The sequence below is a fragment of the Echiichthys vipera genome, assembly GCF_963691815.1.
Source record: "Echiichthys vipera genome assembly, chromosome: Y".
NCBI classification, from domain to species: Eukaryota; Metazoa; Chordata; class Actinopteri; order Perciformes; family Trachinidae; genus Echiichthys; species Echiichthys vipera.
In genome coordinates, this window is record NC_139849.1 from 11,192,130 (window position 1) to 11,264,218 (window position 72,089).

Here is a 72,089-nt window from a genome sequence, read left to right on the forward strand (position 1 = left end):
TCCTTAACCCTCACTAAGTACGCGATGCGGAGATCTAATTTGGAAAAGACGGTAGCACCATGCAACGGTTCGAACGCGGAATTAATCAACGGCAGGGGATACTTATTCTTGACGGTAATGTTGTTAAGGCCGCAGTAATCAATACAGGGGCGTAACGACTTGTCTTTCTTGGCCACGAAGAAAAAGTTCCTTGAGTTCCTGAAGGTTAGTGGTCTCAGATCTCCCCACTAAGCAGTCCTTTACCTCCTCGTTCAGCCCTTTGAAAAATATGCTCTGTGGGGGCTATCATCCCACCCTAACACAGCGGCTAGGGTACAGAAATCAACAGAATAATCCGCCGCACAGGCGGAGCCCTGACGCAGGTCAAGTAACAGGTTGCTAGTATCACAATGAGACACGGAAAGTATCTCGTTAGAGAATTGCTGAAAAGTTGCATGTTGTGTGAGAGGGTTGTTCCAGAAAGCTGCTCCCCAGACTCGTGCCCTACCGGTTAGCAAACCTAGCACATATGCTGTCTTGGAGCTATCACTGGCGTAGGTGAGGGGCTGCTGACCGAACACTAGCGAGCATTGAAAAAAGAAGACATTACATTCCCCCAACTTCCCAGTATAGTGCTCAGGTGAAGGGACATAAGGTTCACGGGGCGGAAGGTTACTCACTGTGGTAGCGGGTGACTTAGCATTCGCAGAGGTAGCAAGGAGAGGACCAACCTGTCTCTCAATGCGTGAGACACAGGTGGACAGCTGGTTCAGACTCCCAAGGATCCCCTGCAGCGCATGCGAATGCTGACCAACTAGAATACCCTGAGAGGAAACCGTCTGACGAACGCAGAAACCCGGAGGGTCGATTTCCTCCGTTCTGTCATGAACGGTGCGGGGAAATAACACAAAGGAACTGGACCCAAATGCAGACAGGGACACAGGATAAGGGAATAAACAAACATTTAATAATGATAACAAACAGGAACCAATTACAGGGGACAAGAACAATACGGACGAGAAGGTCGAGGGTGACAGGAACGAAACAGTCAGGGATCTGGACAGGAAAACGGGATCTCAGGAAACTATGGAGGGAAACAAAGAAACAATAATTAACAAACAAATAACACGGAGCAAGAATGCAATTACGAACAAGAAACGAGAGCCAACCCACGAGAAGTTACCACGTAAATGAGAACAACGGTGCGGCGCTGAATGTGTGTCTGTCAGGTTCAAGCAACCTAAAACATCCAAAACATAACAAAACAGAGAAAGACAAGAGTTATGTTTATGTTTTACTTGCAAGGAGAACGGACAGCGATGCGTTCAGTAACAATCTCCTGGCTCTCTGAAACACACTCTGCCGAGCAGTTTCTTTTTATTTCCTTAAGGTGGTCCCTAGTTACAATATGAGTTATAGTTCTAAAGGTGAGGGGGCACACAACTGCAACTTCTCACATTTACACAATTCATTATCTTCATGAGTTACAGCTGTAAGGTAGAGGGGGCACATGTTGCTCGTCCTTGAAACAGCATGTTCTGTCTTTAAAAGGATGAGCAATTTCTGTTTTTGCACAGATACCTCTTTGGTGACTCATCAGCAGTCATGCTTATCTGACTTCTTCTACCTGCAACACAACTCTGCACAAATTAGCTGCACACACACACACACCAAGGTTAGTTTATATGTAAAGGTAATTGGAGTAAATATGAGATTACTTTATGTACAATTATTCTAACAGTGTCACCTCCGGCTTCTTATACCCAGGGAGGTGATCAGCATAACTCGATGCAGCTGGGGTGGAACCACGCCTACCTGCTCCGGACCAACAAAACACGCAGGGGAGAAACATGCAGGGAAAAACAGACAGAGGGAGACAAACTCACACAAAAGGAGGACAGGAGAGGCCGACAGAACCTGGAACACTATGATGGTAAAGGCTCTGAAAACAGAATGCAGGAAATCAGAGAGTAAATGGAGAAAAACTAAACTTCAAATTCACCATGACCTCTACAAACAAAGTCTTTGCAATTTTAACCATGGATTATTCAGGGCTAGACAGCAACACTTTTCTGAAAGGATTAATAAGAATATCAACAACACTCGCATTCTTTTTTCTATGGTTGATAAGCTTACAACCCCCCCAAAAGAGATAGTTTCAGAAGTCTCCTCCACAGAAAACTGGAATGAATTCGCTTGCTTTTTCAATGAAAAAAATCAAATCAAAAAGGCTAAATATCCACACAAATATCCTTACAATGATGCAGACCCTAAAATCAACAAGGAATAAATCAGCTGTAATGTCAGAATTTAATACACTTGACCAAAAAACAGTAGAAGCCGACCCTATCTCGGTAGCTGCCTTGGCCAGGGTTGCTGCTGCAATAAGTCCTCCAGGAGAATGCTGCTGTGTGACGCTCTGCACATTGCCCCCCCTAAACTGGAATTACAGGGTCTCCTCCCTTACCTAACAGTATTTAACCCCTTTTTAAGATTATTTTTTTGGCAGTTTTTCAAGCCTTTATTAGATAGGACAGACAGGAAATGGGGTGCGAGAGAGAGAGAGAGGACGACATGGAGCAAAGGGCAGCAAGTCGGAGTCGAACCCTCTTTACACGGGGCGGCTGCTCTAACAACTCAGCCACCGGCCACCCAACAAATATTGTTTTAAAGGGAACGGTCGACCGCAGCACTGACAGTTGGCAAAATATATAGACATATTTGGGCCGTGAGGCTAATTTTCCACTTACTGTGTGATTAATGGTTATTTTTTTATATTACTCATATTTTGTCCTGTGCAACTTTGTTAAGATTTCAAATCTTTTGATTTGCTCAGACAGGAAGACTGTTCCCCCTCATCCTATCTCACACAAACAAAAAAAACAAAGGCATCAATAACAAATACATACAAAGGAAATTAAAAACAAACAAAAAAATGTGCCTGAGACATTAAGAAAACCCATAGGGGCTTGTTAAGGAAATCTCACCTCAAGTATCGTTAAAAAGCAAGAAAATAAAAATAAAAATCATATAATCTACAAACGATAAAAGAGCAAGCAGCAAGTGGCATCACTGACTATACAGTGCATCCGGAAAGTATTCACAGCGTTTCACTTTTTCCACGGTTTATTACGTTACAGCCTTCAGATCTCTCCAGAGATGTTCAATCAGATTCAAGTCTGGGCTCTGGCTGGGCCACTCCAGGACATTCACAGAGTGGTCCTGGAGCCACTCCTTTGAGATCTTGGCTGTGTGCTTGGGGTCGCCCTAGTCTGAGGTCAAGAGCACTCTGGAGCAGGTTTTCATCCAGGACGTCTCTGTACATTGCTGCATTCATCTTTCCCTCTATCCTTACCAGTCTGCCAGTTCCTGCTGCTGAAAGACATCCCCATAGCATGATGGTGCCACCACCATGCTTGACTGTAGGGATGGTATTGGCCTAGTGATGAGCAGTGCCTGGTTTCCTCCAAACATGACGCCTGGCATTCACACCAAAGAGTTCAATCTTTGTCTCATCAGACCAGATCATTTTGTTTCTCATGGTCTGAGAGTCCTTCAGGTGCCTTTTAGCAAATTCCAGACGGGCTGCCTTGTGCCTTTTACTAAGGAGTGGCTTTCGCCTGGCCAGTCTGCCATACAGGCCTGATTGGTGGATTGCTGCAGAGATGGTTGTCCTTCTGCAAGGTTCTCCTCTCTCCACGGAGGAACGCTGGAGCTCTGACAGAGTGACCATCAGGTTCTTGGTCACTTCCCTGACCAACGCCCTTCTCCCCCGATTGCCCAATTTAGACGGCCAGCCAGCTCTAGGAAGAGTCCTGGTGGTTCATTTACGAATGATGGAGGCCACTGTGCTCATTGGGACATTCAAAGCAGCAGATATTTTTCTGTATCCTTTCCCAGATTTGTACCTCGAGACAATTTTGTCTCTGAGGTCTACAGACAATTCCTTTGACTTCATGCTTGGTGTTTGCGCTCTGACATGCAGTCAACTGTGGGACCTTATATAGACAGGTGTGTGCCTTTCCAAATCCTGTCCAATCAGCTGGATTTACCACAGGTGGACTCCATTTAAGCTGTAGAAACATCTCAAGGATGATCAGTGGAAACAGGATGCACCTGAGCTCAATTTTGAGCTTCATTGTAAAGGCTGTGAATACTTACGTAAATGTGATTTCTTTGTTTTTTAATTTTAATACATCTTCAAAACTCTCAAGAAAACTTTTTTCACGTGGTCATAATGGGGCATTATGTGTAGAATTTCGAGGATAGAGATTAATTTAATAGAATTTGGAATAAGGCTGTAACGTAATAAAATGTGGAAAAAGTGAAACGCTGTGAATACTTTCTGGATGCACTGTACATGCATACTGTATATACCAATAATAGACGGATATGTAGGATTGGCCTATATTCAGTCCTTTAAGTTTCCACTGCCTGGTTAGTTAGACAGGTCCTAAGCCTGCATTTGAATTTCTTCAGAGAAGTGGTCTAAGCTGCAATTTCGATAAAGCTGTTCCATACCTGAACCCCCTTGTATCGTATTGAAAAATTACATATCGCAGTGCGTAACTTTGGGAGGTGATTGATTGATTCTGACAGTTGGTTCAATTAACTCTTGATAAATAATACTCCACTGTTGTTCAACATTACCTCACTTTACTGGTAGTGGGTATTATCAATATATGGTATAAAGTCCAGTAAACAACAGCCCCCAGAGCAACCTCTTTATTCAACTATCAACTGACTTTTTTTTCTATGTGGTTCCTGTTTCCTCTCAATCCCAGTATTGACCTGGTGAGGCATGAAAAGACATGAGACTCACACTATTTGTGTGCATGCATGTAAACATAGTCAGTGAATACCTGGAAGATATTTTTTTTTTCTTTCTCTAGTTAGACTATTCATAAAATTATAGAAAACATGCTCTATTGGATGTACATTGTTATAGAGATATGAAATGACCTACTGTTTATAGGGATAGAAGCTTTTGCCCATATCAACCAGCCCTTGTAGCTACATAATGTACGAAACATTGCCCTTATACAGTATGTCGTTATCAAAGGCGGGACACAATTTGTGATGACTCCCCTAGATGCCAGTCTGATCAGAAATACCTGATGCCTTATCAGAAGATCTCATCCCTCTCTCCGTGCCTCATCTCTGTTCCTTGGCCCAGCTACAACTGGCCCCACTCCCTGCTTCTTCACTCTCAGGACCCTCTGACCTTTTAGAGGAAGCTGACACGCACTGAAGAGTGAACAAAATGACGTCAAGGTCATTAAATGAAGAACGACGTAAGACTAATTTATGACAGACAGTCAAAAGTGAAATTTACTGAATCTGTTAACGGAGAAATACTTCAGTTCCTCTGCATTCCTCTCACAGAAACCTGTGACACTTTTTACAAATTTGAGCAAACAGACCACCCGATCTGATAAGATCAGAGACTCACACTTTGATATGCTCTTAAAGAAAACAAGGAAGTGTAAACTGTTATAATGCGTATAATCCGCCAAAGTATTTTTGTGTTGTTTGGAACAACGCTAGTCTTTCTATGATCAAGATTGACAAAGTCACAGCAATATATTGATTTTAAACCTGATGATGTAAGTTTTGACATTAAGGATCCACCAAGGATTATATTTTAAGTTTGTCCCAGTCTGCACGCATGTATCATTCAGTCATACCATATATTATCATTGAGGATTTTATTTAAACACATCAAAATACTGTATATTATAATGCTATACTATCACCAAATTATTATTTTAATGAATGTATTTGATGTATTACAACGAAGTTCAGTGTTTTATTTGATAAATAACATTTTATTAATCAGTCAAACCTCGTTTTAAGTTAGTGCTTGTGTGTTTGAGAACAAGCTTGTTTTATCTTGGCCGGTTAAATTAATCTCAAGTCAACAGCGCAAAGTTACCCTTTAAAGTTTATATAAAAATCACTAGGAGCTTGAAAGTGACCAACTGACTCTCTCATACTTCCATAAAGGTACCATGTGTGTCATGTCATGTTATAATCCATCATGTATATTATGTATATACAGTTTATTCATATTTTTGTAGTAAAACCCCCAAAACCTTAGCTGTTGTCTGTGAGCTTTCATTCTGTTTTGCAAAGTTTTTAGGTCACTGTCACGAGAGCAAACGTTTTCAGATTGAGATTGATGGAAATTGACACAATTGATAAGAGAAACTGATAAAGTATTCTTTCAATTCTTGCAGGTGACTAGGTTTCCATCTGGCTTAGTCCACATTACCTATCTACACGGTGGTGGTGCCCCTTTTTGACGAGGAATAATTAATTAGCGTAATTAATACTTAATAAGGTGGTTAATTCATTATACGTGCAGTTCTCTCGTCTCCTTCAATAATAAAATGCTTAATTATGTGCCATAAGTAGTCATATTTGAATGCATAGTTTGATACAACCGCACTGTGAACTTCATGTAAACAACGAAGAATCCAAATTTCAAAATAAAGGATTCAGCATTATTGACAGGTGTTCTTAATACATGGACTCAAAAGTAAAAAAGTGATGCTGTGAAAGGTTTTCTGACAAATTATACACTCATGAGACAACAATAAAATGCATACGTTTCATCACTGACGCAAGTTCTTCCGTTAAAAAGCCACTAGTCATACATTACTCACTACACTGCCCCTGATTAATGAAGCTCACAGCGTTCAGAAAAGTGTACCTTATGTCTTACAAGTGCAATATAAAAAAAATGAAGTTTCGGTTGTATTTGTCGAGTAGTAAGCAAGGGCGGTAGCATCATCTGTAGGGCATGATGTACTCGTCTCCATAAGTAGGAAACTACTAAGCTGACTCTAGCCAGATGAATTTCGTTCCACCTTGCTTCACTCATATCTGGGATCGCTCCATAGGGAAACGGCAAATCCGGTTGGTAGAAGGGCGAAAACATGCTTCTGCCAACAAAAGCCTTCAGAGCGGTTCTCTGGTGTTCTTTTAAAGAAATATTCGCTAGATTGGACCAGACGGATGAAATAGCAGGATTGATGTTGGCGCCTGCTTTCCTCGATGCAAGCCGCCATTGTTGTCTGAATCACAACAGTCGCTTCTCCACTACGTCACATCTACAAAACATCGGCCCGGCAATCCTGATTGGTTTGAACCTATGAAATCACTTTCCTATTGGGTAATCCCAGATGGTTGAGTGGATCAAGGCGAAATGAAATTCATCTGCTGAGTCAGGTTAGGAAACTACAATTATTTACCTCTTTGTAACAAGCATTTTTTTTTTTAAATGGCTGGCTTATCCCCCCCAAACAAGGACACACAAGTCTACAACTGTTATACAAAATGTGTTCAAGGCAAACAAAGAAACGTTTTCATCAAAAGAAAGGCTCGTGAATGGTTTTACTCTTCCACACAGAAAGCTCACACATGGACAATGACAGAAATCAGCGACGAGTTACTGCTGCATATAACCTGTAACTTCCAAAGCAACTTAGACAGACACACTCGTAGGTAGACATATTGTACAAAGTCAGCTCACACTTTACCCTTCACTTAGCGACTTAGCAGCCCGTTTTTCAGTGACCAAAGTGCCTGCTGCTTTATTTGACGTGTGGGTCCATAGGGGTTCCTCTCGGTTTTGACTAGTTTGCATGAGCTCTGCCTCCTCTGCAGGTCAGTCAGCCGGTTAGTCACAACGCTGTGTGTGACTTACTCTCAGTCTACGACTGTTAGAACATCCTATATAGCTATAATGCCATTTCACAGCAAGTCGACTGTTGTTTCCACAATATTGAATAAATTAAGGAAATTCATTTTTAATATTTTTTTATTTTCAAATTATGTGCAATGTGATTTTCACAGTTGAGCTCAACCACCACTATTTCCCCCAAACTGAAAACAAACCAACCAGCGGGGGGAGGGGGGCATTAAAACAATGGAATAGCACCCAGAAGTGATGCATGTAAATGAGCCATGTACTGAAGCCCAAGGCCACTAGACCGCTCAACATAGAAAGCTGTTTTTTTTTTAGCTTGTTGTATTACATGACTGGTGTTTGAAACTTGACACAACAATACACTAACTGGATCTGTAATGTTTAGTTTTGGTGAGATGTTACAAAGAAACACTACTGTACTACTTTTTCTCAACAGAGCAGGATTACTCTACCAGAACTAAACAGGTATTCGCATAGAAAGAAAAAAAAAATAGCTGGAGACAACGAAAACAAAATCACATCTATTTTTTTCAAGTTATAAAGGAAACTGAAAAGAAGTACAGCAAACCTACAGTACAGTATATTACACAACACACAGAAAAAAAAATACAGTATTGTGTATCAGTAGAAATCCTGAGAGTTTTCCGGTCATGGTTCTCAAATGGCCATCTGTAGACATGTGGATGAAGCTCAAACCTTCTCTCACACTTGAGAGCATTGTTCAAGCCAGGTGGATTATAAATGAGCTCCAAGTCAGTCAACAGTGGAGAAGTTGCATCATTAACCTCATGACCTTACTGTATGTGGCTCTTCTTGAATTAATGTCCTTGTAAAGCTCTTAGATCATTGCTATGTGGTTGCTTAAAACTTTTTTTTCACAATAGAATTGTACTCTTAAGGTATAAAAAAAACAAAAAACGAGAAATGTATAGTGCAAAGATGAGACAGAAACCTGCATGAGGAAATTGACTGCACTGAAATTGTCCCACTTTCATAGGGAAATGCCACTCAGTGGTATTAATTCTTCTATACAAGATTGTCAAACAAAAAAAAACACCAAAAATGTTTCCTCTGTGTGATGGTGGGTAAAGGATTCATGGCTGCTGGATGAATTAGCACACAGCCTGAGTCATCCTCGCTTGTTCAGGAGGGTCCTTCAAAAAGTCTGGAGTTAAGGACCGCTGAAGTGGAGAGTGAATCAGTGCAATGCTGAGTAAGACTTTTCAGATATTCTTCATTCGGAGAACTGTTTTTTGATTCTCAGGCGCCTTTTTTAAGCCACAGGCACATTGGCATCACGAATGATCAGCACTTAATTACGCAGCACTTCAAGTCTGCACCCATGCAACAGCCACACAATCATTGGAAAAGCAGAGAGCAGCACACAAAAAAAATGAATGCACTTTTTCTAAGGTAACAAAACGTAATATAGCCTAATCACAGTTCCATGACTTATTGCTACCACAAAATAATTTTCCATGTCCTGATCAACTATAACAAGACCTCAAATGCTTTTAAAAGGAAGGCCCTTTCAACCTTTTTCAAAAGACTATAATTCGATGTTGAAAAACAACCTCAACAGAGCTCAATGCTTAACTGAGCTTTTCACACAGTTGCTTCATCGGCACTATGGCCTGAAATGTCCCTTTTCTCCTAATCAACATAAGTTTCTGAGGTGAGCCTGTTAGTTGGTCTGACTTTTCCACTTGCCACAAATTAGACTCCGTCCTTATTTCTGTAGAGAGTGAGTATTCTAACATTTCACCTTAGTTGTCTTCGCATGTGACAAAATGGATGCCAACTCAAAGAGTGGGAGGGACCCCATGCAACTGGAATCTTAAACAAAACTTAAAAATAGCTCAGAAGCCACAGAAAGGCTTCGTTCATAATGTAGTTCCAAGTGACGAGAATGATTTAGTTTTTCGCTCATAGGTGACCCATATTGAATCTGACATTTTCCAATCAGAATGAGGCCACTGTTAAATGTGGTACTGAATCGTTTACATGTCAGATTTTTTTGAATGTGACCGCAATCTGCACAGCCAGGTCGCATTTAATGCGGCTTTGATGTCATTCTGACCCGCGCTGCAAGGTTTTGTAAGGATAGTGAAGTCGCCACACACTGTTTTTAGCATTAAGCCATAGTCCTACAATACTGGTTTCCATTGCCATGTTCGCTTTCGTAAACACCGTTGTGGTGTGATGTCCTCAATGATCAACTGCACATGCGGATCCCTTCCGGAGCAAGAGTTATTCACACAGCAATCCGTAGACAGGCCACATTTAAAGACGTAATGTGAACAGTCAAACAAAAACATTTATTTGAGAAATAAATCGGAATTGTGCGTTAAGACCTGCAGTGTGAACGTATAAAAATCCTAACCTATATGTATCTAAAACAAAAATAGAACAAAAATCAGTGTGGGTAGTTGGTGCTGTCTGGAAAAGAAAAATACTGCAGTCTTTAAAAGCACCTCCATTTTGATCACAATATCCCAAAGTTTGAACAACTTCAGACTTAACCAAAAATGGTCCTTGAGGTGCAACCCCAAGGTAACACACCAGGCACAAGGCAGGCAGGACACGCGCTACTCCCTCTGCCTCAGAGATTGGGTTCACAAAACCAGCTACCTCAGATCACTTTCTGCAGACACTGTGGGTAAAGTTTGGCTACCACACATTCAAAATGGCGACCTAAATCCCAGAGGCGGTCAGGCGTCTCATAGATTTTGGTCCATACGTCTGCCTCATCGTCGTACTGGTAAAGGGAGTTCTTGCGGCTGGTGCGAAACACATGCTCCTCCACCATGACCTGTGTGGCTCGTACAAACAGGTGTAGCTTGCCTTGCAGCAGCATGGCCTTTATATATGGGCTTGTGGCTTGGTCAAAGGGCAGATCTCTCTTGCGGCTCCATGTGTTTTTGTCAATGTCGTAGACCTCCACAGTGAAGGTGCGCTGGTGGTTCCTGCAGATGCCGGCAATGTAGTACAAGCAGTTCTTATACAAGGCAGCCAAACCCTGACTCCGAGGGACACTCATGGGGGAAAGATGACTCCAATAGTCCTCACGGGGATCAAAGCAGAAGAAATATTCACCTGCAGAAAACCAAAATGAATGTAATCTAAGTGAAATTCCGGTGTAAAATCATCCCAGGGTCTTTTGAGGCAAGTTCGGTCATCAAATAAATTAGAGACAATTTTTTCTGTTTAACAACTATTAACGTAGATTTTCTGGAGGGACACCAACAGCCTGCCACGGCTAACATGGATGAGCTTGGGGCGGCAACATGAACACATTAAAATAGCTTTTATACCCACTAATACTGCACCAAATAACGCCAAACCTCTGCAGTAGCATGAGAAGAGTCCTTACACACAAAACAAAGCATCAACAACTTAGTATTTGAACATGGAGTGTATTAAAAGAGTGTTTTACCAAGTCAAGTCAGGATTAGCTCCACCTCCAATCCAAGATGGCAGCATGTCTTTTGTCTCTGTCAGGTAACATCATCTCAGGAGGATATATTACACTGGGTAGGCCACTGTTCTAGCTAGGAAAATGTTACTCTCTCACAATGACTGTTGCAGAGTTACTCTTACAACTTCACATGAGCATAGGATAGCCGTGTCTTTGAACAAGTGGCTGCTTAAATCTGATATGTCTCTGCAGTTTTCGCTGTCTCCTTGTTCTAAGTGAGCATTTTTGTAATTCTACAACCTCTTCTATTGCTAACACTTACCCCTCTAGCCAAGTGTCTGACGAAAAAGGTTGTAGCATCAGGCTTAAACGTTTAGTTAAACTACTGCTACTGCTTTCAGGGAAGGTTGAGACTAATCCAGGCTCTGATATACCGGCACATTGTTACACCCCTGCAGCCTTTAAATCTAGAACTGGTCTTGGATTAATTCATAAAAAAATGTAAGGAGTCTACTAAACAAGATGGACTTGTTAAAGGTCTGGATAAACTCAACAAATGCTGATATTGTCTTATCTGAAACGTGGCTCACCAAATCTGTGCTTGATTAGGATATTTCTTTTAATGGCTACAATGTTTATCGTGCTGATCGTCCAAGAAAAGGGGGCGGAGTAGCGATTTATATCAGGAGAGATTTTGATGTTATTGGTGCTTAAAGAGTCAGTATCTAAGGAGCTTGAGTTGCTTGCTCTTGAAATAGAATTAACAAAGAATCACCATATCATGTTGGTAGGATGTTACAGACCACCATCTGCTCCTAAAAATGCATTGTCTTCCCTTGTCAAGTTTTATCACAGCTGAGATACAATGAATTACTTTTGGTGGGAGATTTAAACTGTGACTGGCTCATGCCTGTGTCCGATGACCTGAAAACACAATGTGATTCTCTCAACCTCACGCAATTAATTAATTCCCCTACCAGACCCAACCCCAAATGCTCCCAAAAAGCAACACTCATTGACTTAGTTTTAACCAACATGCCTTCCAAATATGTGACAACAGGTGCGTTTCCAAATGATCTGAGTGATCACTGTGTGATAGCGGTCATAAGAGACACAGCGCTTCCTAAAAGCAAGCCACGCTTTGTAGAGAAGCGCAATATGAAAATGTTTGTTGGGCGCTTTCTTGCATGACCTTTATCATATTGACTGGGAAAGGATTGCTCTTTTTGATGTTGAAATTGGCTTGGAGTTACTTTAATGGAAGTTTCAGTCACATTATTAACAAACATGCCCCCCTGCGCAAATTCAGAATTAAAGGTCATGATAACCCATAGTTTACATCCAAACTAGCAGAAGTTCTGCATGAGCGAGATTCTGCATGGGCCAGGGCACGTAAATCAGGCATGGAAACTGACTGGCTTTATTTTAGACAATTAAGAAATAAATTTACCTCTCTTCTTCGGAATACATAGGCTGAGTTTTACTTGTCCACGACTACTGAAAGTCTGAAAAATCCAAATAAATTTTGGAAAGCAATTAAGTCCCTGTTGTCTACCTCTAAATCAGTTAATCTTCCTTCCAGTATGCTGATTAGTATGTCTGATGGCAGCAGAGTAACTGACAGAACAAACTGTTTTAACAAACATTTTATTTCCTCTGGGTTCTTGTTTAGGTCTAAAAACCTCTGAAAACAACCCACAACTAGTGATAAGGCCTCTGATTCTCCACTGGTTGATAGCACCCCTGGTAATGTTCAGGCTTTTAATTTCACACCTTTTTCTACAGCAGAGGTTGCTAAAGCTCTTAAAGACCTTGATCCTATAAAAACACCTGGACCAGATCATTTGGAGCCTTTGTTTTTAAAATTGGCATCTGAAATTATAGCTGTTCCATTGTGTTATATTTTTAATCTTAGTTTGTTGACCAATGTAATTCCAAAAGTCTGGAAATCTGCGTTTGTTATTCCCCTCTTGAAAGGAGGAGATCGAAATATTTTAAACAATTATAGGCCTATTTCTAAACTGTCTGTTCTGGCTAAGGTACTTGAATTCCTTGTCAGTGAACAAGTAAAAGAATATCTGGCCACTAATTCTATCTTGTCGATTTCCTAGCCAGGATTTCGCAAAAAACACAGTACTACCACTGCAGCCTCGAAGGTTACAAATGACATAACTGAAGCCTTAGATAATAGAAAAGTCTATGAAAAGAGAGAGACGACACTGTCTAAGGCCTTTGATAGCGTGGACCATGACATTTTGACTGAACGTCTTACAGCAGCTGGGTTTTTTTTTACATGCAGTTGGGTGGTTTGCTAACTATCTTAAAGACAGAAGCCAGGCTGTCCAGTTAGGTGTCTCTTCTGAGGTTCAATTTGTCCACAAGGGGGTGCCTCAAGGTTCAGTTCTAGGCCCTTTGCTATTTATTTTGTATATAAATATTGAAATTAATATTCCAAATGCAGCCTTTCATTTTTAAGCTGATGAGTCATATATTGCTTTGCACCCACACCTGCAGAAAGGTTTGCATATATGCAGAATGCATTAAATAGAGTCCAAGAACAACGCTGTCAATTGCAACTTGTTCTAAATGCAAATAAAACAAGACTTATGTTTTTTACTAATTCTAAGTTGGCAAGAGCATTTTCACCAGTAATGGTCAACAAATTGAACTTGTATCTACTTTTAAATATCTTGGGTTCCTAATTGATGACCACTTGTCTTTTAAAGCACATATTCAGCACACTGTAAAGAAGTCGAAGCTTTTACTTGGATTTTATTTTAGAAATAAGTCTTGCTTTTCCTTTAGGGTGAAACAGAAACTGGTCGAGTCATCCTTTCTTCCGATTTTTGATTACGGTGATGTGTTGTATATGAATGCCTCCGTTCAATGCCTTCACATGCTGGATAGTGCGTATCATGGTGCTCTTAGGTTCATTACAAACTGTGGAGCTCTAACTCATCATTGTGTCTTATACAGTAAAGTCAATTGGCCATCGTTATATGTGCGCAGGCTCGGGCATTGGTATGTGCTGATTTACAATTTACAGTGCTATTCTTGAGATGATTCCATCTTATTTATCTTCCCTTATAATCTTAACTAAAAGGGCCTACAGTCTCCGCTCTCAGGAGTTTTATCATTTTGCTGTTCCTAAGGTGAGAACAGAAATGGGGAAGAAAGCTTTTAGATTTTCTGCTCCAAGTACATGGAACATTTTGCAGTCAGAGCTTAAACTCCGAAGTCTGGTATCTCTAAATGTATTCAAGTCCAAGATAAACTCCATTAAATCCAGGCTTCATGAGTGCAAATGTTTTATTTGAGTGCAAATGTTTAAATTAATCTTGTAAATTCTTTTAACTATTTTTTTTTTTTTATTAAATTGTTATTGTATTTTAATTGTTTGTTTCTTTTTTTTTGTCTTTGATTAATGTGTCCTTGTGTTGAAACCTCATGTGCTTTTATTCTTGGCCAGGTCTCCCTTTTAAAAGAGATCTTGGATCTCAATGGGACAAACCTGGTTAAATAAAGGTTAATTAATTATTCTAGTCAATTACCAAATGCAATCCAAAAGGAAGGCACCCATTGATGATTTATTCCAGCAAAACACTTAAACGTTGTGGTTTGCTACAGACACGGTAATCCCTCTGCCCTGCATCTCGATCGGCGTCTCAATGCCCAGATTTAAAACAATAAGCCACTGGTCTATCAGAGCACAGTCATCGTACCACAATGGCAGCCTATAAAAAGTTTCTGGGTTATAAGCTTTCAGTTTTGTTTCGCAGCCGGGAAAGCTACAAACACGAACCATTCTGTCTCTCTTCACTTCCAGTTGCAGGCTAGTTGTCTTTACCTGCGCATCTTCTGGCATCACACGCCCCCCTGCTCCCTGAGATCTGCATAATGTTTCGGTGCTGCAGGGAAAGCTGTGTGGGACTTTTCTAAACCTTTAACCATCTATTATTAACTTATATTTCACCAAATTGCCATAAACCACAACGTTTACGTGTTTTGCTGGAATAAAATCATAAATGAGCTCCTTCCTTTGGGATTGCATTTGGTAATTGACTTGAATGGAGCAGCTGGTCCCGGGGCCAGTAGGTACGTCTTTCAAATACTATGTTGGTGATTCGGTTAATGTGTCTCTTATCCTAATTCTAAAAGCGGTTTTAATGTGTTCAACGTGCCGCCCCGAGCTTAGCCGTGTTAGCCGCGACAGGCTGTTATCGTCTCCGGAATATTAAGTGAAACGTTCATACATGCATACAAAAATGTCTCGATGGCATATTGAAGACTGAATTTGCCTAAAAAGACCCGGGGATTATTTTACACCGGAATTTCACTTCAAGAGCAGTGGTCAACTGCTTTAACATACGTTTGTCAAACAAGTGCCAAATACTGTATATATTTTGAATGAATGGGAAATATGACTTCATCTTCAGTCCACTTGAGAGATCCCATACTTTCACATAAGCAGCATTAACTCACCTTGGAGGACATAGATGCGGTCCCTGTACTCCACAGCGCTGTGAAACTCCATGGCCGCTGGCATAGGACTGACTGCTGTCCAACAGTTGTCCCTGGCATCGTAGCACTCGACTGACTTTAATGCATTTCGCCCATCACCTTCATATACTCGGCCTCCCAGTGCATAAAGCTTCCCACAGCAGTGCACTAGCCTGCAGCCTATCCTCGCTCTCAGCAGAGGTGCACGTGGAAGCCATCGGTTGCCTGCATGTTCGTACTGCCAGAAGTCGCTCTCTGCCCGATGGTCTATGGACACTTCACTGTTGCTTGGTCTGTAGCCTCCAGTAATATAGATGTCATTCTCTGAGGACACTAAGATACCGACCTCCCGGAGATCATTAGGTGGTTTGCAGAGCTTGAACACCTTTCCTGTGACTGTGTTCAGGCAAGGCACCGTCTGCTTCTTCCCTGAGTGTTTGTGAGCAGCGTCAAAGCAGATGACCATCTCAGAAGCAGTCATACCCAGGCGGGCTTTGGCCTCAGCAGGGTCCTTAGACAGGGACAGGGCACAAGCGAAGGGGGCAGGTATCCGACCGAGGAAGGCCTTTTCCAGCAAGGGCAGTCGGATGCATTGGGAAAAAACCTCAGTTAGGTGGGCCTCACGACCAGACAAATCGTGCTCCAGCCAGCGGACAATGCTCTCATAGACATGCTCTTCTTTCTCCACGTTGAGGTCATCATTGTTCAAAATGCTGACCAATTGCTCCTTGGTCATCTGGAGGAACTCTTGCTCCCATGACACACACAAGAACTACCACAAAAACATAAAATGTTTCCGTTTTTAGCAGCCAAACACCCTGTTCACAAAGAAAGCACTGTTACACGTCCAGAATAAAACCTCACTCAAGGGCCTCATTCATTTTTTTTTTTATTTCTTTGTGGGTGTGAATTTCTTTGCCCTGTCATGACATTTATATCTATACAACCAATTATGATTATGGCTGCTGTCTGCATAATAGAGGACGTTGATGCTGAAAAAGTGTCAACAAATATTTTGAGTTGAGTTTTTACTTTTTTCTAAAACATTTCAATAGATTCCCGTCAGCGTTTCTTCTATTCATTCAGCAGCAGCTGTGGTGAGGAGTGCCGTGGTTGAAACTTCACAAGCTCATTAATAGATCCTCTGCTCTTGTAGTTTACAAAGTGGCGAAATACATGAGCAGACGTCCACTGCTGCATGCCCACTATAGAGCGGTTAATCGCATACATTATAATCAACAGCTGCTGTACAGAAGCCGTGGTGCTCCAACAGAGTTGTGAGGAATCCGGAATACCCACCTATACGGATGAGTTGGAGGGAGTCCGTCGGAGAACCACGCCCAATGGATGGGTGGGTAGCCACATTCACATTGTAATATCTGGAGATTGTGCTTGGTGATACCCATTAGGCTGCGGCACATATGACCTCCAAGGGCACACCTCTCAGGGCAGCCTCTGATGTCGAAACACTCCTAGTAGAGTGCCATTTCACCCCATATGGTAAAAAGAGGCTGCTCAACTCATATGCTGAGGCTATGACGTCCACAATCCAGTGGGACAGGCGTTGCTTGGTCACAAGCACAACCTTTTCCTTACAACCTTGGGCTCTGCAGTGGCCAAACCCACAGCTGAAGGCGGGCTGCAAGGGTTGGGATGCCAAATCCAACCCCCCAGCTGCGACAAGAGGTCTGTCCTCTCTTGAAGGCGCCAGGGTGTCCTGCAACAAAGTTTGTGGAGCAGGGGAAATCAGGTCCTGGAAGGGCAGAATGGGACCACAAGGAGAAGCCTGTGACCCTGATGAAGCACCCTGAGAAGCGGTGGGAAGGCATAGAGAAGAATGTCCAGCCATGCATGGGCCAGATCATCCTGACCCAGAGGGCTGGTTGTCTCCATTCAGGAGAACCAGAGTGGCTGACTCCTCCGAGGCAAAGAGGTCCACCTCTGCTTTGCCGAAGAGACCCCAAATGTTTGGCACCACCTCTGGATGAAGCCGCCACTCTCCTGGTGGAGGGTGGAGGAAGACGGAAGTGCGCGACCTGATTCCAATCTCCCGATAAATACGCCGCTCGTAGGCTGGTTAGGCGAGGGGCTGCCCATGTTAGAAGAGCCTGGGACACCTGCAGTGACCGTGTGGACCTGGTGCTCCCTTAATGGTTTATATTAAAAACCGCTGCAGTGGTGTCCGACCGGAAAAGCACATGCTTGCCCCTAAGATATAGCAGAAAGGGCTTGAGTGCACGGCCCGTAGCTCTAGCACATTGACATGCTTTGTGCAGTCCTGAGCAGACCATTGCCCCTGCACTGTCCTACTCTGCCACACCACGCACAATCCGGAGAGGGCATACCCCTGCGAAGACCAGAGAACTGTTGCCTGGTGCGATCGGCCTGGACAGTTCGCTCAGGCGCCTGTAGAGCAGCTGTGCCAAACATCTCCCCAGGTTCCACTGGAACCTTTCAAAGGGACATTTCGGACAAGGTTGACTGCACCAGCCAGACCTGGCAGCGAGTCTGAACGAGAGTGGACATCAAACAACCCACATCCCTCGACATTACGCCATAGCCACGGCCCATTTGGGAGAGGTGGGCTTTTGTAAGCACGTTTGCACATGCACGAGTATGCGAGCGTGTACGAGCATGAGGCCTACGGCGCCTCTGATGTCATTTTATGTGTGCCTGTTCGGACATAGAAAAAAGACAGACGGATCATGCGCTGACATTTAAAACAATGGCGGAGAAAGGTTCACGTTGGTGTGATGCGGAGGTGGAGTGTTTACTGCAGATTTGGTCAGATGAAAATATTGGCCAAAAACATTACCATATTTTCTGCGCTGCTTTCCATTATGTGGCCAAAAGACCGTGCGCTTTTGTAAACAAAGTGACGCATCGCGATGATGTCAATCAATGCGTATGATGCCGTGATGACAGAGGCAGCAAGAAGCATTTGCGCGAGGCCCAGGCAGTGTGAGTACAAACGGGCCTGGCCCGCGGGGGGAGAGGGTGGGGGGGGACAAGTACTCTAAAGCACGGGGCACAGTACGGACGGACAGTGTGAGTGCGCCCTTAGAGTCTCTCCAGCATGCATGCAACTCTCTCAGATATTCCTCAGAGGGAGGAATGCTGAAGGTAGCAGGGGCTGGAGTGTGCCTGAAAAAAGCACTAGCAGGCGCTGGCTCCGCCTGCAGGAATGATGGATCCCATGGAGCCATCTGCCATCCCCTCCGCAGAGCTTTGAGCGGGGGAACGGGAGCCCAGCCCAGAAACCTGGGAGGACATCTCATTAAAGAGAGTGGCAGAAACTGCTACAGAAGCAATATCCTCCTCCGGAAACAACTCAGGCATGGGTGTTTCTGCACCAACACCAGTATGGAGGGACAGGAGGAGAGACTTCATGTGAGCTAGCTCTGTCGCCAGCAGATCCACCTTCGAGGACAGCTTGTCAGACCTAACTGTTTTCCTGGAGGGAGTACCTGCTATAGTGAGAGGGGAGCAGAACACCCATTCACCAATATGGCAGTAATCAATACGAAGCCAGTGCCAAGCACACACTCCTGCAAGCTTCCCCCTTAAAGCAGCCTGAGCGAGGGCACTTCGCCAACCACGGGAACAGAAACACGGACAGTGGTCAAAGCTACCGTGAGCGGGGAGCGCCTCCACTGATGTCAGCCGTCAATGAAAAGCTAGCACCGAGCACGCTAGCGTCCTTTCAGGGAAGTCTGAGGGAGAGCACTCCAGAACAAAAGTTAGCTTGCTTCATTCACAAAACACCATGAAGTGATAAAACAAGGAGAGGGGAGCGAGAGCGCTCACTTCACTGATACCATATAATTTCTTAACTCCTGCTAACATAATATAACAAACCAATCGACCTTACCAGATGACGGTAGTTTGCTTGCTTCATTAGCAATGAATGAGGATCGGAGCATCTGTCCGCCCTGGCTAAAAGCCGAACGGCCTGTACTCACCGATTTTTCTCAAAAAGGACAGCTTGTCGCAGCCTCTGGAGGGCGAACAATACCCAACGCCGAATGTATAGCTAAAGCCAATGATACCGCAGTAACAAGCGTTAACCTGCAAAGCAAGAAGATGAAAAGGAAGATATCTTGTGGATGACACCGGAACTTCTACCTGAGCAGGGGTCATCCGAGATCACATGTGGCTTTATTGATATTAAAACTCGACCTGCGCATGTGCGAGACAGAAGATATTCAGTGTTAAGCACTGCCTCTGGCGGTCAGTAAGGATGAAATAGAACAGCTCATTGTGTGTGCCCCTAAAATTTTCAGTTGGGGGCCACAGTGCTCTTGGAGAGAAAAGTATGTCTGGAGCCCTGAATAATAAGCCCTCTTTTAATTTTAGCCTATCCTTTTTATCATGTTGCCAGTTTGAACCTACGGATGTACAGTTTAATATGTAATCAATTATTGGCATTTTGCTTTTGTTGCATTATACAATGAGTTTTTTTTATTTAGGCAATGTTCATTTTATTTTAACTATCAATCTGATTTTTTTTGAAGAAAAATTAATCATTTAGATTCATCCATTAGATAGTTGATAATCGATAGGAGAAATAGTCAGTGGCAACCCTATACTAGAGCACAAATTAAAATGGTTCACAGGACAAAAAAGTACACCATACTGATGCATTCAACTTAATGCATCCCCAAAGCAATTTCAGTCAAAAGCAACTGGACTTGGTTATTTGTCTAGGAAGACGTTTCACCTCTCATCCAAGAGGCCTCATCAGTTCATGTATGCATCTGACCAGGCTGGGATTGGTCCAACTAACTGGTGTGGAGATCCAGGTATTTAACCTCTTACGAGGCCAGTGATGTCACTGGAACCCTTTGTGCTCAAAGTGCCAACGACCGTCATTAGAGTGACAGTCGTTGGTGGGAAGTAGGCTTCGACTTCGTTAGTGCTCTATTGAGTCTTAACGACAGTTGTTGGAGTCACAGGAGGCAATTTGTGAACAGTTGTTCTTTGAGGTTAGATTGTTGAATCTCCTGGGAAGGGATGAAAGGGCGGCATTGTAAATTGGAGATAAGTGGTGTCTCAGACCTCCTCCTCTGTTTAGCGATGGTTTCTCTACTTTTACATAGATGGCTTCTTTTACTCTTTAAACCATCTGTCCTCTCTGTCCAGGATTTGTACATTGTTGTCATCAAACAAGGCAAAAAACCTGACACTCCAGCACAGGAAGAAACACAAAACAGATGGGTTAAGAAGAGGTCTTAGCCAAGGGCTTGAACTTTGCAATCACACCACAAGAGGTACCCATAGTGGAGTTGATTACTGCTACATAATCGGCTATAAAGAAAAACAACCATACTCGAACTGAGGCTGAACAGCTAAGGTTAAAAGTGTCAGCAGCGTTGTCCCAAGCCAAGGTCCCCCCAACCAAACTCACCATTGAGGAGAGATAAGCAGTAACAGCACTGAGCAAAGACCACAACATCACTATCCTTCCAGCAGACAAGGGTAGATGCACAGTTGTTCTCAATACAATTGATTATCAGGCAAAGATCTCTGCACTACTCACTGACTAACACTTATGAAACTCTGAAACAAGACCCTACCAGCAGTTACACAAATAAGGTTATAGTGTGTCTACAGCAACTACAAAAAGAAGGAGTCATTGACAAATCACAATATTACAGGGTCTATCCCCAGGACTTAACCCCCTGCTTATATGGACCCAAAAATCCATTGAGAAGGGGCCCCGCTCAGGCCCATCGTCAGCAGCATAAACTCGGTCACTTATAACATTGCCAAGCACGTTGCCAATATTCTGGCACCACACCCCACCCCACATCCAAAACTCCATAGACTTTGTGAACAAAGTCCAAGACTAAAAAATAGATCCAGATGAGACCTGGTATCCTACGACGTGCCTTCCTTGTTAACCTGTATTCCAACCATGGAGGCCTTGGCCACAGTAAGAGAGCGGCTCACACAGGACAACTCCTTAAACAACCGAACAAATCTCAGACTGAAACATGGCTGTGCCATGGGTTCACCAGTATCCCCTATAGTGGCAAATCTATACATGGAGGAGGTAGAGGACAAGGCTCTGAACTCCTTCACAGGAGTAACCCCGAGCAATTGGTTCAGATATGTGGCAGCACATGAGTTAAAATCAAATCCAAAGAGGTGCAAACTTTTACCGAACATATAAACTCTGTGGAAAGAAACATCAAGTTCACCAGAGAAGAAGTCAAGGACAATAGTTTGCCTTTCTTAGACTGTGACGTCCATATGGAGAATGACAGGAGCCTCCAGATAGGGGTATACAGAAAAGCCACTCACACAGGTCAATATCTACTGTTTGACTCTCACCACCCCCGGGAACACAAGCTTGGAGTTATCAGAACACTGCAACATAGAGTTGATAACATACCCACCAGCTCACAGGCCCAGGGGGAAGAACGCAGGCACCTGAGAGGCGCCCTCAAAACTTGTGGCTACCCCAGCTGGACCTTTGTAAAAGCAGCAGCTGCTTCCAGAAAGAAAACCAAAGTGGTTGAGAAAGAAAAAAACCAGCTTGCCGGTCACAGACCGTTTGGGAGAGATGGGCTTTTGTAAGCGCGTTTACACATGTACGAGCACGAGGCCTACGGCGCCTGACGTCATTTTATGTGCGCCTGTTCGGACATAGAAAAGAAGGAGGGACCATGCGCGGACATTTAAAACAATGGCGGCGAAAGGTTCACGTTGGTGTGATGCGGAGGTGAAGTGTTTACTGCAGATTTGGTCGGAATAAATTATTCAAAAACAGTCGGACAAGACGCACAAAAACTCTGAGGTCTATGGAAAGATTTGTAAACAAAGCGACGCATCGCGATGACGTCCATAAATGCGTGTGACGTGTTACGGTGTGATGACATATGGACAGGCAAGAAGGATTCGTGCGAGGCCCAGGCAGTGTGAGTACAAACGGGCCTGGCCAGCGGGGGGAGAGGGAGGGAGGGACAAGTACCCTAAAGCCCGGGGCACAGTACCGACGGAAAGTGTGAGTGCACCCTATACAGAGGAGGAGGTCTGAGACACCACTTATCTCCAATTTACAATGCAGCCCTTTCATCCCTTCCCCGGAGATTCAACAATCTAACCTCAAAGAACAACTGTTCACAAATTGCCTCCTGTGACTCCAACGGCTGTCGTTAAGACTCAATAGAGCACTAACGAAGTCGAAGCCTACTTCCCGACAATGACTGTCACTTTAACGACAGTCGTTGGCACTTGGAGCAGAAAGGGGAACCCATCACCAGCCTTGTGAGACGTTAAATACCTGGATCTCCACACCATTTAGTTGGACCAGTCCCAGCCTGGTCAGATGCGTACATGAACTGATGAAGCCTCTTGGATGAGAGGTGAAACGTCTTCCTAGACAAATAACCAAGTCCAGTTGCTTTTGACTGAAATTGCTTTGGGGATAACGATGACCTGGACAAATGAGAACATTCACAGGCTTAACTTAATACATTTGTTTCTTCCTCAAAGTTCCTGTAGGCTATTTTTTCATATTGCAATTTACAACGCAGAAAAAACATATTGCTGTCAGTTTTTTCAAATTGCCCTTGAATGAGGCCCAGTGTCTTAAAAAATGTAATTAAAAAGTGTTAAACTGACCTTCTTGCGGATATAGTCCTGTGAGCGCTCCCTCAGCTCCTCATGTCCATAGGCATCGGCAAACACGTAGACCCCAATACAGTTCTGGGGGTCGAGTCTGCTGATCATGAACTGGGCACACTGGTCCTGCAAGGCAGGAATCTGGAAAATGCTGGCTGCGGTGAACAGGGCCTGGACATTGGACTCAGAGAGCACAACCCTGGATGTGTAAGCATAGTCTATGACGAGGTGCATGGATTCAGATTCCACCCCAACAATTCTGACCTCGCGCTGGCTACTCTCTGTAAGGCCACTGGTGAACATGGATCTGATGGTGATGAAAGAAAAACAAATGCTATCAATATATTAATCAATTCTCACTCAACAACTCAATCCACAACTGCATTATATTTCAAATATGCTAAAACTTGACAGGGAAGTTTGATCGGAATGAATCAGTTCAGTGTCTCCAATTGAATGATGGACCCACTTATCAAAAACTGCTAGACAGAAGGATCACAATTATACAAGCAATAATCAGAGCCGCAGTGCAAACTCAGTTAAAGTCAGTGCTTTGCACAATAAGCTACACTCTGGCTCTAAAAAAAAATGAATTTTTACAAAATTGTCCAAAAGGCCCCCAACAGTAAAAAGTCCAAGGTTAAAACAAATATCACAAAATAGAGAAAGAATTTCAGTTTAATTCTTTTTTTTTTTTTTTTTTTGTAGAAGTGAATCATCTTTTCAAACAAAATAATAAAAAAAAAAAGATCTCTGATAAGTTTGTTTCGTTTTTTTCGTTAGGAGTGGAGCTTCTTCCAGAACAATTTAACAAACCTTTGAACAAGTGAATGTCCAACACTTGTCAAGAGTTTTTGAGAATTGTAAACCCGCAACCATGTAGAGCCAGAATTATCATGCCTTTGTGCAAATAAGATAAATAACATAAGGCTATTTAGTTTGTTTTCTAAAAGGACATGGTACAGTATAGCTGTTCTATAGAAAAGGGATCCTTAAATGACTCCTGTTGGGACACTATTAGGAAAATACAATTAACTTGACTCAAAGGGGGCGGGGCACCTCCATATATAATGGTAAGGGGAACACTGCAGTTAATACATATATCTGTAAACATCCAACATATCCCACCTAAAATATGGGCTGATTGCTGCAAGGACATTTCGGTGACAGGAGAAAGTCTTGCCATGGTCCACTTCCACGACGATGTCTGTGAGCTGTGCGTCATCATACAAGGCTTTGAGCTGCTGAAGGATGTTACAGGCATGAACAGCGACTACCCCCTTGTAGTTGGTGCAAAGAGGTGTCCCATTTTGTACTTGTAACAGCTTCCCTACCTCTGAACAACACAGTACAAAAAAAGAGGAAAATATCACCATAGAGCTTTTAGAAACGGTGTGGAAACCACACAAAACACTGAAAAATGTGATCATTCTCCTGTACAACAAGTGATTTGATAAGTTTCTAAAACACTTGCTGGTAAACAATCACACCAGTTAACAAATGGAAACACTTAAAACATAAATCGATGATATGTGTACCTCTGTCATACATTTTAACAGAACAGTTTAAGATAATGCAAATGTGACTATAATTACAATGGAATAATGAATGAATAATTACTATGAATCTGAAAAAATACAAATGTTTACTGTAAATGAATAATGCAAATGTTACTGCGACAGTAGCTATGTTCGAAACCGTTCCCTGTCACGGAAATAGTGCACTATATATCTCCATTTTGTAGTGGTGTTCGACTCTTCAGTGGTTAATTTCTGCTGGCCCTGTGCATCGTTTGTAAGAAAACGGACAAGATCCACACACACTCTTTTTTATGCAGGAAAACAATAAATAAATTCACAAAAAGGCTTTGATAGTATATTTAAACTACGTTTTTTAGTATGTGTAAAGAGGAGAAGTTAATAGGGCATTTTCAGAAAAATCATGCTACTCTGCATTTATGTTACGTTCATTTTCTTCTTCAGTCCAGTTTTTGATGAATAAACTAATGTTTCATATTGACTTGTCAGCCTGGTAAAGTAACTAGTAATTGGAGTAATCAGATAAATGTAGTGGAGTAAAAAGTAGAATATTTCCACTGATTGGTAGAGGAGTAGAAGTATAAAGGAGCATGTAAATAAAATACTCAAGTAAAAGTAAAAGAGCCTCAAACTTGTACTTTAGTCCAATAATTGAGTGCAAACCTCTGGTTAAAAGGTTTTTTCATTTAACAAGGGTTGTTTTTGACAAGCTTGTTGCTTTTAGGCCTATGATTAATATTTACATTGATAAAGACAATATACTGTATGCACTCCTATGTCTCTGCATTGTTTTACAGTATCCATTAATGTGATGCTCATATTTTTCTGGCCCCTCATTTTGGATCATTTTCATCAACTGGCCCCAATTCTACATTAATTGAATAACCCTGATCTATCCTATTTCAGCCAGTTCAGTGATTGCCGTTTGTGCACATTTTAGTGAAAGAAAACCTATTTTATTATTTTTTTAAAGATTTGATAATGTGTACGTGTTTATATTCTTACCAAGAAGGCAAACAATTCTTTACTTTTTTGCCAAATCTATAAATGCGTAAATGCAGTAATGTGTCTCCTACTGTTTCAAAATCTCACTTCACTTTCATTTAAGATCGTTACAGTAATCCCTAAACAAGCTGCCTTATTAATTCAGTTTTTGCATGATTGCATGACATGTCCTTAAGAATATCTGATTAATAAAATAATCTAATTATTAGGCTACAGATCTGATACATGGTGTTTTTAGAATCTAAAAGTAATAGAAAAAAAAACAACCGAACCGAAAACAGTGACCCCAAAACCGTGATATGAACCGAACAGTGGATTCTGTGAACCGTTCCACCCCTAGCTATTACAGTAATGGCTATTGTATAAACTTACAGCAAAAAACCTGGGTAAGCTGGCTTGACCGCAGTGATTTCTACACCTGGCTGTTTCTAGCCTTAGCCAAAGTTGATTATGTTCTCACTGACCGACTGAACATACGGATTACATTCAGTATGAGCCTATAAACTCGTGGATTCCGCCCCACTATAGAAGTTTCTGCAGAGTAAATGCGTTTCTTATCACGTCCAGCGTCATGCGTCCTTTAATGTTCCGCTGTCGTCTTATATTCTTCAATGCAAAAGGTACAAAACTGTTCTAACAAATACGTCGTATTTAACTCCGGGACAAAGGCTTGCGACAAACTACTTACTCGCCAGGTGGTAGCTAAAGTTAGCATGCTAACATCTCACATCATTACCCGGTGACTGCAGCAACGTTGACTGAGGGTGGTTGGACTGAAAGGCAACTAAAAACATATATACCATTTAAGAGGCTTAAAAACTCGTCGGAAAAACTGCAACACTCGCGGTTACGTTAGCTAGTTGAGAAGCAAGCTTAACGTTTAGCAAACAGCTAAGCACCGAGCTAATGTTAGTTCAAGCGTTTGACAACATTGCGAGATATAAATGGACGCTTCCAGTCCCGACGTTTCAGTCTCTGAGATACATAACATTATTTAGCACAAAACTAATTGCATTGATACTGAAAACAGTATCTAGAACCACCACGTATCTAACCTTTGTCTCTTGTCACAAACAAGTGTTTACACTATGAGCTGTGTGTAGCGAGCTAACCGGCCGAGAGTTAGCCAGACAGCTCATATTAGCCGCACAGAGAATGTACCACGAACATATACACACACAGTATAACTTTAAAATGCGTTATTTAAGTCTGATTTATACAGGAAACAATGACAATTTTGCCAACCTCCACCGGCAGCCATCCTCTCCGGTCTATCTCGGGGCCGGCAGAGAAACGTCAGTAAGGGCGCAGCGGGGCCCCGGAAACAAGGACCAACCAATCACAAGATGATCACGAATCCCACAGCCAATCATATTAATGTCATCTGAAACAGGGAAAAAAGTTCTTAGCAGTATGGACCAATAGTATCCAGCTGCAGACCCGGAGCACAAGCCCCTCACTTGACACAAACCCCTCACTTGACACAAGCCCCTCACTTGACACAAGCCCCTCACTTGACAAAGCCCCTTGCTTGACGGAAGTGACGCATATGTAGTTTTTTTTTACTTTATTGAAAGTCACGCAATAGTTTTTTTTAATAGGTTATTTAAACTTTTTTGAAAAAGCACAAAACATAGCAAGTTAAAGGAAGTCATTTTTTAAAACTTTATTGAAAAAATAAGTTTTTTTAATAGGTTATTTAAACTTTTTTGAAAAAGCACAAAACATAGCAAGTTAAAGGAAATCGTTTTTTTTAACTTTATTAAAAAAATATATGTTTTTGTTTTTTTGAAAAAGAAAATACAATTCCCCTCAGTCAGGTCTCAGTCCTTCACACACACAGTTAGTGTATATTCATCAGTTAATGTATCTTACAGTTAATTTAGTCCTGAATATTGTGACATTACAAAGATACAATTTAAAATCAAATATTGCAATGTCGATGTGTTAGTGAAGATAAACATCTGCAAAGTTTTAATGGAAACAAAAATTAAATGCAACTTTAATAAACAAAAATTGAAAAGCCCTTTATAACAGGGTGACATGAAATTTCAAAATAAAAGTAGTGGGCTGTAGGAAAGCACGATACTTAGTTAGTCCACGAGCACAACAGTCCTGTGACTGCCATTAAATATTAATAAAATTGAAAATATATACATTTATATTAACAAATGACTATATGTAATGTGTAAGGTCAGTTAATTTTAAAGAAATCACAAAATGGAAACTGTAAATGTTAAAGCAGCCAAATTGTGAGATGGGGCAGAGTTTGACCAGCAGACACATGAGTATGGATTAACAAAGTTTAGTTTAATAGCCTTTTAATATTGATTTCATGATCCAATTTTATAATTCAATAATCAATAATCATCTAGGCAACAATACATAAAAGTTATTTTGTCACTTTTTACTTCGATCTTAATGAGGCAAAGTTAACCAGTTTGTAATCTTTCATTCATCTTCAACCGCTTGTCCCTGTCGGAGTGCGGGGGGGCTGGAGCCGATGTAGCTTTTTTTTATTTAATCTATTTAAATGGTAATAATTAAACATCAAAAAAGTCTTTATGGCACACTGTAACCACTCTGGACAGAATTCTGGGACTTTTTGCGGAGGATGGATCAAAACATGATGCGGTTTGCATGTTATTTATCAAGGCAGTGGCTGTGAAGATGGAGATAGAGTTGTTTCTGTGTTAGAAGCTGCAGCTTCTTCCTCTTGAAGTCTGTGGGCTTCTTGTACAGTTCGATGACAATGGGGCCCAAGGCAAAACATTTAGTGCCGGTGAACCTCTTTTTAGGTTTGTAGTGCTTGAATTCAAAGAAGATAGCTGCTCCCTCTGGTAACTTCTCCACATGTCTCTGGATCTCCACGTCACACTGGAGTGAATGTAGGTGTCTTCCTTCCTGGAGGCCACAGGGTAGTCCTGCACTGGGTTCACATCTACACCGTTTAAATCTTTAACACCAATAGTCATGTATGGTAAGGCAAGATACCAGTTTCTACCAATCTGGATCTGAATGATGAACACTGACATTTTACCTCAGGCAAAAGCATGTTAAAGACAAAGGCAACATAATCTATAGGTTGTCTCGCTCCTGGTGTGTCTTAAGGATTCCAAAAAGAAAAGAGACCACTTCATCAAGCTGCGTGTCATCATCAAAATAGATGGTGGCCGTTTGCTTTTTTCCTTCCCACAGCGAATGCAGATAGCCGGTGGTGATGGCCTGCAAATAAACATCACTTTAAAATGACATGGCATTGATCATCTTCTAATAAAGGCTTTAAGATGGACATCTAATGAATGCCATAATTGCTAATGAATTTAGTGCCATATAGATACCTCAAGGTGTTGTCTTAGTTTAGTGTTCCCTGTTATGAAGTCAATCAGTACTGAACACTGCTGTTTCCGCTTCTCCTGTGCCTCTTCTACCATTTCCTGTAATTTCATTGAGCAAATATTTAAATTATACTAAGCGCAGTTTATTCCACATATTGAGATGGCTTTTTACTGACCTCTAGTCTTTTCATGCTCCCTTAGATCCATTGTCCTAAAAGTAAACATTTTAAAATTTAGTTATGTTTAGTAAATGCTTGATATAAATTAGGGAGACTAGATAGCATGCTTGATACTAATAACTAAATCACATACTAACCAACTCAGCCAGGCTTTGCCTGTGTTCCTACAGTAGTTAGGGATGTTTTTTAAAGAATATCAGCATATCTATAGTTTCAGGGGCTAAGATCTCCTGCTGCGGCTGCGCCATCTTGAGAAACTGAAGGAGAACGTCAACAAACAAAGTAAAGTACTTTAAGTAAAAGTAAATAGCGACATCTGATTTATTTTTCATGTCAACGAGTTTGAATCGTCACACATTTTAATTGATTTTTAACTGTCTGAAGATGCATCGCTACATCCCTCACTCAGATTCCAGAACTAACCAGAAGTTAGCTCGAAACTGTGCGCGCACACCGCAGACCGCCAGCACACAAGCAGGCTGCAGTGAGGTGCGCTCTCTCTCTCTCTCTATCTTTGTGTCTGTGTGTGAGAATGAGAATGACAGGGAGAAAGAGTGCTATGCAGAGATGAATTAACAGAACAATATATATATTTCAAATTGTGTTGAAAACCCCCCCAAAAAACCAAGAATCAATTTGTGGCGCTCAGTGTTGATTCTATGGCGCAGCACCACACATTGGTCTATGTATGGGAACCACTGCAGCCCATCTAAACAGGTGGATAGAGAGTAGTCTAAAACAGAGAGTAGTGATCTAAGCTGTCTGATTTTTAGTAGGCCTAATAATTATGTGAAATAAACACAAAACACTGTGCATTACTTCGTACTTCGTAGTTATAGGCACAAACAGTGAGTTTGAACAGCCTGCCCGGGGAGGTTGACCCTCTCTCTAAGCTATCTTTGCTGTTCCAAGCACTGCACTTTTCTGGACCGAGATGTTCGAGGTTGTTCCGGGAATCTGCTGTAACCACTCCTCCAGCTTGGGGGTCACTGCCCCTAGTGCTCCAATCACTACGGGCACTACTGTCACCTTTACCTTCCAGGCTCTCTCCAGCACCTCTCTGAGCCCATGGTTTTTTTCAAGTTTCTCGTGTTCCTTTTTGCGGATGTTCCCATCGCTTGGTATCGCCACATCCAACAACACGGCTTTCCTCTGTCTTTTATCCACCACCATGATATCTGGTTGGTTTGCCATTACCATCCTGTCAGTCTGGATCTGGAAGTCCCACAGGATCTTTGCTCGCTCATACTCCGACACCTTTGAAAGAGTTTCCCATTTGGATCTTGGGGTTTCGAGTCCATACTCTGCACAGATGTTTCTGTACACTATGCCAGCCACTTGGTTATGCCGTTCCATCTATGCTTTCCCTGCCCGCATCTTGCACCCTGTGGTTATGTGTTGGATCATTTCAGGTGCCTCTTTGCACAACCTACAACTTGGGTCTTGTCTGGTGTGGTATATCTGGGCCTCTATCTAGGCCTCTATCGCTCTGGTGTACAAGGCCATGATGAGTGTCTCAGTGCTGTCCTGTAGGCCAGCCCTCTCTAGCCATTGCTAGGAATTCTTGAGATCAGCCACTTCAGTGGTACATGCCGTGTAGGGGCTTGTCCTCCCATGTTGGCTCCTCCTCCAGCACCTCCTCATTTGCTTGCCATTGTTTGAGACATCCATTGAGTACGTCATCCGTGGGGGCCTTATCCTTGATGTATTCATGGAGCTTTGATGTTTCATCCTGGATAGTGGCTCTCACGCTCACTAGTCCACGGCCTCCTTCCTTACGGCTTTTGTACAGTCTCAGGGTGCTGGATTTGGGATGGAACCCGCCATGCATGGTGAGGAGCTTCCGGGTCTTAACACCTGTGGTCTGTATCTTGTCCTTTGGCCACCTGATTATTCCCGTAGGGTATCTGATCACTGGCAGGGTGTAGCTGTTTATTACCCGAGACTTGTTCTTGTCATTGAGTTGGCTTCTAAGGACTTGTCTTACTAGCTGGAGGTATTTGGCAGTTACCGCTTTCCTCGTTGCCTGTTCGAGGCTGCAATCTGCCTGTGGAATTCCAAGGTACTTGTAACTTGTAACTGACAGGTTATTGGCCGATATTTGAAGGGGACTGCACCCTTAATAGGGTCCTTCACGATCTGGACCGTTCACCCTTCGGTTAGCCATTCTGGGTGAGTCCCGTCTCTCAGCAGCTGGTTAATTTGTGCTGCAAGGCGCTGATGGAGTGCTGTGAGTCTCCTTAGCCAGTAGGCGTGGATCATGTCCGGGCCGGGTGCTGTCCAGTTTTTTATACCTGAGATTCGTTTTTGGATGTCTGCATCTGTGATGGTCATTGGGTTCTGTTCAGGGAGGTTGCTGTTCTCCTCTCTCAGAGAGACCAGCCATTGTGCACTGTTGTTATGTGCTGCCTCCTTCTCCCATATGCTCTTCCAGAACTGTTCAGTTTCCAGCCTCGGTGGGTCTGCTCTGCTGTTTACCCTGCCACTGAGCGTACACTTTCGCAGGTTGAGTTGCGAACAATCTGTTTATTCGTCTGGCCTCATTGTCTTTCGTGTACCTCTGTAGGTGGCTGGCAAGGGCTTGCGGCCTTTGTTTGTTTTGAGTGCTTCAGGTATGAGCAACTGGCTGTACCTGTTTGGTACTGGTTTGTTCATTGCAGCCCTCTGGGCCTCTGTCAATTGACTCACTTCTCTCCGAGTTGCCTTGATCTTAGCCTCCAACTGTCTTTTCCATGGTGGGTATTGTTTCTAATGGCTCCCATGGTTGCTCTTTTAGCCCAGCATTTCTAGGATCACTTCTGCTGAAGCGTAAACCAGCTTATTGGTCTCTGTGATAGTTGTGGTAGGGATCGCTCTCACCGCTGCATTCACACTTTCAGGGGGTACTTCACTCAGCAGTTGTAATCGTTGTCGGGGTTGCCTTGTGCTCATTCTCGCCATGATCATGTCTTTCAGGTCAGTCGCTGCCTCGCTCAGCGTTATTGGTTCCATTGGGGCTATGTACCCAATCTCTGTTCTGATTCTGTGTTTCCTCCCCTCTGACCTCGCATCCTGGCTCCCCCTTGCCGTGGCATTTGTGTTGTATCTCGTCAATCTCAAGTTGTGATAGCAGTTGCCGTTTGTGGATGTTGGAACACTGAGCTACTAGTTGTTTCGCGGTCAACCGTGACTGTGGGTTTCAAAGTCACCACTTTCCCACATTCTCTTCATGTACCCTCTCTGCCCAGGGTTACTTGAGTAGTAGCATTCCAACAGAGCCTTGTTCTCGCATCTCGCCCATTTTCGCCTTGTTCCAGTAGCCCATTTCTCATCATGGTGCCCTGGTTCCTCAGCACCTGACGCAGACCTTGTTTGGGCGGGCGACGTCTGAGCCGGCATCTCGTTGCATTTGTTGTCTCTCATCATGGTATGAGTTGGGCAGTATAGCATTAAGGGTCTTGCCCAAGGAACCACACTGGATGTTGTTGGTGTTAGTTACGCTCCGAGTGGGAATCGAACCCTAGCCCTCACTGTGGCAATCCTATCTCCTACCAACTGAGAGCTCTGAATGGGAATCGAACCCTGGCCCTCCCTGTGCCAGTTCTATCTCCTACCAACAATATATATATATATAAATATATATATATATATATATATATTAGGGGTGGAACTGTAATGGTAAAATGATTACTAGATGTGATGCTTGCAAGGTAAAATAACTAATAACCATGTTTGCTTATGATTATGTCTGTGCAACATCCTGTGGAACAAATGTGCATGTAGCATGACCTTTTGCCTTTTACTTATGAAACTGTGACTTTATGAACTCTTTTTGCACTTCTCCAATACCAGGCACAACTGCTGTGAAAGCACATGCAGAGGCGGCCTGTTCAGCTAGACGTCTGCTAGCTTAGTTCCTCTTTAAGGTGTTATGTTGGGCGCATGATCATCTGAAGTGTACTCCACATAGACACCAATGTATTAGAATCCTATAAAAACGCCCTGTTCTTGTATTCTGTGCGGCATAACTTGACATTTGCCTGTGCACATGTTAGCGGATGACACCCTGCGATATACCCAGTAAATAAAGGCTTGTACTTGCATCAAGGTCTCAAGAAGTTCTGTTCCAAAGAAGAAGATTTCTGGTTGTGTAGCAAAAGAACCAGTGGAAACAGTAATCCTGAGCAGTCTGGAAAAGTTTCCACTCGACTTGGTGTCAGAAGTGGGATCGTTCGAGAGTCCGTCTGGACCGACGGACGTTGGGGGGTAACAGCCTGAAGTGACGACTTTATTCTCTACCTCCATTCAATCTTGAGAGAAGAGAGGACCGACGTCCCGAGGCCGACTGGCTGACTCCGCAACGATCGACACAACGTGAAAACCATCCATTTGGTGAGAAGTTAATTTTCCTTTCATGATTAATATTGACCTCGAAACAACGACTTCTTCTGAACAAAAGTGTAGTAATATATTCTTGAGCCTGTGATGTATTGCCTTTGTATCACTGATTATGTCAGTGATTTGGTTGGTACTAAATAAGTCGACTGAAAACACAGAATAACTCCATGTCTGATCAAAGTACAAATTGAAGTTGAGGCTTGTATTTTTATCTCGTCCGGACGTTGAGAGATTTGACTCCTTCATGTATGATACAAGTTAAGTTGAGGATTTGTGTTTACTCCTTTTTCGAACAAAATCAAAATTAAGTAAGGGGTTGTCCTTCCCCAATTAGAATCAACTATTTGTGGGGTCAAGTGAGGCTAGATTTGTGTTTACTCCTTTTTCGAACAAAATCTAAATTAAGTGAGGGATTCTCCTTCCCCAATTAGTTGACTATTTGTGGGATCAAGTGAGGCTAAAATAATTTAAGAGGTTAAAAGCAATTTAGAAAGTTGCAAGAAAAAATAAATAAATAAATAAACAATAATAAAAAAAAAAAAAAAAAATATATATATATATATATATATATATATATATATATATATATATATATATATAATAAAATAAGGAAAAGCTAAATTTAAAACAAAGAAAGAAGAAAACAACAATGGGTAATACTAATGGTACAGACGCTGGTCCTGAATCACCTAAAGGACCAATTGTCGACATTTGTCGGCATGGTGATGACAGTATTGATTGCTTGCCATATTGGGTTATGTCACAGGTTTCCTGAGGGAGGCTCTTTGGGCAAGTTTCAATTGACGAAACTGAGGGAAAGTCTAGAGAAGGAAAGGGACATGGTATTAAAAAAGGGAAAGATTAAGTCAGAGAGGGTAAGAGAACTGGACAAAAACAAATATTGTCTGAAACTGTGGGGAATTGAATGTGAAGCAAGGGAGAGAAAACAAGTCTGCGTCCAAATGACACGCATGCAGATAGGGAGTAAGGTAAAGGATGTGAAGAAAGAAAAAGAGGAAACAGATGTTAAACCTAAGAGTAAAAAGGGTTCTCTGTTTCCTCATCTTACAGGCTGCAGCGGACCCCTGTTTGACGACAAGACTCCACCTCCGGTACCTCCCCCAGCCTACTCTCCACAGGAGGAGAGCCAAGACATGGGAGAGCCACCTGAAAGCCATCTTCCTCCAGAACCTCCCTCCACCATTAAAGAAGAGGGTAGAAAACCCCTGTATGGACATTGATGATACACGCCTAGCTGACGTTAAGAAACATGCCGTGCACGCACATAAACAACACCAGTCTGAACGAAGAAGCAGACTCCCTCCTAATCCCAATCCAGGCAGAGGCCGTGGCCGTGACATGCAGAGAGGCCGGCGCCCCTGGCAAAGCCATGGCTGAGAACCCCAAAGACAACAACAAGGGGACCCTAATATGTGCTTTAACTGTGGCGAACATGGTCACTGGGCAAACCAATGCCCACATCCTCGTCGTGACCGTCAAAGAAAAAGAGGTAGAGGTCATGGTGTTCCCGTGTGGAGACCCCCAGCTGATGCCCAGGGTCCTCACTTCAAATCTGACTGATCTACAGGCGGGGCAGGTGACGGAGTGGAGGCTGACGTCATACAGACATCCATTTCAACGCCTGCTGAGAGACAGGGAAGTGAGAACACACACACACACACACATACACACACACAAACACACACACCACTTACACCGCGGCAACAACTCACCATACACCATTCTATCTCTGTTTTGAAGAAAGCTACTACTCCTGTTATTTCTGTAGGGACATATGCTAAATACTCCCAAGAAAACTTTGAAAAATGCTTAAAATGATGGTTAAAGTGGCAGGGAAACCTGTAGAGTTTCTAGTTACGCTCTGGTATTAAACTAACTGACATGCCAAATGTTAAACTCAGTGGACGATTTATATATTCTCTTGGTGCATGTGGAACTTCTGTGAAGGAGAGATTTTCTGCTCCATTATCATGCTCGCATGATGAACCGTTGACTATGTTTAAACACTCTTTTCTTTTCTCCACATGTTGTCCTATCAACCTTTTTGGTCGAGACTTGATGCTCCGTTTGGGCATTGATTTGATTTCTACACCAGATGGCGTTAAAGCTGTGCGAGGATCCTCCCCCAACGAGGAAGAAGCCTGCACACTGGTGAAGTATTCTCCAACCACACCACTCTATGTGTACCAATGGAAGGTTCCACTGACAGTGGCTCCTCCCCTCGTGGCACAGGCGCGTGCAGTGGTAAGCCAGACTGCAGATGCAATGCGGCCAGAGGTGCTCCACTGCACTGTGCATGTCTTGCGTGGACCTGACAACAGATATGAAGAAGTGTTTTATTTAGACCTGAATGACGTCATTCTAACCAGTACCTTGTTTTGGGGTACTTGGCGCAGCGCTATCTCTGTTTGTTTGTCTTCAAAAACAGCATGCTTTATTCCAGGTTGACAACTCACACCCACACATCTCACTGACTAAAGCGCAAAGTGATCAGTGGAGATATTTGGGTACCTGGGTTGAGAAATGTGAAGCCCTTGATGACTGGGTTCCAACACCTGACCCACATGTGATGTATTCATCAAAGGGGGGTGTTTATTAGACTCGGAGCCTGGCACGTTTACATGTGTTAAGGTCTGTTTACCTTTTTGATACTATGACTGAAGCTGAAACACCAGACATGACTCTTCTCTGTGCAACTGACATTGACCCAGATCTCAGTATTGTTCCTAACACACTTTGGGCAAGGGGAAAATATGATGTTGGCCTCATTAAAGGAGCAGAACCAGTTGTGATCCTACCAAAATCTACATTTAGGCCAAGAAGAGCACAGTATCCTCTAAAACCTGAAGCCGTAGCCGGCATTCAACCAGTATTTGATTCACTATTACAGGCTGGAGTAATTATCCCTTGTGACGACTCACCTGTGTGCACACCCATTTTTCCTGTTCAGAAAGCCAGGGATTCCACAGCAGAACCTGAGTGGAGATTTGACCAAGATTTGAAAGCAGTTAAGGCTGCTGTTCTTGCTCGAGCTCCAACAACACAGTCTCACTCCCAACGCGTCAAAAACTGAGGATTGGTCACGGGCCTTTGGCGTTAGTTACGGACTAAAAAGGTCTCCTTAAACGTACAAACCCGACGCAGAGGGCTTTCAACTCATTCCAATGTAAGCCCGTCCGCGGAGATATTTGAAGCTTAGGGCTCTCCTTAAACGTCCATATTTGAAGCTCAGGGCAGTCCTTTAACGTATAAACCCGACGCAGGGGGCTTTTAACTCATTCCAATGTAAGCCCGTCCGCGCCGATATTTGAAGCTCAAGAGCGCTCCTCGGGGCGCTCTTCGGGGCGCTCTTCGGGGCGCTCTTCGGGGCGCTCATCGGAGCGCTCCTTAAACGTACAAACCCGACGCAGGGGGTTAATTTTTTAACCTTTACTTTGTCATTTTGTCTCTTTGTCTTTACTTTGACTGTAGCCTTTGTTTGGTCTTCTGTTTGTTAGTTTCTTCTCTCTCTCTCTCTCTCTCTCTCTCTCTCTCTCTCTCTCTCTCTCTCTCTCTCTCTCTCTCTCTCTCTCTCATCTAAAATGGCATCTGGGCCAAGTTTTGAATGAATGGTTGGAGGCAGGAAAAGCCCTGATAGCCGAGTTGGAAGCAAAAAGGGTTAAGTTTCCCTCTAATGCAATTATTAATTTATTGACTTATCAATCACTGAAATGTTCACTTCTACACATAACTGAAAAGGATGTGTGGCCTGAGTATAGGCAAATTTATCACCTTATTTTTTTTTACTTTTAGCCTCCGAAAAGAAAACAGAAAGGGACTAAAGTTTCCAGAGTTACCTTGAGGAAGAGGGACAAGAATGGGAACATTATAGCTCAACACTTTAGGAAGAATCGATCTGGTCAGTAAAATATAATACAGTTCTACTGTTAATCACAAGTTGGTCAGCAGTAATGTTTCTTGCATTATGTTTTGTGTTTATAGTTAAACCGTGTGGCGCTAGGAAGCCCCCAGAAGTGGAGGAGTTGCTGACAGATGACATTCCTTAAGATGTCCTAAGTCTTGGTACACATATTGACATCTGATAGCTTAAATAGCTTAAAGACGACTTTTATGTTTCCATTTAAAAATGTGAAATTTAGGCAACTGACTTAAGTAGTGGCCGTGATTTTTTTTTATGCATGTGCAGTAACAAAGCCATTATGGAAATGACTTTTCTGTCTTTAAATACACTGTCCTTTACATCAATTTTTGTGTTTTATTATTTTTGATCAACATCTTCAGAGACTAAAGTGGAGGAGACACCCACAATGTCAGCATGGACAAGAAAACAGTTAATGTCTGAAAAAGAATTCAGAGCTGCAATGCCAGAGCTCTTGAATTCGAAATTGGGCGCAGAGACTGTAACTCCACATTGCTGTCAGCAATGTAAAACAGCTGATGCTGGTTGGTGTGTAGTCAGAAAAGGCTAGGCTTGACAAGGTACCAGATTGTAAAATTTGTCTGAATTTTCTGGGGGGTTTTGTGTGTGTGGATTTTTTTTTTTTTACAGGCAGAGCAGATATGATAACTTTGCTTGCCATGGGATGGAACAACAGGAAGACAGAGAGTCTGCACAAGACCCTGGCAAAAAGATTTTTCAAAGTAAGAAGTCTTTACTGCAAGTTAACATTTGTCATTTCATGGTTACTTTCTGTGGGCTTGAATACTGGCATCACAGGTTAAAGGAGTGACAGCTTTGTTCAGCCTATGTACTGTGACTGGCGTGGTGTGGAGGCATGGCAGAGCCATATGCTGGTTGGCTGCTGGCTTGCTGGATCACTGTGTTTTTGTGCTGCATTGGCTACAAAAAATGAGCAGAACAATGGGCTTATGGTCCACTGACTCACTGCTACTGAGTTTAACAGTCCCTTCTCCTCACACCTTCCTCTGAAGAACATCCTCCCAACTAGCTGTGGCGCACTTGACGGCCCCACTGGCGTGTGTTGTCATCATGACAACTCACAAAAATCACCATTTAGTGTTTTTGACATCAAATGACTGCAGCAAACAACTCAATGTCCTTTCTATCCAATTAGCATTCTTATATACGTATTGCATTCTTTCACCATATAATAGCCTTTGTTATAACAAGGAAATAATTGTTTCATGAGGCACATAGTCTCTTTTGAGGACATACCTTTAAGAATATCCTCATAAATTTGTGCTTGAATGTTTTGCATGTTGTCATTTAGGTTTTTCAATCATGATTAGAGATACACTCACTGATATTGTCCCCTTTTTTTGAAACAACATATTTTGTCTGATACTATGAAATACTTTTGGTGTATTAAATTCCAATAGATAGTTGTCCTACATCTTAAGCCCCTGTCGCACTGCAAACCTGAAACTATCTTTCCTGGTACAGCTGTGTGTGTACACTAATATCGGATTCAGTCGGACCAGGCATCAAATGGAGTTTACCCTCCCAGCTTAATAGTGCAAAGACTGGTTAATTCCAGAGTGTGCACATGTGTGAATACAGCTGCACGCTCCCCTTGCCTAAACCAAACTAAGTAGTTACATTAAGTGTGAACACATCTAAGTGTGTGCTGCATGTGTGAAAGAGAAACTCGGGACCATCTCCGGACCTGATTCTCTGACATTATTCTGGGTTCAAATATGAAAACATCTTTATTCTCTTATCTCTAATGCCCTTTGTTAACATACCTTTTTACGGATCACACCATGACTTATATATGTTTTTTGTTTTTTTTAAACATTCTAAATGGACTAAACAGAGAGCAGAAATCGAAGGAGCTAATCTTGAGAGTCTCAAGCAGGAGCTCAACATCTCTCTAGAGGACACGGAGGAATGGGTGTGTGACGTCCAGCAGTGGGCAGCCACTGCTATGTGTTATGGTACATTTCACTAAATGTTTTACAATACTATTTTTTTATGGTCAATTTTGCTTGTTTCTGTTTTTCAAAAGAGACATGTAGCTCATAGTAGTAGTACTTGGGAGCTGGCCAGGTAAATTCCACTTGATGTCCAGTCTGACTGGATCAAATATTTGTGTTTTCACATACTGATTGTCTAGATCATTTTATGTTTGCAGTGTATATGTGAAAGGGGCTTAAGTGTTTTACTTTTGTCCCATCTGTTCTCTTTTCCAAAACAGTGGTGAGTCTTCGCCTGAAGAGGCGACTTTTTCACCAGGCTATGCTGGTCAGGCCTATGGAAGAGGAAAAAGTTATCATTGTGAAGGAGATGACCCAGCATTGCCAGTACCTGAGAAAGGCCTTGGACAAAGTATACAGCCTCCTTCGTCACACTCAAGAGAATATCACGAAACATAGTATGGTATGTAGTAGTACAGTCTCAGAGCTGGGCAGACAATCTGCATTTTAATGTTCATAAAGAGTTGCCTTATTTTCTATCTGATTATTATTATTTATTTTTTTTACATTTTATTTTAGCACCTCCCAGAGAGCTGAGAGAAGAGGGATACAGGGGGCTGCTCTGTTGTCTGCTGCACAAGCTGCACATTCTGCAGCAGAAACTGAGCGCAGTCACCAGCACTTACGCCCATTTTGACACTGAACCCTCCTTTTTCATGTTGGAGGAAGACAATGAGGACGTTGAAGAGGACAGTGACCAGGAGGACAACAGCACTCCAGATATTTCAGAGGAAGAAATGTAAAGCCTTTGAGGCTGTGATTCGGTTGTGGACATAAGGCCGCAGGCCATGTGGCTATTCTCAGCTGTGATGATGTTCAGCACAACATCACTCCCTCTCGTGTGATATTGCTTTTATACATCCTTTCTACAAAGCACCAGACTGGAACTGGACTGTGGCTAAGCAACACATAACCATTTGACTGTGCAATAGCTTGATACTTTGTGTAAGCTGGAAACTAACTGTTGTATAAAGTTTACATAACAGGTGACGAAAGATGTGCTCAGTTTTGGGCAGAGTGCTGTACTTGTTTCCCGTGGAAGTTCAGTAAATGGCTGCATTTATATAGTGCCTAGTGCTGGGCAGTGTGACCAATTATTTGTTTAAATATTTTAAAGATTCTGTAAGTTTTACAGTATATCACAGTGGGATGTGTTTTATTTTGCATGAGAGTGGCATATTCTAATGTGAGTACATAGAATATAAAAACATAGCGTTTTGAAATGTAACATTATTCGTGTCACAAATTGTTGTGCCATGGTGTTCTGGTTCATCCAGTATACCGGTGGCTCATTCAAACATTACTGTTATTACAAACGAGGTTTTTTCATACATCTAACATGTCTGGAGATAATCTTTAAAAATATTGTATTTTGTATGTTATAACAATGTAGACATGAAGAATTAAGCCTCACAAATAAATGTCTAATCTACAGCTTTGTCCAGTGAATGTTTATGATATATTATTTATGAGTTATTACAAAGCGAACAAATAGTTGGAATGCACAGATGCATCGTTTTCTATTGTTGCTATGGTGGTTGCCACGCACGCTGCGGAAGCCGGAAGTGGCTATAGAGACGGAGCCAGTCCGCTGCATGCAAACCCTAATTTACTTAAAACTAATAAATATTGTTCAAACACCTAGCATCTGAACTGTTTCTTAACATAAAGACCATATATATGAAGAGAAATCGGGAGTTAGGCTATATTCAATATATAAAGTATACGGCACATTATTTACTACCCTTTTTGCAAACCAGAAAACTGCATACCTATTTCAAGAATACATCTTTACTTTTTGTTGACATAGATCATCTTTATGTAATCTAATTACTAACCCAGCTGTTCTAGATATATGATATATGTAAAATATATATATATATATATATTGTATTTTTTTTTTTTTTTTTTGTGAACCCATTTATTTACAAACCGGAAAAACTACAGAAAACTACAACTATGGCAGATAGTAGTACTTAGCGTTATTGCGCGGCTCATTGGAGTTGTAGTTCTTTAATTAAGGTTGTATTTTTCATAGAATTGGAAGTTGTAAATGTTGAAATGAGAATACATTGAGGAGTTTAAGGGCATAGTTAACACATTGATGTAATCAGATTTTTAAAATCAAATTATTCCATAGGTGAAAATTAATTTGACCCATAATTGACAAAACCCAAAATTGTTGATTGTACTCATGTAATAGCTGGGGTCAAGAGCTCTCTATAACAGTTGGTCCCATTTCTGTATTTCTTTTTATTGCAGAATTATAAGCCCTCAAACAGGCCCTGAGGTCAAGGTTCAAAGTTCATTATTTCAAAACCGGAGCCATGTAGAATATTAATACTAACATATTATTACTCCCCAGGTCGAGACCTTTCCAATGATGTATTTGGTTTAGCTCTACAGCAAAGTTTGAATTTTTTTCATGTCAAGGACTCAGGTCATCCAAACCCTACATCCAGCCAGCACTTTGAAGGCTCTACACATAAAAGTTTGTTTGTTTGTTTCTTTCTTTCATTCTTTGTTTGTTTCTTTGTTGACTGACATGAGTCACCTTCATATATCACAATATTCACTGTGTATATGTTATTATTAGCCAATGCAAGCTTTAAGAATGATGTTTTATGTATGACGCACAAATGCCGCACGCGCGCGCACACGCACACACACACACACACACACACACACACACACACACACACACACACACACACACACACACACACAGTTCAAACCTGTGACAAGCTTCAGCTGCTTGATAACGAGCACATCATTAGAATCAGGTGTGTTGGACCAGGGAGAAACTTAAACATGCAGGACAGTGGCCCTCCAGGACTGAAATTTGGGGAAGTTAACAAGGACCAAGGCTGTTGCCTAGCACGGGAATTACATTCAAATGTCTATAGCCTGTTATCTATTATTTAGTATTTACCTTTTATTTATTTTTTGGTCTTTTTCCTTTTAATATGACAATATGATAATAAAAACCCATTCTGATTCGTATGTGGTTCAATATTAGTTGAGGAAGACACATACGAAATACGATTTTATTTTAAATATAATCAGCCATATATTCTTAAAAATATAATATTAAATTATATTAATGAGCCACTTCATATTTTACAATCACTGGCTATAAAATGTCTCATCAACAGAGCTAGTGACGCTGACCGGCAGCAATTTGAGTTGGAATGCAGCCCATCCACGGCGGACAGCTCATAATAGTATTCGAACACACCACTTCCGCCTTTAACACAAGCCAAACAAGCGCAACGGTGGCTGGGGGTAAAAACGTAGCCTTCCGTTATCCAAAACTGACAAAATAAAACTATATTTCTCAGATTCGAAAGAAATAATTATAATCGATGGCCATTGCATTAACCCATCGTATTGTGAAGTTATTAAGGACTCTTTATCAGGAGATTGTTGAAAAAAATGCTTCCGGGAGGCGGGTCCTCGGTTCTCCAATGGGACTGCAGGATGATTTAAAACCCATGTCAAGTCATAAATGTATTCAAAAACAAAAGCCCAATTATTTACTTAGTAAAGGAAAACAATTATGAGTCTAAGCTAAGTGATTCTACGATAAGAACGTTATCCCTCTCTGGCATCTTCTTACCTTATCCTTATGGGTGTTATTACACCAGCCAAGAATGAGCATTTCAGATGAATCGATAAGGTGCCTGTAGATCATGGTGATTGTGAATACATTTAAAAGTTTATTTTTAGCTGTGTGAACAGGATGTACTCTTCCTTTTGTCTGGGTATTGTCTTCAGCGTACAAATACATAATACATAGAAAGAAACCCAGGGGATGGAAAAATATTTCTGCTTTAAGAAAAGGTGAGGGAAAAAGCCAAAAAATAATTGTTTTACATCCACCTTTTTTCAGTAAATCATTCTATTTCTCATGTTTTTAAGATGGTGACTGAACACTAAATTTGCCAACAGTAAAAAAACACAAAATGTTTGTTTTTTTTGGGAAACTGCAACTACTACAATTCTCTCTTGAAAGGTTCTGAACGATCATAGAAATCAAGTGTATATGAAGGAACACAGCCAGTAACTGGTATATGTGATTTAAAAACATTTATTTTTGCAAAACATTTTCTTTCGGCTCCCAGGAGGTTTTCCATTTGTCCCCACTGTAAGACAGAAACACAGCAAGAAGTATTACTGTCAAATTGTTCATAATTTTTGAGAATATAACTGACACTGTACTATTTACAATGAGATATGGATTATACAGGTATGCATGCATTCTTTTTCGAAAATGAGCTTTTCAATATCATATTTAGACAGTGTATAACAAAACTCCCCAACGTCTGTGTGAAAGGTATGGAGAAGGAATGGGGGCAACAGAACTGTTACACCTCTGAGCTGGCATTGGAGGTAGTCACAGAGACGCAACAGCACAGAGTCGACGTCTGTGTGAATGGGAAATTTGTATGGGGGAAAAAAAATTGTAAATTTAGGTTTAATTTGACTAAAGAATGTATTGCCAGTATGAATCTTTTTTTCTTCATGTTTTTGGCCAAGTTAAATCTTGCAGTTTTGTGCCGTTTTATGAGGAATGTTTTTTTCTTAGATTGCATTAGACACCAGGCCAAAACTGAGAAAATTGTGGCGTTCACTTTTATAAGGTGATACAATTTTGAATCATTTCACACTATAGTGATATTGCACAGGGGGTTTCTTGATTATGTTATATACTGTGAATTTATTTCAAGTCCAATGCACAATACTGCCCAAAACATTTGACTGCTATGTGACTTGCTTGATCCTCAGACTTTGCTGACCCTTATTAAACTGCAGTTAAAGTTGAAGACATTTTACTATTTTTATTAGTGGATTTTCCTCATCTACAGTAAAATAAACTTAAGAACATACACACCATCCAGAGCAAGGCAGCCACTGCACCAACACCTCAGCACGGTCCTTAAAAAAGAAAGAAAGATATAAGGAACAACAAGTGTGTGACACTTGATTAGAACACTAAACAGTTTGCTGTACAAACTGAACATGTCAGTACCAATTGAAAGAGACATAATACCACTATGGAATCAATCAAGATTCATTATTCCGCATCAAATTGTGGAAGGACACAGTTAAAGACTGATGGGTAACCAGGGGCCTCATGTATCAATGTTGCGTACGCACAAAAACGTGGCGTACGCCATTTTCCACGCCAACGTTCGGATGTATCAAAAGTGAAATGACCGTGGAAATGTGCGGTGCGCCACGCAAACTTCATGGCTGGCGTACGCACGTTTCTACAGCTATTGTTTCGTTGGCGACACTTAGAGGTGATGCTGGGAAACTGTTAGTTATGTGAAAACAATTCATCCTCAGTGTAATGTGCGCATCAGAGACACATTAATGGACAATTAACACACACGTGTTTGCAATCGTAAGGATATAAAATAAGGAGAAGGATATAAAAGCATGCGCAATTTAATAAAAAATGGAATTAACAATGGCAGCCTTGGCCTTGTTAGAAGACATCGCAAATGGTTATGTCAGCCGTGAGAGGGTGTTTAGAGAGCGGGAAGATCTGTTTGCAAATGACGACAACTGGCTCATGAGTCGTTTCGGGTTGCCGAGGCCAGTGTTACTGGAGCTGTGCGCGGAGCTGCGGCCAGCCCTGGAACGACACACAGCCAGGAGCCAGGGGTTGTCCATTCCCACACAGGTGCTGACCACTCTGGGGTTTCTGGCAACGCATGACTCGTTCAATCTAAACAATAGCATGGTAGGTAACAGGTTGGAGGCTGGCACGGTGCGCGATGGGTGGCTTCTCGGTGAGTAAATCATTTATCCGTTTAATGCGCCCCGAATTTAAACCAGCACAATGCCCGTTTGGACACGCGCATTCAAATATGTGTATTTGTTTTTTTCCCTGGTGAAAAAAGAATGTCTCCTTGTGTTCATTATTCGTCTCAATAAACGCGTGCGTAAAGTTGGAACCTCTGCAGTCATTAATATAAGTGTGATCAGTCTTGTCAATCCTTGTAATGCAGTTATTTTGTCCTGTTTGTTTTCCCGCGAACAGTAGTGTGATTTATATATATATATATATATAGTTACCCCCTGAGAACGTGGCTGTTGACCCCTCTCACTAACCCCGGCACCGACCAAGAGGGGAGATACAACGACCGCCATTCCCGAACTCGGGCAGTGGTGGAGAGGGCAATTGGCCTATTGAAGGGGCGCTGGCGCTGTCTAGACAGGTCGGGCGGGGTGCTGCTGTACACACCTGAGAAGGTGTGCCGCATCGTGCTGGCCTATGGTGTCCTGCACAACTTGGCACACCGCCATGGCATACCACTGCCAGAGCACCCCCCCCCCACCGGAGGAACCGGATGCCGGACCCGTCAACCTCGACCCACCCCGCAAAGCGATACGGGCCCGGCAGCGTCTGATTTCCATGATGTAAAGAGGCAAGGACACACTTTACTTTGTACGTGCATTTATTGCATGATAAATATCTCCCAGTGCATTGACAATTTGATCTAGACGATCACTGACGCCACGGATTGCTCTCACTATTTCCTCCTGTGATTCCAGCACAGCTTGTGAAAGGACACGGCCAGTCGGGCGGACGTCAGCTGGCGTGGAGTCGCCGGGGCGCGTGGTGCTGGAGGTGCCGGTGGAGACGCCAGGGCGCACGGTGCAGAGGGAGGAGCCCTCTCCTGTCTCATCGTCTATTGAGAAATAATAATAAAAAAAATGAAGTAATTAAACATGAGTCAATGTGTTTATATTCTGGCAACTTAACGCACGAGCATGTGTAATGTGAGCAGCCTAGTATAATGACATTTCTGAGTTTAACAAATTTACCTTGAGGATGATCTGTGTCGCCTTCATGGCCCCCCACAACTCCGCTTAGAGCTGTTCCCTCCACAATAGCCGCCACTCTCTGATCAAAAGGGGGTCAGTTCCTCCCCTCCTGTCAACCCGCCCGTTGCGGTGATACTTCGGCGGTGGGCCGAAATCCTCCGCTTCACGTCGGACCATTTTTTTTTTATTTCAGTGGTTGTGCGCTGCTCCGACCCAACAGCGTTCACTGCCTCACACACACACTCCCCAGAAATGTCTTTTTCTTTGTGTTTATCCCTGAAAAGAGGCTACCAAATAAAACCGCTCTTCGGTCTCCACTTCATTTAATAAAATTTCGAGCTTAGACTCGTTGAAGTTGCGCTTCTTACCTTTACTCATCGTTTAAATCTGATAGTGCAGAGAGGGAATCCCCGGTGCAGGCCCTATTTACATTGAATTGCATATTTAAATGGGGGCGTGGACAGGGAGGAGTTCAGCACTTCTACATGTGCGCTCAATTCCACGTTGATTGGGATGTACAAAGGAAAAGTGCTTGGATCCATGCGTACGCACACTTTGATACATCTGAATTTTTTTGTGCTTACGCCAGTTTCTGGATTCTAGCGTACGCCATGTTTTAGTAAGAAAGCCACGCAATTCTTAGTACATGAGGCCCCAGGTCTGCATTTTCATCCTAAGCCATGTTGTTCACATGTTAACAAAGAAAAAAAGACTTTGCTTTGCTATATGCAGAAATTATTGCAAAGGCAGTATTTCAAAGGAGTCTTGAAAATATAGCATGCACTGTGTACATTACAGCTAAGAAGACTTTCATAAATCCTCTTAATTGTAATAAGGGCATTCCTGCCATCTTCTGTGTTCATTTCCCATGGACAGACACACTCGGCTGTAAACCCATCTGGAGCTCTGCTGGCAAGGAGGATGGGATGTCGATTGTGGAGCTGAAACAAAATTGGCACAAAATCACAAGACAGAAAATTGGATACATAAATGGAAGGTCATATACATGAAAAAAATATATTTTATGCTTTGATACCTATACATATAAGCTATACATTGAGACTCAGAGTGAGGTCACTATAAACTGTTTTAGTAGCAATGTAAAAAACAAAAAACCTTGGTAACAAACACAGCTATTCCAATTCAGTGTGAGACAAGGGAAGCATCACATGCTTCTATATCTAAAAACACAGCTAACGCTACAAACTATCCAATTAAATTTTATTCATGGTATCTAATCACAACAGAAGTAGTCTCAGGACACTTTTCATAAAGAGCAGGTCAAAACCACACTATAAGATATCAAAGACTGTCAGATATGCGTTAAGGAACAACTTCCGAATTCTAATCCTGCAATGTAAATGTTCATTTTCAGGTTTTGCTATGTATTTGAAAGTTGCTTGAATCAATCTTGCATGCTATTACATACTTCTATGACTAAAATCTTGTCAAACAATACAATAGATCATATGTTTATACTCAGCTAGATTGGGCCCAGTTATTGTGGATATTACATATTACTTTTTATTCGATCCCAAGAATTTTCTTTTACATTTTCTCCTGTTTTGCCCAGTTAATCAGTCGAACAACTGTGTTTTTACTTGCCCCAAGCAATCTTTTAAAATATATTTTTTAATTATTTTTGAAGCATGAATTAAAGATATCTAGCAGGCTAAATATCTGGAACTGTGGGGGAATCCAGGAGCCAATGAGAGTGCAAAGCGGGTTTTGTTTGCGAGGCGTCCTCTAGTTTTTTCTGAACCAAGGCCGAGGCTGAGGACCATATTCCTAGGAGACAGTTTGTCTCCTCCACCGAGCACTGCTTTGATTTTGCATCCATATTTTATTCAAAATTGATAGATAGCAATGTGTTTATATATACGCAATAACTGCAGGCTCTGATCTAGTAGTGTATAACCCTGTTCACCAGTGACTTAGGTAGAGTGAAAACAAGACAAGACAATTGGGAGTGGTACAGTAAATCAAGAATTCAGGATTGTCTTGCACAATAAAACAAAGATGAGTGTAAAATTGCTGCAAAAGCAAATAATGTAAGAGAAATATAGCAATGTAAATGTAAAGATCAGCGATTAATTACTTATTATTTTATGACAACTGTCTGAAAGAAAAAAAATAACCTACCAGTAGATTTGTTGCATCATACATTTTGTTGATGCTGCAGTTTTTTTTTGTGTGTTTCCAATCGTGGCCAAATTTCTTCTTTTGATTTTCAAATTTTTTTTTGTAAGGCTGCTTGGCCCGCACAGCTTACACATCTTGCTGGCCACACCAATCGTTTCCTTGCATGTGATGCATTGTTTTTGAGTAGGCATCTGGAGACAGAAACAGAAATTAGAAATGAGAACACTGCATGCTGTGTTACCAGTGAATAATAAATTAACACAATAAATACAGTGCTCTTACATGTTGGCCTTCAAAGAAAACTGCTACAGCATAATACTACTCAGGACCTGTTTCCCCAAATTAGTTTTTTTTCCAAGTCAATTTATAAAAACTGTATATGTGATAGTTTCTTGAGGGCTCTAGAAGGTAACAATAAATGCTTGTTATGAATTAAGAAATACCTATAGACCTTTTCAAAGATGTAAACTTAAACATTCCAAAACAGTCCTAGTTTATTTCCTGTTGCAGTGTATGTGAATGACACCAGCTGTCAGGAAGTAAACAAGGAACAAGGCTGTTGCCTAGCAATGGAATTCCGTTGAAAAGGTCTATTGAAAACAAAATACGTTAGGTGGTATATTAACAAATGCATTCTTCCTTAAAACATGCACAAATAGTCACAAACATAGTAAATGGGTCACATATTTGACGGTACACCTGTTTTGTCTGTCCTCTACCGTGTCTTATGTATTCCTGGCTTTGCACCTGTACGTGTCTTTACGTAATCTAGGGTGTCTAAAAATATATTTTAATCTCAACTAGACAGCCTGATTAAAAGAAAAGATTAAATCTAAAATACATATCATTTTAGCTTACCATTTCATGTAACGTAAGACTAATTGGGAGCGTATAAACGCATATAACGTTAGACACCTAAAACAATAACGATGAGCGATCTCTTTCAATTAATATTAGCTATTGTGAAAACGGATATTTATACAAAGCGTCATCAAAGTTTAATATCATGTTAGCGGTTGTCCGCGCTAGCTGACTAGCTTTATTGCCTAGTTAAATGAATTTTAACTGAGCTCTTAAAACATTATACAGCCGATAATAATCTAGTTTCTATTACATTAATAGCGAAAGGACATAGAATGCAATGATTTACACATTTGATCGTTCTCAAATCATTTTTAGCACTATTTATTACTAGCTACTTACCTTTAATAGTCCGTGTGTCAAGCGATAAAAAAAGATGTAATCAAATAGACCCACAATGCACCATGGACACATGCGAAAAGAGGCATATGTCCTGCCTACGTTCAAACCCGACGCAGGGGGCTTTCAACTCATTTAAGGAGCGCCCTGAGCTTCAAACAGCGACGTTTAAGGAGCGCGCATTGGAATGAGTTGAAAGCCCTCTGCGTCGGGTTTGTACGTTTAAGGAGACCTTTTTAGTCAGTAACTAACGCCAAAGCCCCCTGACCAATCATCAGTTTTTGACGCGTTGGGTGTGAGACTGTGTTGGTATTTACGGCCCTGTGAAGTTTCCTGCAATGGATAACAGCCTCCTACGTCCCCTACACCTGATGTATCGTCTGGGTCTACTGGGTCATGTTGTTTCTTCTGTCCGTTTAGTTTATTAGCCTTAAGTCGGGTAATATACCTGTGGCCCTGTGATTCGTCACACTTTCTCTTCCTCTTCTCTAAGGGCAAGCTCTTTTCTTAACTGTCTCTGCTTCCAGCCATACTGTTCATTTTCAATTACCTCGCTCTTCTCATGCTTCTGACTTTCTACAGTTACACTAGAAATGTCTGAGAGGGCGGGTTGGTGACTCCCACCCGAGCTACTTCCTCCCCCCGTTCCCTCATACGGTATTACGTCACCTTGCATTTGGGTCAGCATGCCCCTGAGGACATGGAATGTTGGACATTGCAAAGCAGGAGAAGTGGGAGCGGATGGCACGGACTCCTTCTTCTGCTCTTCCCCTCCCTGCTCATATGGTGGAGGAGATGCCTCCTGTTTTGGTATCTTCATACAATGCTCTGTAGCCTGCCCATACAGCGCCAACTGTGTCCACTTTGTCCTTTCATCCTCGGCTGACTTTGCCTCTTCTTTACAGTTCCTTTTTGCAAACACATTCGTTTCCTGTACCTTTTTCTCAGCCTCAGCCTTATGTTCCTCACACCTACGTGCCTTATTCCAACATATTTTAACCAGGGAGACCCTATCGTCAAGACCAACTCCCTGCTCTTTTAGTTCCTCCTCTATTTCCTTCTTCAATCTTTCTTTATTCTTTTTCTCAGTTTTCTTGCTTATTTTACCGATTGCTGCCAATACCTACGACTACTTAATATTACTCTTAAAGACCAGGGGCCTCATGTACTAATACTTGCGTGGATTTCTTACTAAAACATGGCGTACGCTAGAATCCAGAAACTGGCGTAAGCACAAAAAAATTCAGATGTATCAAAGTGTGCGTACGCATGGATCCAAGCACTTTTCCTTTGTACATCCCAATCAACGTGGAATTGAGCGCACATGTAGAAGTGCTAAACTCCTCCCTGTCCACGCCCCCATTTGAATATGAAAATCAATGTAAATAGGGCCTGCACCGGGGATTCCCTCTCTGCACCAATAGATTTAAACGATGAGTAAAGGTAAGCGCAACTTCAACGATTCTAAGCTCGAAATGTTATTAAATGAAGTGGAGACCCAAAGAGCTGTGTTATTTGGTAGCCTCTTTTCAGGGATAAACACAAAGAAAAATAAATTTGAGTGGGAGTGTGTGTGTGAGGCAGTGAACGCTGTGTGGTCGGAGCAGCACACACTCACTGAAATAAAAAAAAATGGTCCGACGTGAAGGTGGAGGTGAAGCGGAGGGTTCCGGCCCACCGCCGAAGTATCACCGCAACGGGCAGGGTGAGGAGGGGAGGAACTGACCCCCTTTGATCAGAGAGTGGCGGCTATTGTGGGGGACTGTTGTGGGAAGTTTGGATATTTGTAATTCATAATCATAGTTTTGTCAGGTCAGACACAGTTCAGTGTCTCCTCTGTCTCACCTTCTTAATGGATAATGCAAATAACTAACCCATGATGATATATTGGCATATTTGTGCATCTGTACCCTGTGTTAGAGACCTTGTGATGAGAGAGGTTCAGAATGTTCAGAATTGCATGTTTTTGTTTGGTCTAAAGACGTCACCCAACCAAAGCTATTCGCGTCCGTCCCTCTCCCTAAAAGACTATGCCAGATTTGGCACGTCGTCATTTCTACTAGACTCTAACTTTGTGAGGATGTAGGGATGAACGTATTTTTGCCTGCAGAGGAAAATGCTTTGGCAAAATAAACCACGGAGAAAAAGCTGATCCTGTTTGTTGATCTTTATTGAAGAATCTATTTCCACAACAGGACACAGCGCTAAGCGGAGTTGTGGGGGGCCATGAAGGCGACACAGATCATCCTCAAGGTAAATGTGTTAAACTCATTATACTGGTCGTACAATAGGCTGCTCACATTACACATGCTCGTGCGTTAAGTTGCCAGGATATACACAAATTGACTCATGTTTAATTACTTCATTTTTTAATTATTATTTCTCAATAGACGATGAGACAGGAGAGGGCTCCTCCCTCTGCACCGTGCGCCCTGGCATCTCCATCAGCACCTCCAGCACCACGCGCCCCGGCGGCTCCACGCCCGACTGGCCGTGTCGCCCGTTTCGCTTCGCGGGGTGGGTCGAGGTTGACGGGTCCGGCATCCGGTTCCTCTGGTGGGGGGATGTGCTCTGGCAGTGGTATGCCATTATTATTATAATAAGGCCCCTGGACACTTATCTTTTTCTTTCTTTGTGCAATAACTTTATCCACCACTTAAGTGCTATAATTTAATCTTGCTGCTCAATTCTGTCATATAAAGTCATACATCTCATCTCTCCATCTCATCTTCAACCGCTTATCCGGGGTTGGGTCGCGGGGGCAGCAGCTCTAGCAGTCATACATATTTTATCTTATACATTTAACTTATCTGATTTAACTTGTGAATTTTATTAGACCTGTATTCTTACATCTACCTCATATATATTTGACTAAGAATTTATTACTTACTGTTTATTGTTTTTTGTTTTTTTTAATACTTTCTGTATTTTACTGGTTATCCTTTAATGTATGTCCTTTAATAATTTAGTGTTTTTGTAAGCTGCTGGAATCTTAATTTCCTTGTGGGAGTCATCCCAAAGGATCAATAAAGAGAAGTCTAAGTCAAAGTCCATACACAGGGGATTTGAGTGCAAATGGGTTTCCATCCATCTTGCTTTTCTTCCCAGTCCTCCTGTACTTTTCTCTACTACATTCTCCGCCCATACTGTCCCTTGGTGTGTGTTTCTGTATCAGGCCAGTCAGTTGATATGGAGTTCACCCGAGTAACTGACCCAGTGTCATACTACTTCTCACTTGACTGTTCTGTGTTACTTATGTTATCACCGTTAGGTTTCCATAACACAGTCAGGAGGCTTCTGATCTGTTGATGAGAAGTGATCAGTTTGGACACATACAAACAAGCTTAAAATATTTATTAATACAAAGATCTTTGGAGAATCACATCTGTGAGATCTGCTGATACAGAGTACACTTCTCCTTTATAGGTACAAGCAAATATCACACACCCACAGACAGGGTCCTTGAAGGCCTCAGTGCTCTTTCGCTTGTAGTCGCAACACAAACTCCTTTTCATCTCTCCTCTGCACAAACTCTCAGTGGTTTCAAGGCTGAGAAACAAGCACCTAGACTGTCTGCATAATACATGAAAACTACAATGAACATAGAGTATAAATGTATAAAACCTAATGGGATACTTTTAACCACTACTCTTTTATTGAATAAGAAAGAAACCAGGATTGTAAATAAAACTAAAATCACAGTGTTTAATTTTTTTTATTTTACAGTAAAGCAATCAGAATTGTAAATAAAAACTAAATTCACAGTTTTTATTCGTTTTGATTTATTTTACAGTAAAAAAAGGATTGTAAATTAAACTCTAATCACACTGTTTAATTTATTTTATTTATTTTACAGTAAAGAAAACAGGATTGTAAATACAACTAAAATCACAGTGTTTCATTAATTTTATTTATTTTATAGTAAATAAACCAGGATAATACATGAAACTAAAACCACAGTGTTTAATTCTTTTTTTATTTATTTAACAGCAAAGAAACCAGGATTGTAAATAATACTGAAATTACAGTGTTTAATTGCTTTTATACATCTCATCTCATCTAATCTTCAACCGCTTATCCGGGGTCGGGTCGCTGGGGCAGCAGCTCTAGCAGGGGCCCCCAAACTTCCCTTTCCCGGGCCACATTAACCAGCTCTAACTGGGGGATCGTGAGGCGTTCACAGGCCAGTGTGGAGATATAATCTCTCCACCTAGTCCTGGGTCTTCCCGAGGCCTCCTCCCAGCTGGACGTGCCTGGAACACCTCCCTAGGGAGGCGCCCAGGGAGCATCCTTACTAGATGCCTGAACCACCGCAACTGGCTCCTTTCAACGCAAATACAGTAAAAAAAAAAAAAAAAAAAACAGTATTGTAAATACAACTAAAATCCATATGTTTATATTTTTTAAATTTATTTTACAGTTAAAAAAACAGATTGTAAATAAAACTCTAATCACAGCGTTTAATTATTTGTATAGATTTTACAGTAAAGAAACTAGGATTGTAAATAAAACTAAAATCAGTGTTTAATTACTTTTTTTAATTTATTGAATAGGAAATAAACCAGGATTGTAAATAAAAAACAAACCTTACAGAGTTTAATTGTTTTTATTTATTTAACAGCAAAGAAAACAGTATTGTAAATAAAACTAAAATCACAGTTTCAATTGTTTTTATTTATTTCACAGTAAAAAAAAACAGGATTGTAAATAAAACTAAAACCACAGTGTTTATTTAAAATCAGTGTTTAATTCGTTTTATTTATTTTACAGTTAAGAAACCAGGGGCCTCATGTATCAATGCTGCGTACGCACAAAAACGCCATTTTCCACGCCAACGTTCGGATGTATCAAAAGTGAAATGACCGTGGAAATGTGCGGTGCGCCACGCAAACTTCATGGCTGTCGTACGCACGTTTCTACAGCTATTGTTTCGTTGGCGACACTTAGAGGTGATGCTGGGAAACTGTTAGTTATGTGAAAACAATTCATCCTCAGTGTAATGTGCACATCAGAGACACATTCATGGAAAATTAACACACACGTGTTTAATGAAATTTATCAATTCAATTTAATGAATAATGGCATTAACAATGGCAGCCTTGGCCTTGTTAGAAGACATCGCAAATGGTTATATCAGACGTGAGCGGATGTTTAGAGAGCGGGAAGATCTGTTGGCAAATGACGACAACTGGCTCATGAGTCGTTTCGGGTGGCCGAGGCCAGTGTTACTGGAGCTGTGCGCGGAGCTGCGGCCAGCCCGTAGAAACGACACACAGCCAGGAGCCAGGGGATGTCCGTTCCCACACAGGTGCTGACCACTCCGTTTCTGGCAACACATGACTCGTTCAATCTAAGCAATAGCATGGTTGGTAATAGGTTGGAGGCTGCCACGGTGCGCGATGGGTGGCTTCTCGGTGAGTAAATAATTTATCCGTTTAATGCGCCCCGAATTTAAACCAGCACAATGCCCCTTTGGACACGCGCATTCAAATATGTGTATTTGTTTTTTTCCTTGGTGAAAAAAGAATGGCCGAGCTATCTTGTCTCCTTGTGTTCATTATTTGTCTCAATAAACGCGTGCGTAAAGTAAACTTCAGTAGCCACGGCGCACCTCTGCAGTCATTAATATAAGTGTGATCAGTCTTGTCAATCCTTGTAATTAAGTTTTTTTGTCCTGTTTGTTTTCCTGCGGACAGTAGTGTGATATATATAGATATATATATATATATATATATATGGTTACCCCCTGAGAACGTGGCTGTTGACCACTCTCACTTACCCCGGCACCGACCAAGAGGGGAGATACAACGACCGCCATTCCCGAACTCGGGCAGTGGTGGAGAGGGCAATTGGCCTTTGAAGGGGCGCTGGCGCTGTCTAGACAGGTCGGGCGGGGTGCTGCTGTACACACCTGAGAAGGTGTGCCTTTGGTTTGGCTACCAAATAACACAGCTCTTCGGTCTCCACTTCATTTAATAAAATTTCGAGCTTAGACTCGTTGAAGTTGCGCTTACCTTTACTCATCGTTTAAATCTGATGGTGCAGAGAGGGAATCCCCGGTGCAGGCCCTATTTATATTGATTTGCATATTTAAATGGGGGCGTGGACAGGGAGGAGTTTAGCACTTCTACATGTGCGCTCAATTCCACGTTGATTGGGATGTACAAAGGAAAAGTGCTTGGATCCATGCGTACGCACACTTTGATACATCTGAATTTTTTTGTGCTTACGCCAGTTTCTGGATTCTAGCGTACGCCATGTTTTAGTAAGAAAGCCATGCAAGTCTTAGGACATGAGGCCCCAGGTCCCTGGACCCAGCAGGAGAGTGTCGAGTTGAGTGAATCCAAGAAAAGAGTCCAAGAGAGAGGATGAGCAGGAGGTGTCCTACAGTTTTATAGACACTGATGATGATGTCATCACCAGAGGTCAGGGGCCTCATGTATCAATGATGCGTACGCACAAAAACGTGGCGTACGCCATTTTCCACGCCAACGTTCGGATGTATCAAAAGTGAAATGACCGTGGAAATGTGCGGTGCGCCACGCAAACTTCATGGCTGGCGTACGCACGTTTCTACAGCTATTGTTTCGTTGGCGACACTTAGAGGTGATGCTGGGAAACTGTTAGTTATGTGAAAACAATTCATCCTCAGTGTAATGTGCGCATCAGCGACACATTAATGGACAATTAACACACACGTGTTTGCAATCGTAAGGATATAAAATAAGGAGAAGGATATAAAAGCATGCGCAATTTAATAAAAATGGAATTAACAATGGCAGCCTTGGCCTTGTTAGAAGACATCGCAAATGGTTATGTCAGCCGTGAGAGGGTGTTTAGAGAGCGGGAAGCTCTGTTTGCAAATGACGACAACTGGCTCATGAGTCGTTTCAGGTTGCCGAGGCCAGTGTTACTGGAGCTGTGCGCGGAGCCGCGGCCAGACTTAGAACGACACACGCCCAGGAGCCAGGGGTTGTCCATTCCCACACAGGTGCTGACCACTCTGGGATTTCTGGCAACGCATGACTCGTTCAATCTAAACAATAGCATGGTTGGTAACAGGTTAGAGGCTGGCACGGTGCGCGATGGGTGGCTTCTCGGTGAGTAAATCATTTATCCGTTTAATGCGCCCCGAATTTAAACCAGCACAATGCCCGTTAGGACACGCGCATTCAAATATGTGTATTTGTTTTTTTCCCTGGTGAAAAAAGAATGTCTCCTTGTGTTCATTATTCGTCTCAATAAACGCGTGCGTAAAGTTGGAACCTCTGCAGTCATTAATATAAGTGTGATCAGTCTTGTCAATCCTTGTAATGCAGTTATTTTGTGCTGTTTGTTTTCCCGCGAACAGTAGTGTGATATATATATATATATATATATATATATATATATATATAGTTACCCCCTGAGAACGTGGCTGTTGACCCCTCTCACTAACCCCGGCACCGACCAAGAGGGGAGATACAACGACCGCCATTCCCGAACTCGGGCAGTGGTGGAGAGGGCAATTGACCTATTGAAGGGGCGCTGGCGCTGTCTAGACAGGTCGGGCGGGGTGCTGCTGTACACACCTGAGAAGGTGTGCCGCATCGTGCTGGCCTATGGTGTCCTGCACAACTTGGCACACCGCCATGGCATACCACTGCCAGAGCACATCCCCCCCCCACCGGAGGAACCGGATGCCGGACCCGTCAACCTCGACCCACCCCGCAATGCGATACGGGCCCGTCAGCGTCTGATTTCAACGATGTAAAGAGGCAAGGACACGATTTACTTTGTACGTGCATTTATTGCATGATAAATATCTCCCAGTGCATTGACAATTTGATCTAGACGATCACTGACGCCACGGATTGCTCTCACTATTTCCTCCTGTGATTCCAGTACAGCTTGTGAAAGGACACGGCCAGTCGGGCAGACGTCAGCTGGCGTGGAGTCGCCGGGGCGCGTGGTGCTGGAGGTGCCGGTGGAGACGCCAGGGCGCACGGTGCAGCGGGAGGAGCCCTCTCCTGTCTCATCGTCTATTGAGAAATAATAATTAAAAAAAATGAAGTAATTAAACATGAGTCAATGTGTTTATATCCTGGCAACTTAACGCACGAGCATGTGTAATGTGAGCAGCCTAGTATAATGACATTTCTGAGTTTAACACATTTACCTTGAGGATGATCTGTGTCGCCTTCATGGCCCCCCACAACTCCGCTTAGAGCTGTTCCCTCCACAATAGCCGCCACTCTCTGATCAAAAGGGGGTCAGTTCCTCCCCTCCTGTCACCCCGCCCGTTGCGGTGATACTGCGGCGGTGGGCCGAAATCCTCCGCTTCACCTCCACCTTCACTTCGGACCATTTTTTTTTTTATTTCAGTGGTTGTGCGCTGCTCCGACCCAACAGCGTTCACTGCCTCACACACACACTCCCCTCAAATGTCTTTTTCTTTGTGTTTATCCCTGAAAAGAGGCTACCAAATAAAACCGCTCTTCGGTCTCCACTTCATTTAATAAAATTTCGAGCTCAGACTCGTTGAAGTTGCGCTTCTTACCTTTACTCATCGTTTAAATCTGATGGTGCAGAGAGGGAATCCCCGGTGCAGGCCCTATTTACATTGATTTGCATATTTAAATGGGGGCGTGGACAGGGAGGAGTTCAGCACTTCTGCATGTGCGCTCAATTCCACGTTGATTGGGATGTACAAAGGAAAAGTGCTTGGATCCATGCGTACGCACACATTGATACATCTGAATTTTTTTGTGCTTACGCCAGTTTCTGGATTCTAGCGTACGCCATGTTTTAGTAAGAAAGCCACGCAATTCTTAGTACATGAGGCCCCTGGTCAGCCAATGGACTAACAGTTTGGGGGTTGTGATGACCCTCCCTGCTCTCTCTCTCCCTCTGACATCAGCAGGGTCGTCAGCAACATTGGCACCACCTGGGCTGGGAGAGTCTGGGTGCTTTTAACTCTCTCCTGGAGCTCAGTCAAAGCTGGCTCTCCTCCCAGAGACACCTTGTTTAGCTTTTGTTTGATGTTTGGGTTTCTGTACATCCTTCTTACAACATTACACACACATACACACTTCTCCACTCATGCATTCACCTACACCACTGATTCCACTGACTACACACGCCATGATTAGTTTAGGTAACTTTTTAAGTTACTTTTTCTTCAATAAATAATTAGTTAATTGTCTCACATGTGCATCTCCTTGCTTTGTCATGGCCGTTTGGCTCGGTTTGTGACAAGTGGGGGCTCGACCTGTTCTATTTTGCTTTGTTGGAGGGTGGGGATTGGTGGCCCTCTGATGTAAGGTTTTGTTTGTTTTTTGGGTTTGGGAGATGCATTTTTGAGATAGCTGATTTGGTTGTTTGGTTTAGTTTGGGAGGTGCAGGTGTGGGCTGTTAGCTGTGATTGCATGGTCTTCTAGTGTAATAGATCTTGGCTTTTGTGGGGTTTCCCTGGTTAGGTTGAGCAATGTGGTCCATTTATTGTTTTTTTTTTATTTTAGTTTGTTATTTTTGTGTGGTGTGGGGTTGGAGCAGTCATCTCGGGGACACATCCACAACCAGTAGGTGATTAACCAGCGTGCTTAACTCAGTTGTTGGTTTGAGTGTTTAAATAACCCACCGCTAAACTGCATGAAGACTAGGCATAGTGAGTTAGATTAGTTTTTGGATCAGCAGTTTAGTTAGAGGGGGACTTCACATTAGTCTCAGGGACATTTGTAATGTATTTTTATTACATTAGATGACCTTTGAATCACTGTTTGGTTGTTTTCTTCTGCCAGTCGCATTGTTTTGTCTTTTGGGCCTGGTGTATTTGTAGTTCACTATAGCAGGTATAGAGGATTTTCTTGCTTCACTGTGTGAGGAGTTTTTGGATGGTTGTACTAAGCTGTACCAGCTGTTAAAAGTGATAAAGGTAAAGGTAATGTTAAGTCTCTGGTGAAGATACAGTTGATTGGTAAAGGGGTGCTGGTGGTTAAACAGGGAGAGTCTGGTGAGCCACAGGCAGCATCGTCCTGTAACGTTCCATCAGGTAATTTAACATTTGAGCAGCAAAAATTGCTGTTGTTACAGCTAGCTAATGAGAAGGACAAATAAAAGATGGAGATGGAAAGGCAAAAGCTGGAGTTTGCTGCGTGAGACAGAGCAGGTGAAGATAGACTTGCAGGCTACAAGGCTGGGGTTAGTCAAAGAGGGTAAACTGTCTGGAGAGGTTTGGCGAGGGGGGGGTGGTTCATCTTCACCATCAAAGTCCCCTGACGTGGTGAGTAGTCTAAATCTCATGCCTAAATTCAACAAAAAAGATCCAGATGTGTTTTTTTTCTTTCTTTGAGCGGCTGGCAGAGGCAAGAGGCTAGTCAGATTCTGACCAAACATTGCTGCCGCAGTGCGTGTTAAACGAACACGGGAATAACAGGAATAAGAAGACGACGGAAGATCAGGGAGACAAACGGGAACACGGGAACTACAGAGAAAAACAGAAAACAAACACGATTAATCAACTTACTACGGGGAGCGTGAAAACCGCAACGAGAAAGGGGATGCCAGTTCCGGGGGGAATAGTTTTACCAATACAGGGTCGACGACGGTCCGGTGCTGCATGCCTGTCAGCTTCAGATATTTAAGGTGGTGGGGTAATCAGCATAACAGGCTGCAGCTTGGGGGGAACACCTACCGGACCTACACAGAGACAAGGGAGAGAAACATGCGGGGAAACACCGATAGGGGGAGACAAACTCACACAGAAAGGAAGAGAGGAGGGTACTGACAGAACCAGATCTTGACAGTACCCCCCCCTCAACGAGCGCCTCCAGGCGCTCTACCGGGCCTCTCAGGGTGACCCCGGTAGAAATCCGGGAATAGGGATGGATCCAGGATGAGGGATCTGGAGATCCAACTCCTCTCCTCAGGGCCGTAACCCTCCCAGTTGTCGTGGAAATTTTCTGCTCTTGGTGAAGAATGAAATAACGAATTCTTGCCGGCCGACAAAGTTTATCTTCTTTGCAAAGAAAAGGTCAATCGACATGCGAGCGGTTCGAATGAGGAAAGACAGTGAGCTAAAGAAACGTTGAACATTTATACCTGAGGGAAAGCCCACCCCTTGAATGTGTATTACATCCTTTGTCTACTGTGGGGTTGATCAGCCCAGACATCCTGCCGTATAATTAACAGGTCTGATCAACACAGTTCAGAAAACACAAGGGTTGAATACATCATGAGACAGTGAGCGGTTGACTGTCTCTGAAACTTGAAATGCCATTACAAGGTCTAGACATTAAAATACACAAATGGGTAGCAAAGAAAAAGGGATCTGATATCTTTGGGGGGAAAGCCTTCTGTTCTGCTGTCTGAAAGGCTTCTCAAGGAAAAAGGAATATTCAAATTTACCATTACATTTCCCCCTTTTGATTATTCATTAATCACAACTGAAGAGAATAAAGCATAAACAAGAAATAAAAATAATATTTGCAAAATCAGAATAGATGAAATGAAATAATGATAAAGTAAAACAAAAAATAAAAAATGAAAAAATAAAAATGGAATAAGATAAACATAAAATGCAACTTTAAAATTCTACTACAACTTAATAATCTGAACATTAATTCACGTAGATTTTAAAATGTATCATCATGGCAGTGGTTTAGAAAAGTAAGTTGAGAATTTAGAATATAAAATAGAGGAGTAAAAAGTAAGGGGGAAAAAAAACAAACAATTATTTAATGCTGTAGTGTTTACAAATATTTTAGTTAGACAACTTGACTGACCTAGATAAGGGCCGGATGGTGATACTGAACAAACACAAGTCTGTGCATAGATACTTGTCATAATTGGCATAATATGCATGAACTTGTCCTGATCGCCAAATTTCAGGATAAACAGTGCATGAATGTTGCATTTTGTCCTTTGTTCAGAGTGACAGTCTTGGTGGGTTTGTAGGTGTAAGCTTCTGTCAGCATCGCTGACCATGAAAGGAACAGCATCAGGTGGTGCATGATGCAGTTGAAAGAAAATGGTTCTGTGCCTCTAATTGGTGTTTGTTGAATTCACGGAGTTATCCCTCATGTTGTCCTCTCGTTGTTCGTTCTTGCGTTGTCCGGGTTGACAGCTGAGTCCCTCTGTTGGTTCGGGAACCTTCCTGCAGTGGCTGGTGTGTATCCACGTTGTTCTTTCAGCAATCTTCACAGCGGTGTGTGTTGTCAGGAGTACTTGGAATGGACCTCGCCAGCGTTTGGAATTCCAATGTTTCCTTCTCAGGTCCTTTATCACCACCCAGTCACCCGGCTGTGGCTTGGTGGCAGAGTGGGTCGTCCTCTGTTCGAGAGATTGGTGGTTCGATCCCCATCTCCCCCCGGTCCACATGTCGAAGTGTCCTTGGGCAAGACACTGAACCCCGAATTGCTCCCCGTGCTGCGCATGGGTGTGTAAATGTGGTGTGAATGGTTAGATCAGATTAGATGGTATGTAGATGTCCACTGCCATCAGTGTGAATGTCTGTGTGAATGGGTGAATGTGACAGACACTGTGAAGTGCCTTGAGTAGTCAGATGACTAAAAAGGCGCTATATAAGTACAAGTCCATTTACCATTTACCAGGCTGGAAGTCATGGAGCGATGTGGAAGCTGGCAGTGGAAGGGCTGACTTCACCTGTGTTATGTGTTGCACTGGTTCTTTTCCTCATTCTCATGTGCGTCAGGACAATGGGCAGAGCTTTTGTCCATGGCAGTCCCGTTTCCTCACAGCATTTTGCTAATTTGGATTTCAGAGTGCCATTTTCTCGTTCAACAGCACCTCCACTGGCAGGATGGTATGCACAATGTTGTCTAAGGTCGATAGCAAGGAATTCACTGATTTGGGTGATTGCAGAATTGACAAAGTGTGTACCATTATCGCTCCTCAGTTTGGTTGGTATTCCCCATCTCGGAATGATTTCTGTTAACAAGGCTTTTGCTACCACTTGGCTGTTTTGGTGTTTTGCTGGAAATACCTCCTCACATTTTGACCACATGTCAACCATCACTAAGCAGTATTTCTTCCCTTCTGCTGGCAAATGGTCTATTTGGTTGTGGATGAGCGGCGTGTGTGATTGTTTTGGTTTTACCTGTGTTATGTGTTGCACAAATCATACATGATTGACAAGACTTCTGTGCATAAGCTGAAAAACCTTTGGTGAACCAATAGCGGGTTATGGCATCCAACATTCCCCCTTTAGTGAGGAAAGAAATGTTTAGGTACACATGGTTTGTTATCAGGCCCTTGCCACACTGCGTCTTTCTGTGTGGCACCGCATCGTTTCCACAGCGTCTTTTCCTCTGGTGTGGCAAAGGTCTGTAATGCTTCATGGGAGCTGGGTATGGAGGCTGGAGTTGAAACAAACAAAGAATTAAGGATAATGGGTTGGAGTGCTGCTCTTTTTGCAGCAGTATCAGCTCTTGCGTTCCCTAGGGAGATAGGGTCAGAGTTGTTAGTATGAGCAAGACATTTACAAACAGCAATTGAGGTTGGGAGCAAAATGGCATCTAGAAGAGCTGCAACTTTGTCATGATTGAGAATGGGTTTTCCGTCAGATTTTAAGAATTGTCTGTGTTTCCACAGAGTGCCGAAATCGTGTACAACACCAAATGCATATCTGGAGTCAGTGTAAATAGTTACGGCTTTGTTTCTTGCCAGTTTGCATGCCTCTGTCAATGCTATCAGTTCTGCTGCTTGTGCAGAGTATTGGGAAGGGAGTGAGTCTGAGACAAGAGTTTCATGGTTAGTGACAACAGCAAATCCCACTCTGTTGTGACCGCTTTGGGGGTCACGTGAGGCAGATCCATCTACAAAAAGAACCAAATCAGGGTTAGTTAATGGGGTTTCTTGTAGATCTGGTCTTGGAGAGCAGACCTGTTGGAGGACAGCAACACAATTATGTTCCTGTCCGTCGTCAGGCGTAGGGAGGAGAGTGGCAGGGTTTAAAACATTGCATCCTTTGACAGTGATGTTAGACATTTCTAAAAGCACAGTGTTATATCTGAGCCATCTTGCTGTGGAGAGGTGAGAAGTTTTTTGTTCAAGTAAAATCATGGACACAGCATGTGGGACCAGGAGGGTTACATCAGAGTAACCCACAATGTCTCTGGAGGCCATAACTGCTTTTTCTGCTGCAGCAACAGCTTTGAGACATCTTGGGAGGCCTGCAGCCACAGGATCCAGTTTGGAAGAAAAATAGGCTACGGGACGTAGTTTATTTCCGTGATCCTGTAACAAAACAGAAGTCATGTATCCATTTTTCTCATCTACTGTTTGAGTAAATGACCTGGTGGGGTCAGGTAGTCCCAAAGTTGGAGTGGTCTGTAAGGCAAGTTTTAGTTTGGTGAAAGATTGTTCTGCTTCAGGAGTCCATGTGATCTTACCTTGTGATTGCAAACTATTGCCATGAATGAGGGAGGCGAGTGGAGCCTCAAGAATGGCATAGTTTAAAATGAACTGTCGACAATAAGAGCACGTTCCAAGAAATGACATTTGTTTTTTCGTGAGAGGTCTTGGAAGATTCTGAATTGATTCTACTCTTTTTGGTGACAGAGTTTTTCCCTCAGAAGTGATGACATGACCTGAGAAAAGAACTTGTTCCTGGACAAATTGTAATTTCGACAAGCTGGCTTTGTGACCACTTTTAGCCAAATGTTTTAAGAGTTTGACTGTGTTGGCTTCGCATTGTTCCTTGGTTTGACTGCAGATCAAAAGGTTGTCAACATACTGTAGTAAAGCACTACCTGGAGAGAGAAGAAGAGATTCAAGACTTTGTTTGAGAGCTTCATTGTAGATGGTGGTACTCTCACAATATCCTTGACACAAGCGAGTGAAAGTGTAGCCTCTTCCATTGAAGTTGAAAGCAAACCAAAATTGACTTTCTGGATGGACTGGAACACTGAAGAAAGCATTAGAAAGATCCACCACTGAAAAGAATTTCGCAGTTGGGGGAACTTGAGACAAAATGGTGTAAGGATTTGGAACATTTGGAGCTCTGGGTCGGACTGCTGCATTAACTTCTTGCAGATCTTGAACAAAACGCCATTCTGTTGGTTGATTTTTATCTCTGATTTTTTTCACAGGGAACAAAGGGGTGCGCACTGGAGAGTCATCACAGGGGATAATTACTCCTGCTGCTTTAAGAGACTCGAAAACTGGCGTTATGCCATCGATGGCTTCTTGTTTGAGTGGATATTGAGGCTTGCAAGGTCTAAAGTCAGATTTTGGAGTTATGACAACAGGTTCACAGTTTTTGATGAGGCCAACATCATACTTATTAATAGCCCACAGTGTCTTAGGGCGTGATCACACTGTCCTCCCGGACCGAGACCCGGACTTTAGGGTACTTGTCCCCCCTCCCTCTCCCCCCCGCGCCCCAGCCCCGTTTGTACTCACACTACCTGGGCCTCGGCCAATGCTTCTTGCTGTCCATACGTTATCACGCCGTAACACGTCACACGCATTGATCGCGTGTGTGTGGCTTTGTTTACAAATCTTTCCACAGACCTCGGAGTTTTTGTGCGTCTTGTCGACTGTTTTTGAACATTTTCATCGACCAAATCTGCAGTAAACACTCCACCTCCGCATCACACCAACATGAACCTTTCACCGCCATTGTTGTTGTTGTTAAATGTCCGCGCATGGTCCCTCCTTCTATTTAAATGTCCGAACAGGCGGACATAACGATACTGCCGTAGTGCTCGTGCTCGTACACGTGCGCACGCTCGTGCTCGTACATGTGCAAACGGCTCCGCTAAAGCCCACCTATTTCAAGCGGGCCGTGGATGGCCAGCTGGCCCCAGTTGAGCGCGGAGCGGGTGCGCTCACACTACTTAAAGGTACTAGAATTTAGCTGAAAAAACGGTTTTGGCCGCGGCCAAAAGCAAAGTGTGATCACGCTCTTAGGGACTTCCTGTAGGGCGGTGATAGCTTCAGCTTGTTCTTCAGACAAAAAAGAAAAAGATTTAGAAGTGCTTTCGGGTACCAGCTGGATTGTTTTTGTAGTGTGCACAACAGATGTTAAACCTTTACAAAAGCACTGCAGTGTTGGTGAAAAAAAAAATAAAATAAAAATAAAAACAAAAAATAAATAAAAAATAAAATAAAAATAAAAAATTGATCGATCACATGTCTTTTGCCAATCGGCTGCGCGCTGACATGATTTTATGAATGGGCCCAAATCTTCCCAGTTATCTGATGTGTGTTTTGCAAGTGTTATTTGTGACGGAATCAGTTATGGTGTACATGTTCGATTGAGCTGATGTGAGAGAGATTGATTAGCACATCTGTGTTGTGTCCAATATATGTGTGATAGTTTAAGCTTGTCAAATCTCTCTCTCATCCAGCTTTCCTCAAATGGCTCATCAGGTTCTGGTGAGCCATTTGAGGTACATGGGATGTACAATACAGATCCTCCGGTGTCATGAAATCAGTTGCCGTTGTTAAAACTGTCTTTTTAGCTTCTGTGACTAGTTCAGAAGAGACTGTTCCTGTAATTTCCATTGATATGCATAGAGCAAATTTAAATTTGGGTGAACAAAGGAGTGTGAAAGACTTGGTTCCAAATCAGATAGTCTGTGAACTTTCAAACCCTCTGATTGTTTGACCTGATGAACCAACAGAGTATACATGTTTTCCCCTCAGTCTTGGTTTTGTAGTGAGTTCTAGAGCTCTTGTCACAGAATATGTGGCTCCTGAATCAACTACGAATACAACATCTTGTTCAGCAATAGTCAATGTATGTTTGGGAAACCTTTTGAAATGATCAGATGTGTATTGAACATGTGTTAAAGCAATTGTGTCTGAGCTCTCAATGGATTGTGTGTCAATCTGCTCAATCATGTGTGTGTGAGTGTGGTGCAGTACCTCCTTCTGGTTTCACACGTTGGTTGGGCCTGTCAGCAGGAGTCCACATCTCTCACCGACAACCCCCCGACCACCCTCAGTCTGATGTCTGTGGAACTGAAGATTTTGGTGTGAGACATTCACGTCTCCAATGTCCAGATTGGCCACAGCGATAACAGATGTCATCAGGACGTCTTCTTGCAGATCTGTTAGCATTGTTTTTCCAGTTGTTGTCTTGGCTGTGTATTCTTTGTCTGTGTTCACGCTGTGGCTGTCTGTAGTCTCGGGCTGTGTTATACATGGTCATTGCTGCCATGTGAAGTTCTTATTGAGATGTTTCTTCTTTTGTTTGTCCGAAGAATCTTTTGTTTGAACAGACGCATCTGGATGGGCTGCTCCCGAACTTGTTTGTTGTGTCATGCTGAAGGGATCTGTTCTTCTTCTCTCGTCAGCTGTTGTAGCGTTGTATGGTGGTGGAGCTGAAGGGTGGTTCGGTGGCTGCAGTAGAGGCATGGGTCTGGCTTCAAAGCCGCCAACTGTGGAAACAAAAAGGAAGAAACCTGCGGGCCTGATGTTCTTTTTGGGTTTAAATCTTGTTTTTCATTTGTTTCAGTTATTTCGTTTGAAAAAGGAAGTTGTTTCTGCATTATTCTCCTATTTCTTGCTTTTGCTTCCGCTTTCCGAATCTGTAAACATTCCCTTTGATTTTCTATAGTTTCCAATTTTTTTACAGATCATTTCTTTTACCTTCTCATGTTTAGTTCTTTTTTCTTTAGTTTTTCCTCTAATAGTAATATAGTTTTTAAACTGAGAGATCCCCCTATTGGGAATCCAAACTCAGCTGTCCAGACATTTAAATATTTTAGAGTTTTATCCCCATATTTCTTTCTCATTACATCCACAATTGCCCCTCCGGAGGTCCTGCCTCAACAGAGCCTTTACTCCCCATTCCAGCTGCGGAGGTCGTGCACGACAACTCACAATACAGACGTCTCTGCAAGGACCACTTCGTTTTCTTATACCAATATAATAAAATATCTATATAACCCGCACAAGTGATAAAAGCGTAACCCAAAGTATTTAAACTTTGATCCCTGAGTCAGAGACTCAGTAGCAATTGTGGATAAAACGAAAACTAGAAATATTATGTAAAATTAAATCCCAAATTTTAAAAGAAAAGAAGTTAGAATGTCAATATTTCAATGCTCACCAGATAAATTTCGCTGACTTATTGTTCGCAGGATTCCAGCAGGAACAATCTGGGGCGTCTGCGGTCAGTCCTCCCTCAGAAGAGATTTTGAGGTTAGAGGCTGAAAAGCTTTTCTTTTCCAGGATGGCCTATCCCTGTCCGCATTCCGTCCCAGACGATCACCTGAGGAATCCCACTTCTGACACCAAATTGTCGTGGAAATTTTCTGCTCTTGGTGAAGAATGAAATAACGAATTCTTGCCGGCCGACAAAGTTTATTTTCTTTGCAAAGAAAAGGTCAATCGACATGCGAGCGGTTCGAATGAGGAAAGACAGTGAGCTAAAGAAACGTTGAACATTTATACCTGAGGGAAAGCCCACCCCTTGAATGTGTATTACATCCTTTGTCTACTGCTGGGTTGATCAGCCCAGACATCCTGCCGTATAATTAACAGGTCTGATCAACACAGTTCAGAATACACAAGGGTTGAATACATCATGAGACAGTGAGTGGTTGACTGTCTCCGAAACTTGAAATGCCATTACAAGGTCTAGACATTAAAATACACAAATGGGTAGCAAAGAAATCTGATATCTTTGGGGGGAAAACCTTCTGTTCTGCCTGTCTGAAAGGCTTCTCAAGGAAAAAGAAATATTCAAATTTACCATTACACAGTCTACCAGGTACTGAAACCCCGACCACGACGCCGCACGTCTAGGATTGTACTGACTGTGTACGCCGGATGGCTGTCAGCGGTATGGGTGGGGCGACGGCAGGCGGGCACAACGTGCTGGTGGTTACTGGCTTTAGCTGGGAAACATGGAAAGTTGGGTGGATCCTGAGGGACGCAGGGAGCTTCAGACGGACAGAACTGGGGTTCACGATGGCCTCGATCTCGAAAGGACCAATGAATCGAGGGGGCAAGTTTTTTAGAAGAGACACTTCTCTTCTAAATGATATCTTCTAAAGAATGTCTTGAGAGTTCAACCATACCCTTTGTCCAGGTCTGTACTTGGGTGCAGGGATGCGATGACGATCTGCCATCTTATGGTTCTGCTCCGCCGTTCGGAGTAACCCCCCACAGGTCTCCCTCCAAATCCTACGCACTCTTCGGAGATGGTGTTGGACTGATGGCACGGCAATCTCCGCTTCCTGGGTCGGAAACAGAGGAGGTAAGTAGCTCAAAGACGCCTCGAAGGGGGGCATACCTGTAGCGGTTCTGGTTAGGGAGTTGTGGGAGTACTCGACCCAGGAAAGCTGCGAAGACCACGAAGAAGGGTTGCGAGCACATGCAACGGAGAGCAGTTTCCAAATCTTCATTGGCCCTCTCAGTTTGACCATTTGACTGGGGGTGGAACCCCGAGGATAAACTGAACTTGGCCCCTAAGGCCTGGCAGAAAGCCTTCCAGACCGGGGAGGTGAATTGGGGGCCACGGTCGGAGACGATGTCCGCAGGTATCCCATGGAGGCGAAATACGTGGTCCACGAGGATCTGTGCTGTTTCCATGGAAGACGGCAGCTTCGGTAGAGGAACAAAGTGCACCATCTTCGAAAAACGATCAACTATCGTAACGATGGTGTCTTTACCTTGTGACAAGGGAAGTCCAGTAACGAAATCCAGCGCGATGTGGGACCATGGTCGACCGGGAACCGGGAGAGGATGAAGAAGACCAGCTGGAGGTCGATTAGATGCCTTCCCTCGAGCGAAGACGGTGCAGGCCAGGACAAACTGCTTCTTATCCGGCACCATGGATTTCCACCAGAAGTGGCGACAAAGAAGGTTGAGGGTTCTGGAGATTCCGGGATTACAGGAGAGGCGAGACGACTGTCCCCACTGGAGTACCTGAGAGCGAACACTGGCAGGAACAAACAGGCATCCCGGTGGTCCACCACCGGGGTCGGGATGTGAGCGCTGCGCCTGCCTGACAGTGGCCTCGATCTCCCAGGTTAATGCTGCTATGACACAAGATGAAGGGACGATGTTCTCCAAGCCGCGCTCCTCCTCCTCGGCAGGTCCAAACTGCCGCGACAGTGCGTCAGGCTTGATGTTCTTACTCCCTGGAATGTAGGTCAAGGTAAAGTTAAATCGACCAAAGAACAAGGCCCACCGGGCTTGACGGGAATAAGCCTCTTGGCCGTCTGAATGTAGGCCAAATTCTTGTGGTCCGCCCACACCACAAATGGAACCTCTGCCCCCTCCAGCCAATGTCACCACTCTTCCAATGCTAGCTTCACGGCTAGCAACTCACGGTTTCCGACATCGTAGTTTCTCTCTGCAGGGGACAGTTTCTTAGAAAAGAACGCACAAGGGTGAATCTTCTTGTCGGAAACCACTCGCTGGGACAAGACCGCCCCCACTCCTAGATCCGAAGCGTCCACCTCGACGATGAATTGAAGACCAGTGTCCGGTTGCACAAGAACAGGAGTGGAAGAAAAACGCTTCTTCAGAGTCAAGAACGCGCTGTTGGCGGCAGAGGTCCAGTCAAAGGGAGCAGAGGGGGAGGTCAATTTGGTCATAGGAGAAACTACCTGACTGTAGTTACGAATAAACCGGCGGTAGAAATTAGAGAGACCCAAAAATCTCTGAAGTTGCTTGCGAGAGGTAGGTGTGGGCCACTCGGTCACCGCCGTGACCTTCGCAGGGTCATATATACCCCAAAAAGGCTACCGACGACACATGAAATTCACACTTCTCGGCCTTCACGAACAAACGATTCTCCTGGAGACGCTGAAGAACCTGACGAACGTGCACCACATGCTCATTCAAGTCCTTCGAGAAAATCAGGATATCGTCTAAATACACAAACACGGAGCGGTTGAGCATATCTCGAAGAACGTCATTTACCAGAGCCTGAAATACATAGTTAAACCGAAATCTCTGGAAGTGTGTCTGTCTGTCTCTCTCTGTCCATCTGTGTGTCTTTTCTCTCTTTCTCTCTCCTTTTCTTCCTTCCCAACCGGTCAAGACAGATGGCCGTCCTCCACAGAGCTGGGTCTGTCTGACATTCCTGCCTGTTATAGGGAAGGTTTTCGTTGCCACCGTACTCTACAGAGGAATTGTTGGGTCTATGTAAATCATAAATAAGTCATTGAGTGTGGTCTTTACCTACTCTGTAAAGTGTCCTGAGATAACTTTTGTTATGATTCGACACTATAAATAAAATAGAATTGAATTGAAAGGCATGACCAGTTACTCAAAATGGCCGAGTGGTGTATTGAAGGCTGTCTTCCACTCGTCCCCCTCCCTCACCCTCACGAGGTGATAAGCATCACGGAGGTCGAGCTTCGAGAAAACGGCCATGCAACGGCTCGAATGCAGAGTGGATCAACGGTAGAGGTACTTATTCTTTATAGTGATGTTATTAAGTCCTCAGTAATCTATGCAGGGACGCAGTGATTTATCCTTTTTGGCCACAAAGAAAAACCCCGCTCCCAGTTGAGAAGATGAAGGGCGAATAATCCCTGACTTGAGTGAGTCGTTTGTATAGGCCGCCATAGACTCCCGTTGGGGACCGGACGGATTATAAAGACGACTAGTGGGGAAAGTTGATCCATGCAACAGCTCAATGGGGCAGTCGTAAGGACAAAGATGGCGCCTTAGTCTTACTGAAAACCTCGGCGAGATCGTGATACACAGGAGGTACGGAAGACAAATCAGGTGGATCAGGTACAGTGGAACTGAGAGCACTAGGACAACTAGGAGGCGCTGAGCGGAGACAGGAAGAGTGACAATGACTACTCCAACTCACAATCCGACCTGTCAACCAGTCAATGACCGGGTTGTGAGTGATAAGCCAGGGAAGTCCAAGAACTACTGGGGCATTGGTGGAAGGCATAACATGAAACGCTATCAATTCAGAGTGATTACCAGCCAGGGACATAGTTAAGGGTAAGGTTTCAGCGGAGATCTGAGCGAGTTCGCTCCCACTGAGACTGTTAACACTTAAATGGGTCTCCAGCTGGTTCACGGGGATGCCGTTAATGGCAACAAAATCACAATCGATTATATTAGTGTCGGCACGTGAGTCAATAAGTGCCTGAAGGGAATATTCCCTGCCCTCACACGACACCACATCCAGATTTATGCGCGGACCATTAATGATCCAAAATGGCGCCACGGACGGCTGCCTCGGCGCTTAGCTCCGCAGTTCCTTGTTTGTTTTTGTTTTTTTGTTGCGTTTTAAGTTGTCCTTCCGTGATCCGGTACACTCGGGAGGAACTTTTACAGTAT

The 72,089-nt window shown here is 42.8% G+C and overlaps 2 protein-coding genes across 6 annotated transcripts; one reads left to right on the top strand and one right to left on the bottom strand.

Moving 5' to 3' along the window:
- Positions 1–7,968: 7,968 nt before the first annotated feature.
- On the bottom strand, positions 7,969–27,058 carry LOC310966180 (kelch repeat and BTB domain-containing protein 8-like). Its single transcript, XM_083940038.1, has 5 exons — positions 27,029–27,058; positions 24,369–24,576; positions 23,241–23,547; positions 15,594–16,383; positions 7,969–10,789 (listed from the first exon to the last, which is right to left on the bottom strand). Exons 1-5 carry the CDS (start codon positions 27,042–27,044, stop codon positions 10,326–10,328), a joined length of 1,785 nt encoding a protein of 594 aa, XP_083796164.1. The 5' UTR covers positions 27,045–27,058; the 3' UTR covers positions 7,969–10,325.
- A 6,255-nt stretch (positions 27,059–33,313) lies between these two features.
- Positions 33,314–41,196, top strand: LOC310966169 (uncharacterized protein). 5 transcript variants are annotated; one of them, XM_083940017.1, is made up of 9 exons: positions 33,314–33,671; positions 34,749–35,187; positions 35,266–35,337; positions 35,752–35,849; positions 37,491–37,596; positions 38,248–38,339; positions 39,476–39,596; positions 39,857–40,038; positions 40,155–41,196. In XM_083940017.1, exons 2-9 carry the CDS (start codon positions 35,109–35,111, stop codon positions 40,170–40,172), a joined length of 768 nt encoding a protein of 255 aa, XP_083796143.1. In that variant the 5' UTR covers positions 33,314–33,671; positions 34,749–35,108; the 3' UTR covers positions 40,173–41,196. The 5 variants fall into 5 exon arrangements, 4 of the variants coding, with proteins under 4 accessions (XP_083796143.1, XP_083796142.1, XP_083796140.1 ...); XR_014593797.1 differs by lacking the exon at positions 39,476–39,596 and adding exons at positions 37,297–37,355; positions 37,680–37,760 and having other exon boundaries at positions 34,749–35,849; XM_083940016.1 differs by having other exon boundaries at positions 35,266–35,849.
- The last annotated feature ends 30,893 nt before the right edge of the window (positions 41,197–72,089 follow it).

What these genes read in the sequence shown, in the direction of transcription:
- LOC310966180 (XM_083940038.1), bottom strand. An exon ending in GCAATCAGCCCATATTTTAG is followed by an intron (nt 23,548 to 24,368) that starts GTGGGATATGTT and finishes CATCACCATCAG; the next exon opens with ATCCATGTTCACCAGTGGCC. An exon ending in CCGCATCTATGTCCTCCAAG is followed by an intron (nt 10,790 to 15,593) that starts GTGAGTTAATGC and finishes GGTTTTCTGCAG; the next exon opens with GTGAATATTTCTTCTGCTTT.
- LOC310966169 (XM_083940014.1), top strand. Translation starts at nt 35,580, where the DNA reads ATGCCAAATGTTAAACTCAGTGGACGATTTATATATTCTCTTGGTGCA. An exon ending in TGGCAAAAAGATTTTTCAAA is followed by an intron (nt 38,340 to 39,475) that starts GTAAGAAGTCTT and finishes TGGACTAAACAG; the next exon opens with AGAGCAGAAATCGAAGGAGC. An exon ending in AGCCACTGCTATGTGTTATG is followed by an intron (nt 39,597 to 39,856) that starts GTACATTTCACT and finishes TTTCCAAAACAG; the next exon opens with TGGTGAGTCTTCGCCTGAAG.